This window comes from Onychomys torridus, chromosome 2 (assembly GCF_903995425.1).
Source record: "Onychomys torridus chromosome 2, mOncTor1.1, whole genome shotgun sequence".
NCBI classification, from domain to species: domain Eukaryota; kingdom Metazoa; phylum Chordata; class Mammalia; order Rodentia; family Cricetidae; genus Onychomys; species Onychomys torridus.
Genome location: NC_050444.1, coordinates 32,076,442 through 32,148,530, shown reverse-complemented (window position 1 = coordinate 32,148,530; position 72,089 = coordinate 32,076,442).

Here is a 72,089-nt window from a genome sequence, read left to right as displayed (position 1 = left end):
TTTCTTTACCATATGTATCCACTGTAGATGGCTTCTTGATTAGCTATGTCCACTTCCCCCTCCCAGTGCTGGGACCCAACTGATTTGAACCTACGTATGCCTTGTGTGCTCTGCCATAGTCTCTGTGAGTTCATATGTGCATCATTCCTGTTGTGTCCGGAAAACCACTGTTTCCTCGGAGTCATGTCTCACTCCTAGCTCTTACAATCTTTGCATTTCCTCTTCCACATAGATCCATGAACCTTAAGGGAAGGGTTTGGTCAAGATATCCCATTTAGGACTGAGTGCCCAAAGTTTCTCACTTTCTGCACATTTTCCTGTTCTGGATCTGTGCTATTTCCCATCTATTGCAAGAAGCTTTTGATCTGGGTTGAGTGAGACATTGATCTATGGGTATAGCAAGTGTATCATTAGGAGTCATTTTCTTGTTGTGTTCTTTTAGAAGAATAAGAGTATTAGATTTTTCTTTAGGCTCATAACTTCTCTAGGCTCAAGTTCTTGGTCACTTTAGCAGTGTCTGGTATGTATTCTATCTAATGGATGGGCCTTAAATCAAATAAAAAAACATGCTTGATTACAACCATGTGCATAGTGTATCTTACAGGCAGGCTGTTGTAAATAGCAGGGATTGTAACCTGGTGATATTGATCATTACCTATACCCTCTTGTATGCAGTGTACCCTCAAGTACCATGAACACTAGTCAGTAGGAGTGGGAGTATGCTTCTCATTAGGCACCAGATTGACTCTTCTGTGTTAGTGGCATAAGTAGGCGTTATCTTCAGCCAAAGGAGCCTTACCAACAGGTTGTGGAGGCTAATCAACAGCCTTGGCAATAGCCTGTGATATTTGTGGGAGGGTTCCATGAAACCACTTTTGGCCAAAGACTCAGGGATATAAAACCCATCCCATATGGAAACTCACTAATGTAGAAGGTTTACCCTAAACATGTTCAAACTTAAAAAAAAATGGTTTTGTGTGTTTTTCTTCTCTTTATCATCATACACCTGTAAGATGCCCTTGGGGTTACCATGAGAGTTACATAAAATTTTATACTCTGTAAAAGTCAATTTTGAACTTGGTTTTAATTATATACAACTACACTTAACCTAATGTTATATTTGAACCTGTCTATGCTGCATATATGCACATTGATAAATATTATAGCTATAGTTATTTTGATACTTTGAATTCACCTTTTATACTTTAAATAAATGTAATTTATATATTACTATTATAGAATAATACTGTATTCTGCTACACATTTGTCTCTATCACTGAGTTTATACTTCCATGAATTTTAATGCTGTTATTTTGCTTCTTTCACTTCAAGTTTAAAAACTTCATTTAGAATTTCTTATAAGGAAGTTTTTTTTAGTTTTTACTTATTCAGAAATATCATTATCTCTCATTCAGTATGAAAGAGTAACTAGTATCTTGATGGGTAGTTTTCTTTTGTCTTCCATTTTTGTTATTGTTATTTTGGTATTTTGAACACACTTTCCTACACACATCTTGCCTGCAAAGCTTTTGCTGAGAAATACACTGGCAGACTCATTGAATATCTCTTTTTTTTTTTTTTTTCCTGAAGTGAGGACCGAACCCAGGGCCTTGTGCTTGCTAGGCAAGCACTCTGCCGCTGAGCTAAATCCCCAAACCATATATCTTTGTATGTTCCTTTTTTGCTTTACCTTTTTACAAATTAATTAAAATATTCATTTTGACTTGATCTTTCTTAACCCCATTTGAGTTTCATGGTCCACATCCACATCCTTCCCAAGATTTGGGACCTTTACATTATTATTTCCTTAAATAAACTCTGCCTTTTTTTTAATCCTTTCTCTACATACCAGTTGCATGTATATTGTTTCCAAGATTGCATTCCATAGGTACTGTATTCTTTTCCTTTTGCAATTTTTTTCATTATTTTTTCATCTGGATAATTTTAGAACACTTATGATTAAAATCATGGTTTTGGTTACTTTGCTTTAGTTTTTGTTTGTTTAATCAACAATTTGATTCAGAATAATGAAACCTACATTTGAAGTACTCTATTGAATTTATTTTTTTACTTCCATTTCTATACCTTTATGCTCTGAATTTCTATTTCAGTATTTGTTTTGTTTTGTTAATAATGCCACCTTCTTTTATAAATTTCCCAATTGGTTCCTTCATTGTATCTCTCATTTTATTTATAGGTCTATATGTTTTCTCTTGAATCACTTCCACGTTCTATTGGGAAGGGCAATAGAATGACATGGCTCAGCATGTAACGTCACTGGCTACAAAGCCTAATGGTCCAAGTTCAGTCTTGAAAACAGATACAGAAAAAAAGAAAACCAACTCTTGCATGTTTCATTCTGACTTATAGGCCCATGTATTGGTATGTGCATACATGTACATGCACCTACATGTACATACACAGGAAATAAATAAGCATAAAAACAATTAAATTTCTTTAAAATTTTGTACTTATTTATTTAGTATGATTGAAATTATTATTTAGAAATATTTACCAGGCAATTTAAATACTTCAATTTATTCTGGAGTGCTGTGGGTGCTTGGTGAGGTGTTCGTCACAGTGAGCTCTGTGTCTGGTGGGCTTATTACCAGCTACTTAGACTAGTGAGTTGTTATATGGCCTCTGAGCAATGACGCTGACCTTAGTGCATAGTGCTAACATTGGGACAACAGTGATTAGGCTCTGAGGGTGTACAGACCACAAACACCTTCAGGATTTTGTGGGGATATGGCTCTATTTGTTGTCTAGGAATGATCCTGCTAGGTTAGAGTCTTGCTAATTTAAAAAAAATAATGAATTTAGATTTTTTAAAACATATTTGGACCAAATTTAAATTTACCAGCCAATAAAAACTGTGAATTCAAATTGGTATTAGAACCAAATACTATCTTTAATAGTCATTAGATTGGCATTATTATTCATGCATGTAATGAAATTTTTCCTGAAAATGTTTTCTTTCTATTTATTTTTATGTAGTTAGAATTCTATTATGCTTCTTAGTATCCTCTCATTTCTCAAGACAGATTTGAAAATCAGATAAATTATACCTAGAGCTCTATGCTGTAAAAGATAAAGGAAAGGAAGAAAGAGGGAGGGAGAGAGAGACAGAGACAGAAGACAGAGAGAACAATGTTTTCTGCATTGATATGGGAAGCTTTTATTTTAGACAGCTTAGATCAAACACCTTTTCATCACAGCCAGCTATTTTGTTGGCTGTTTCAGTCTCTGCTCTTTTGATATTCAACCTGACAGTAGACTGTGCCATTAAGGATTTTAAAACACTTGCTTTATTCTTTCCTTAACTCTGAAAGATCTGCACTTGCCTGTTGTGAGGTCAGGAGTCAGCCAGAGGCTCCGAGGTTTGTCACTTTACTCAGTTTCTCAGAAACACTTTAGTGCAAGTCTGTGATCATTAAAATAACAACCACTTTCTGAAAATTACCCTTTAACTAGTATTTAACTACCATTTCATTTAGTATGATTTATGATTTCCCTGCAGTGGAGCTTTATACACAACTGTGATCTGTGATTCTATGGAAAGATGACCCAAAATTATTAGACAGTTTTTAGAAGCTCAGTTATTAGAGAACCTAGTTGGCTTGGCTGATGTTTCTTTCTTTCCTTTTTTCCCCTTTTTTTCTCATTAGTCTTTGGTAAGGTAAAAACTCTACCTAGCCTTGGACCCTAGCAAATTAAGTCATATTAATTCTTATGGTAGATAAAAGTTTCTATTCTACAGAGTACAGAAACCATTTCTGTGGGCTAATTCTTATACCTGGAGTGATAAATATAATATGACAAAGACTATGTATGATTCTTGGTCTCTCTCTCCCTCCCTCCCTCTCCATCTCTCTGTTTCTGTCTGTCTCTATCTCTCCCTCTGTCTCTTCCTGTCTCTACTTCTGCATCTCTATCTTTGTCTCTATCCTTGTCTCTTTATCTATCTGTTTCTGTTTCGATCTTTGTCTTTCTCTCTCTGTGTAAAATCTGAATTCAATACTTATTCTGACCATGACCTCTCCTGTCGCCTATCACTCTACCAGAACAACAGAGGTGTTCTATTGTAAGAATTTTTTTTTTACTATTTTATACCCACTTTTCATAGTGAAATATAACTAAATATAAGGTTAACATTAGAGTAAGTGCAATAATATTGATTAGAATAAATAATGACAGGTAGACCAAGACAAGACATGGTTAAAAGAAATGTAAACATATTTTATCTATTCTAATAAAATAAAATTATAAAATTTACAAAATAGATAAATTGATACAACAATCTTTCTTTCTGTTATTCAGTTTACTTAAAGTGTTCTTTGAATAGTCATTTAGGATTCATGAGACCATTACATTTATAAACCATTTCATAACTACGTTGTGAGACATTCCAAATTTGGAAACAGTCACCTGTAGAACATTAACCTGAAAAAGGAAATATCAGAACACTGACATTCTTTGTGCATCCTACAATGATGGAGAGTGTGGAGTTTTCTCTTTTACTTCAGAGTTCCTGGTGAGACTATTTCATCTTTGACAGTAACCACAAATAATTTCCTTAGAGAAAAATGACCTCATCCAGTAATCACTTTTGAAAACCATAGAACCAGTTATTTCCATTTTTATGGCTGTGAGACTATTCTTGTATATGTAATACCCTGAAACACAGCAGACTGACCTAGATACCTAGTATAAAAAGATTAATGAATAATTACCCGGTAAAATAGCTCATGTTACTGAATACTTTTTACATGCCAGTTGAGGATTGAGGATAAACTTAAAATCTCAGAGGTCGAAGCTCGTACTATTTTATTTGCTTAGATAAGCAGAAGAGACACAATAGTGAGTGGCAAAATAAGGACAAAATTGACTTTTATTTAGAACAAAAATATAAAAACTGTCAAATTCTAAAAAAAGGGAAATATAAAATCCATAAAATAATCAAGTTTTGCTAGCTTACTGTACAAAAAGACTCCATAACCTTTTCTGTCCCTTACCCGTTTTGACAACTTCTTTATGTGACAAAACTCTGTGATATGTTGAGTTGATAAAGAAAAGTCTTGATTTCCTCTAGGGTGATTATTAGCTTTTAGATTACTTTTGAAGCCTTATAAAAATCAATCTGGCCCCGATCAATCTTTGGATTTTAGTGACTGCTTAGAAAGTTTAGTAATTGCTGGGGATTTCTTCACATAGGCTACACAGCACTCAAACTAAACATCTCTCCAACCACAATTCCTATTAGTGTGATAATATCCCCAGCCACTGGTCCATATTCTGATGGAAGAGGAAGTGGGGCAGAGATCCTGGACCTAAAAACAAATGTTTTCTAACAATTAGACTTGAAGTGAATTTTATTTGAATTAGCGTATGAAGCAGTGAGTTTCATTAAGGTATTTTCATTCATATACACCACTATACCTTGTTCTTATTCCTCATTTTCCCCACTGTCTTCTCCATCCCCACTCTCTACTCTTGCTTGCTCTTTCCTCTTACCTAATAGTACCTTGCTCCGCTTACACGAAATATAAAATCCATTACTCTCCTCCCCATTCCAACTTCATTTCTCTCCCCTAAGATCTCTCCCTTCCTTCTTATTCCCCTTGCTACTTTGGTTGAAACACACAAACACACACACACACACACACAAACACACACACACACACACACACACACACACACCACATGCACACTCAAAAACAAATACAATGAAAAAGTTTTGAAAAGATCCCAATATCATCATACATAAAGTACTTGCCGGTTGTGCCTAATTTTATTTATTTTCCCTCATTATTTATATTCTTGAAGATTCTCTCTGAAGAGTACAAGGTAATACAATTGGATATTTTTGTTTTGTGTTATGTTAAGGAGAAAGCAACTATTTTTTAAAACATTTTTTAGCTGGGCAGTGGTGGCACAAAACTTTAATCCCAGCACTGGGGAGGCAGAGGCAGGTGGATCTCTGTGAGTTTGAGGACAGCCTGGGCTACTAAGCGAGTTCCAGGAAAAGTCCAAAGCTACACAGAGAAACCCTGCCTCGAAAAACAAAAACAAACAAACAAAGACTCTTTGCCGGGTGGTAGTGGCGCATGCCTTTAATCCCAGCACTCGGGAGGCAGACCCAGGCAGATCTCTGTGAGTTCGAGGCCAGCCTGGGCTACCAAGTGAGTTCCAGGAAAGGTGCAAAGCTACACAGAGAAACCCTGTCTCAAAAAACAAAAACAAACAAACAAACAACAACAACAACAAAACAAAACAAACAAAAACAAAAACAAAAAACCAACCCATTTTTTATATTTTTTTATGTCTATCCATTGTATGTATATGTATGTGCATACACACATGTCAGGGTGCATGTGTGGAAGCCAAAGGACATTTGTATAACTCAGTTTTCTTCTTCCACTGTGTGTGCCCCAAGGACTGATCTTAGGGTTGGTGGAAAGCACCTTCACCTGCTGAGCCAACTCATGGGCCCAAGCACCCATTCTTTAAGAAATTAGTATGGAGTTGAGCAAGAATATTTCATGGAGAGTCCAGAATAGGCTTAGGTCATAACACATACTAAGAAACATAGTGTTTTATTGGCTTATGTTTATTTCTTGTAACAGTGAGTTTTACTATTTAGTGTGCTTTTTTGAAATGATACATTTGTTCATGTGGAGCCTTTATTCTGTTAATGTGGTAGTAGTATTCGATTTTAATGATTAAAGTAAGATGAAGTTTCAATTCTGAACACTTATGCCTCAAACACAAGGGCACCCACATATGTAAAAGAAGTATTACTAAAGCTTAAATCACATATAAATCCCTACACATTAATAGTGGGAGACTTCAACACCCTACTCTCACCACTGGACAGATCTACCAAATTGAAACTTAACAGAGAAATAAAGGACGTAATTGATGTTATGACTCAAATGGACTTAATTGATATCTACAGAACATTCTACCCAAACAAAAAAGAATACACATTCTTCTCAGCACCCCATGGAACCTTCTCTAAAATCGACCACATACTTTACCACAAAGCAAATCTCAACAGATACAAAACATTTGGAATAACCTCCTGTGTTTTATCACATCACCATGGTTTAAAGTTAGACTTCAACAACAACAAAAAATTACAGAAAGCCTACAATCTCATGGAAACTGAACAATGCTCAACTGAATCACCAATGGGTCAAGGAAGAAACAAAGAAAGAAATTAAAGACTTCCTAGAGATCAATGAAAATGAACATACCACATACACAAACTTATGGGACACTATGAAAGCAGTGCTAAGTGGGAAATTCATAGCACTGAATGCACACATAAAGAAGTTGGAGAAATCTCATGCTAGTGACTTAACATCACACCTGAAAGCTCTAGAACAAGAAGAAGCAAAGTCACCCAGGAGGAATAGATGCCAGGAAATAATCAAATTGAGAGCTGAAATCAGTAAAATAGAAATAAAGATAACAATACAAAGAATCAATGAAACAAGGAGCTGGTTCTTTGAGAAAATTAACAAAATAGGCAGTCCCTTAGCCAAACTAACCAAAAGACAGAGAGCATCCAAATTAACAAAATCAGAAATGAAAAAGGAGGAAATCCAGAGAATCATCAGGTCATACTTCAAAAACCTATGCTCCACAACACTGAAAAATCTAAAAGAAATGGATAATTTTCTGGATAAGTACCATATACCTAAGTTAAATCAAGACTAGATAAACTATTTAAATAGACCAATAACCACTAAGGAAATAGAAATAGTCATTAAAAGTCTCCCAACCAAAAAAAGCCCAGGACCAGACGGTTTCAGCACAGAATTCTACCAGATCTTCAAAGAAGAGATAATATCAGTACTCTTTAAATTGTTCCACACAACAGAAACAGAAGGAATGTTACCAAATTCCTTCTATGAGGCTACAATTACCCTGATTCCCAAGCCAAACAAAGATGCAACAAAGAGAGCTACAGACCGATCTTCCTCATGAACATTGATGCAAAAATACTCAATGTAATACTAGCAAATGGACTCCAAGAACACATCAAAACAATTATTCACCATGATCAAGTAGGCTTCTTCCCAGGGATGCAAGGGTGGTTCACCATACAAAAGTCTGTCAATGTAATACACCATATAAACAAACTCAAAGAAAAAAACCACATGATCATCTCACTAGATGCTGAAAAGGTATTTGACAAAATCCAACATCCCTTCATGATAAAGGTCTTGGAGAGATCAGGAATACAGGGAACATACCTAAACATAATAAAGGCAATTTACAGTAATCCAACAGCCAACATCAAAGTAAATGGAATGAAACTCAAAATGATTCTACTAAAATCAGGAACAATACCAGGCTGTCTGCTTTCCCCATACTTATTCAATATAGTACTTGAAGTTCTAGCTGGAGCAATGAGACAACAAAAGGAGATCAAAGGGATAAAAATCAGAAAGGAAGAAGTCAAACTTTCACTATTTTCAGATGACATAGTATACATAAATGACCCAAAAAATTTGACCAAGGAACTCATACAGCTTATAAACACATTCAGCAATGTTGCAGGATACAAGATTAACTCAAAAAATCAGTAGCACTCCTATATACAATGACAAATAGGCTGAGAAGGAAATCAGAGATACATCACCCTTTACAACAGCCACAAATAATATAAAATACCTTGAGGTAACTCTAACTAAGCAAGCGCAGGACCTATATGACAAGTACTTTAAGCCCTCAGAAAAAGAAATTGAAGATGTCAGAAAATGGAAAGATCTCGCATGCTCATGGATAGGCAGGATTAACATAGTAAAAATGGTGATCTTACCAAAAGCAATCTACAGATTCGATACAATCCCCATCAAAATTCCAACACAATTCTTCACAGACCTGGAAAGAACAATATTCAACTTCATATGAAAAAACAAAAAACCCAGGATAGCCAAAAGAACCCTGTACAATAAAACAACCTCTAGAGGCATCATGATCCCAGACCTCAAGCTCTACTATAGGGCTACAGTAATAAAAAAAAAATCTTGGTACTAGCATAAAAACTGACATGTGGACCAATGAAACCAAACTGAAGACCCTGACATTAATCCGCACACCTATGAACATATGATTTTTGACAAAGAGCCAAAACTGTACAGTGGGAAAAAGAAAGCATCTTCAACAAATGGTGTTGGCTTAACTGTACGTCAACATGTAGAAAATTGCAAATACATCCATATCTGTCACCATGCACAAAACTTAAGTCCAAGTGGATCAGAGACCTCAACATAAATCCAGTTCCTCTGAACCTGATAGAAGAGAATGTAGGAAGTAGTCTTCAATGCATTGGCACCAGAGATCACTTTCTAAATATAATACCAGTAGTATAGACACTGAGAGAAATAATCAATCAATGGGACCTCTTGAAACTGAGAAGCTTTTGTAGATCAAAGGACATGCTCAACAAGACAAAAGGACAACCTACAGAATGGGAAAAGATCTTCACCAACCCCACATCTGACAGAGGGCTGATCTCCAGAATATATAAAGAACTCAAGAAATTAGACATCAAAATGCCCAACAGTCCAATTGAAAAATGGGCTATAGAGCTAAACAGAGAATTCTCAACAGAAGAATCTCAAATGGTGGAAAGACATTTAAGGAACTGCTCAACATCCTTAATCATCAGGGACATGCAAATTAAAACAACTCTGAGATACCATCTTTCACCTGTCAGATTGGCTAAGAAAAACAAAACAAAACAAAAAAACACTGAAGATAGCTTATGCTTGAGAGGATGTGGAGCAAGGGAAACACTCCTATGTTTTTGGTGGGAATGCACTCTTGTACAACCACTTTGGAAATCAATATGGCGTTTTCTTAGAAAATTGGTAATAATCTCCCTCAAGACCCAGCTATTCCATTCTTGGGCATATACCCAAGGAATGCTCAAACATACCACAAGGACACATGTTCAACTATGTTCATAGCAGCATTGTTTGTAATAGCCAGAACCTGGAAACAATTTAGATGCCCTTCAACTAAAGAATGGATAAATAAAATGTGGTACATATACACAATGGAGTACTACTCAGCAGAGAAAAACAATGACATCATGAGGTTTGCAGGCAAATGGATGGATCTAGAAAAAATCATCCTGAGTGAGGTAACCCAGATGCAGAAAGACAAACATGCTATGCACTCACTCTTAAGTGGATACTAGATATAAAGCAAAGGATAATGAGACTGCAACTTACAACTCCAGCGAGACCTGGTAAAGAGGACCGACCCTAAGAAAGACATAGGGATCATCCAGCAACAAAGAAATGGATGGATCTACATGAGCAAACTGTACATGAGTGGGGGTTAATGGAGGGCAAGGGTCAGGGGAAAGAGAGCTTAGGGGAGCAGGAGGTCCCAGCTGGATGAGGAACAGAGTGGGAGAACAAGGAATAAGAAGAGACCATGATAAATGAAGACCCCATTGGAATAGGAAGAAAGAGAGTGCTAGAGAGGTCCCCAGAAATCCACAAAGATACCTCCACTGTAGACTACTGGCAATGGTCAAGAGAAAGCCAGAGCTGACCTATTCTGATGATCCAATGGCTGAACACCCTAACTGTCATGACAGAACTCTCATCCAGTGACTGATGGAAGCAGATGCAGAGATCCATGGCCAAGCGCCAGGTGGAGCTCCAGGAGTCCAATCGATGATAGAGAGGAGGGATTCTATGAGCAAGAGATATTGAGACCATGAATGGAAAAAGCACAAGGACAAATAGCCAAACTAGTGGAAACACATGAATTATGAACCAATAGCTGAGGAGCCTCCATGGAACTAGATCAGGCCCTCTGGATAAGTGAGATAGTTGATTAGCTTGAACTGTTTGTGAGGCTCCCAGGCAATGGGATGGGGGGACCTGTCCTTAGTTCATGAACTGGCTTTCTGGAACCTAGGGCCTATGCTGAGACATTTTGCTCAGCCTTGGTGTAGGGAGGAGGGGACTAGACCTGCCTCAACTGAATCTACCAGGCTGAGCTGAAACCCCAAGGGAGACCTTGCCTTGGAGGAGGTGGGAATGGGGGGGTTTGGGGGGTAAGGCTGGGGAGTGAGAAGAGGGAGGACAGGGAAATTCATGGCTGCTATGTAAAATTAAATTAATTATAAAAGAAAAAGATTTTAATGTATTAAAGTGATGGAAATTTCCTAGAATAAATCTTACTTGGAATGTAATCTTTATTTTTCTGGAGTTGTTTTATATTATTCCCCTGCCTTCTGTGTGTGTGTAAATGGATGGAGTTGGGGAGAGAAAGGGAAGAGGGAGAAAGACTGGAATATAATCATGGGAGATACCCAGCCACTGAGCTCCAGCTGAAGCCAAGCTATTGCCTTTTCTGACATAGTCTGTGTTTTTTCTTTTTTTTTTCTTTTTTTATTGTTATTATATTTGTGTTTTAATTTTACACATCAGCCATGAGTTCCCCTGTCCTCCTCCCTCCCGCCTTCCCCCCATCCCCTCTCCTCCATTTCCATCTCCTCCAGGGCCAGACTCCCCTGGGGATTCATTTAAACCTGGTGGATTCTGTATAGGCAGGTCCAGTCCCCTCCATCCAGGCTGAGCAAAGTGTCTCTGTGTAAGCCCAAGGTTCCAAACAGCCAGCTCATGCACTAAGGACAGATCCTAGTCCCACAGCCTGGATGCCTCCCAAACAGTTCAAGCTATTCAATTGTCTTACTTTTCCAGAGGGCCTGATCCAGCTGGGGGCTCCACAGCCTTTGGTTCATAATTCATGTGCTTCCATTCGTTTGGCTATTTGTCCCTGTGCTTTTTCCAATCTTGGTCTCAACAATTCACCCTCTTACAGTCCCTCCTCTTTCTCAACAATTGGATACCAACTGGGGTCTGGCTGAGGAACTCTGCATCCACTTTCATCAGTTATTGGATGAGAGTTCCAGCACGACTGGTAGGGTGTTTGGCCGTCTGAACACCAGACTAGGTCAGATCAGGCTTTCTCTCAACCATTGCCAGCAGTCTACAGAGGATGTATCATTGTGGATTTCTGGGGACCTCTCTAGCACTCTGCCTATTCCTGTTCTCATGTGGTCTTCATTTATCATGGTCTGTTATTCCTTGTTCTCCCTTTCTGTTCTTGGGAAAATGTCTTCACCAATCCCACATCTGACAGAGGGCTAATATCCAGAATATATAAAGAACTCAAGAAATTAGATATCAAAATGCCCAACAGTCCAATTAAGAAATGGGCTATAGAACTAAACACAGAATTCTCAACAGAGGAACCTCAAATGACTGAAAGACATTTAAGGAATTGCTCAACATCCCTAATTATCCAGGAAATGCAAATCAAAATGACTCTGAGATACTACCTTACACCTGTCAGAATGGCTAAGATTAAAAATACAGAAGACTGCTTATGCTGGAGAGGATGTGGAACAAGGGGAACTCTCCTCCACTGCTGGTGGGAATGCAAGCTTGTACAGCCACTTTGAAAAGCAATATGGCACTTCCTTAGAAAATTGGGAATCAATCTCCCCCAAGACCCAGCTGTAGTACTCTTGGGCATATACCCAAGGAATGCTCAATCATACCACAAGGGCATTTGCTCAGCTATGTTCATATCAGTATTGTTTGTAATAGCTAGAACCTGGAAACAACCTAGATGCCCTTCAACTGAAGAATGGGTAAAGAAAATATGGTATATATACACAGTGGAGTACTACTCATCAGAGAAAAACAATGACGTCATGAGGTTTGCAGGCAAATGGATGGATCTAGAAAAAATCATCCTGAGTGAGGTAACCCAGACTCAGAATGACAAACATGGTATGTACTCACTCATAAGAGGATACTAGATGTAAAACAAAGATGACTAGATTGCTACACAACTCCAAGGAGGCTACCTAGAAAACAGGACCCTAGGAAAGACCCAAGGATCACCCAATGACAGAGAAATGGATGAGATCTACATGAACAACCTGGATGACAGTGGGAGTAATGAGGGGCAAGATTTGAGGGAAAGAAAGCTTAGGGGAGCAGGAGATTCCTTTTTTTGTTTTTAAAAATTTTTTTTTGTATCAGACTAATACTAATAGCAAATATCAAATTTAAACATGTTCTTTCTTTCCTTTTTATTCTGAATGAGTCTGTAGGTGCCTTACTATCAGCTCATTTTTTTTTTTACATATAATGTAGGTGGATAAACAGAATTTTGGTTTATAGTTTTTATCAGTATTTTGAATATGTAATTCTGTTAGTTCTTTGCTTATAGTTTCTGAAGCAAAGTCAACTTTGAGTTTCTTGAGCATCCTTTGTATATGTTGTGCTGTTTCTACCAAGCTGACTGTGAAGGCAGAGTTCTCCAAGTTTTCTCACAGGAGAGAGGCTGCAGTTTTTTATGTATTTTGTCCACCTGTTACATACAATGGGACATATACATAGCCCTGAACATACCTTTGTCTTTCTAGGATCCTGGGAACATGCCAAGTCTTCCAAATTCCCAGTGAACCTTTCATTTCTTAGCTTGACTTTCAATTGTGTGCTCAGCTCCTCAGCCTCCACTGGCAAAGCCTTATCAGCAAGGTTCAGTCTTAAGTAATTGCCTCTGGTGAGTCTTAATAAATGCTCTATGAATATGGCCATTTGAATAGCATAAATTCTGAATCAGTGCAAAATAAATGTAACTCCATGAATAAGCTCCCTCAACAAGATGCTAGATATATCAAATAGTGACATTGTTCTGAAGATTCTTAAGTTAATATGAAAACTTAAAAATAGAATGTAGTCCTAGAAAATTAATTATGTAAAAAAAGTTTTCAAGGATCATCTGTGTCATAGTTACAAGTTTGCACTTTAGTTTGAAGTACTAATAAGCTGCAGGACATTTTTTCATTTGGGAATAAAAATAAACTCATATTCTAGAGGGAAGGATTTGTTGGCAGTATGGTGGATGATGTCAGCATCCATTTTGCAGTTTGTGGAATATTCTATAATGATGAAAATTTATTGTTTTTGTATTATTTGTTATTGTTACTATGGTGTAGGCTCTTATGTGGTTTTGTTTAAGCTCCATTCCCTATAAAACTTCCTTTCCATTTGCTTTCAATATGCCTTCTCATGTCTTATACTCTTACCTAAGTCATGCTTTTATTAAAAACATATATCATGTGCCTTATTTTACTTGTTATTTTTTGACATATAAAGACTTCTTATTATTAGTATTCCAGATAAAACACAGCAGTTATTTACATAGCATTTGAACCATAATGAGTACTATTTGTAATTTAGAAATGGCTTAAAGTGTACAAGAGGATATGTGTAGGTTCTATGCAAGCACTATGCCATTTTACATGCAGGATTTGAACATCTACAGACACTGCAATGACTCCCAAAGATAGTGGGGGACAACTAAACAATGCTAATCCAAAAGAGACCAACAACATAGAAAATATTTTCAAAGTAAAACAGAAATAAGCCATGATAAGTAGACTATAATTAACTGGTTTATAATTATTTCTTTAAATACACACACACACACACACACACACACACAAAACACACATTAATACATATAATAAAATTAGTATTGCACAACATGCAAAGTTTTGTCCTGATTTTTCCCTTTATTGTATCATGTTTATTACTCATATTGCTGAGCCACTTTTACTACATTCATAAACATTCTGCCAGTGGCCATGTCAGTAGAACAGCAGGTGTCAACAGAACTCAGGAGTTTGGTGCACCAAAATGCAATGATGGGTGAATCCTGGACAGGCAAGGCCTCGGGGGCTTTAGCTCCAGAATGTCTCTGGCTACTGCTGTTTGCCACTGTCATTTTTCTTTGACATCTGGCATGGTGTGAATAGGTGTGGGGAGATCCCCACTGCCTTTAATGTAGTGTGGTTAACTCATGGAAATATACCATTCTACTGGGGATTTTTACCTGTGGATTACTATGAAGATGATTTCCTCTTAAGCTGTACTATGTAACTGAAGCAAAGATTTTATACATTAATAGTGTTAGTTTAAATAGAATTTTGATGACTGACAGTTTTTAACAAATATATTGAGATTATGATAGATGTTAATTTAGTGAGAAAATTAATATAGGAAAAGGTAGGATATAGTGTTTTCCCCACCCATGATAAAGCAGGGGCTGCAGAGGGTAGAGAATAGGAACAAGGAAGCGTCACACACCTAGGACTCAGGAGCTTCATTTGAGGAGTCATATAGAAGATCGTCTAAATTAATAATGAAGGAAAACAATCAAGTCCTAGGAGTTAGCTCAAGTTTCTTTTCATATTGAGAAATGTGCTCATGGGTTTCGGCGCATATCACAGCTTAAACAAAGTTCTAAACAATTTATTTCATGTAACTAGAAAACAAAAAAATTGGATGTTAGCTAAGATAATTGGATAAGACTCTAAAATATAAGAAGTGAAACTAGTAACCTGGTTTCTTGAAATTATAAAAAGTGCTACTTATATAAACGGTTGTGGTGGAAAGGATCCTGACCTATGAAAAATTTAATAGATAAATGTTAAACTGTATGCGGGTTCTTGGAAATAATTTAGGTTTTTACCTACAATGTGTAAAATATTTAAGTCATGTAAGGGATATGAAAAAATATGTTGTTTTTTACTTGTATTCATTGTAATCATTCATCTAAAAATAGAATGTAACCACATTCAACTTTTTATATTGCTTGAAAGATTTTGCTGGGGTATATAAGATGTAAAGGAAAAAGTCATGTAGAAGGAATACACCTGGAAAGATGTAGAAGGAAATCACCAGGAAGTAGTGAGAAGGAGGTCATCAGGAAGTAGTGAGAAGGAAGTCATTAAAAAGTATTGAGGAGCCGGGCAGTGGTGGCGCACACCTTTAATCCCAGCACTCGGGAGGCAGAGCCAGGCGGATCTCTGTGAGTTCGAGGCCAGCCTGGTCTACCAAGTGAGTTCCAGGAAAGGTGCAAAGCTACACAGAGAAACCCTGTCTCAAAAAACAAAAACAAAGAAGTAGTGAGGAAGAAGTCATCAGGAAGTAGTGAGAAGAAAGTCATCAGGAAGTAGTGAGGAGGAAGTCTTCAGGAAGTAGTGAGAAGGAAGTCTTCAGGAAAGCAGAAGAAGGGCAAAACATGGGTAAAGGAAGAGAACAGAAAAAGAACAGAGTAGGTCAAGGACAGAAAGAATAACAAAAAAAAAAGAGAAGCCTTTATCTCTTAGGAAAAAAATATCTGTGTTTGCTTGACAACTCTGCATCTTTTTCCCAATTCCTCTGATCTGCAGATTACTGATCTCTCTGCAATATTCCAATTTGGCCTTATAATTAGATTGAAATACATTCTGTATTCCTAATCTCCAAGAAAAGCATGACAACTTACTTTTAAAATGTTGAATTTGAATTTCTACTTTTTCTTTTTACAGTTGCAATATTTAATATATCATACAACTTTTTTATTTTTATTTCATGAATTTATATAAACTTCACTCCTATAATTACTTCATTCTAGCCTCAGTCACTCCCATTAACAACTCTGACAGTCATTTCCTTATATTTTTCTACCTACAGCCTTTTCGTCTTCAGTTTTATTTTCTAGGAAAAGTCAGTTGTGTATTACTGTTTTTTGAGATACCTGCAAGGTTTAAAAACACTATCACAATTAATAGTTTATATGTCTGGCTCTACTATACTACTAGTCATCAAAACTGAAAGCCAAAAATCTAGTTCATTGACTTTTGATTCAAAATAACTAACAAATTTAAAATGAAAATATATTTCCTCCAATCCAGATCTGCTAATGCATGTAACTTTATAGTTATAAGACTTAGTTAGGAATCTGTCTTTTAAAATTAGTAGCCTTGTGATTGACATAAAACAACATTTGTGTGCCTTTGATGTGATACAAAGAAATAAACTCTGGGTTTTAACTTACTTGAGTTATACTGAATATTAATCAGGAAATCAACAAAATGTCATAGAAAAAAAAATGAGAAGGGAAAGAGGAAGTTTGTGGAAAATGACTCAAAAAAGCAGAAAGTGGCCCAATTCTTAAGCATGTGGAATTCTACTCCTATGAGTTCCAGGGTTTTCCAGTAAATGTTCAGAATCACCCAGACTGCTTAGGTTTTGATCCCTTGATTCTTATAGGGCTCTGGAGAGTAAGCATGCCTGCATGCTGGAGCCTCACCTCCAACATATTCTGAGACACACTGTTTCATTCTTCAAGAAACTACCTAAAGAAGTGAGGTGAAAAACTGGTCATTTCATGCTATGTAGTGTGGAAAAACAGTGACATGAGTTGAGAGAAATTGGGGGAAATACATCTATTTAGAAGCTACTGATCAAATAGTATCAAATAGTATTAGGTAGCTTAATGTAATCAATAATACAAATGCGTAAAGAAGACAAAGAGAAATAGGTGGGGCTCAGTAAAGGAAAACTAAGAGAGTCTTGCCACTAGCCCTAAAACAGAAAGGCCGTTATGCAAATAACACCTTCTTAAGTATTTAAGTATTGATAAACTTTGACTGTTTTAGCTAGAAATTATTGTGTGAATAATTCAGGTAAGATTTATTTTAAACCAGAAATTATTCTGTTAAAGTTTAGGTGAGATTTGATGGTGTATTTAATTTTCATTTCTTCAAATAGGAAAATTAAAGAAATATCTACTGAAGATTTATTCTAGAAAGTAGATTTATCACAGTAATCTCATTTACTCTAGAAAGAAGATTTAACACAATAATTTCTGGCTAAAACAGTCCAACTTTGCCAATTTGTACTTCATTTATTTATTTTTAAAATTTATTTTATGTGCATCGGTGTTAAGGTGTCAGATCCCCTGGAACTGGAGTTACAGACAGGTGTGAAGTTGCCATGTGGGTGCTGGGAATTGAACTCAGGACCTCTGGAAGAGCAACCAGTGTTCTTAACCACTGAACCATCTCTCCAGCCCCTGTACTTTATTTTTTAAGAACTTGTTTAAACTTACAAAAAGATATGGTAGCCTAAAGACAAAAATTACAACATTGTCTCTTCTTTTTTAATTTCTTTTTTGTGTTTGGATCACAATGAAGCAGTCTCATTCCCAAATCCTTTCCAAATCAAATACTTAAGAAGGTGCTATTAACAACTGACTTTCTGTCTTAGGCCTATTGGCAGGGCCACTCTCTCTTACTTTTCCTCACGGAGCCCTATCTATTTTTCTCTTTCTCTTCCCTTACTCATTAGTATTATTGATTGCATTAAACTACCTAATACTATATGACACTGAGAAATCCCTTGCTCTAATTATTTACCACACAGAGAAGTCATACACTGAATAACAGTACCACTATTCTATGCAAGCATAAATTACCTGAGTAAGGAACTAAGACAGTGTTTACAGGGAGGAATAAAATTAGGCACTGATTTTCTGTTCTGTGTTTGCTATTTATAGGTGCAACTGTCTTGTCAAGGCTTAGTTCATAAATGTATACACCATTTTTGAATGGTTGTTTGAGTTGTTCTCAGTTTTGGCCAGTATGAAGAAGGTTTTTAAGGATTTATTTTTAAGATGCCATCTTCTTCTGAGTAGATATGTATGTGTAAAGTACTTTGGTACAATGGGCCAATCCTAGTTACTTTTCTGTTGATGTGATAAAACTCATAACCAAGGAACTTACCAAAGGAAAAAAAAAGGCATTTAGGTGTGCTTATGGTTGCAGAAGGCCAGAATTCATAATGATGGAGGAGGAAGAGCTGAGAGCTCACATCTCTAACCCAAGCCGAAGACAAAGAACACATTGGGAATTATGAGTCTTTTGAAACCTTAAAGCCTGCCCCCTCTGCCAACAAGGGCATACCTCTTAATACTCTCAAGAGGTTCTACCCACTGGAGAGTAAGTGCTCAAACATGAGCCTATGGGGCCATTCTCATTTAAATGCCTTAACATCTGAAGTGATTTCACATGTTTGCATTCCTTTTGTCCACGTATAAGACTACCTCCAAACTTTTCATGTAGGTCTTAGCCATATCCAATGCTGTGAAGGAGGAACCGTTTCAGTGGTAAAGAGCTTTATGAATTGCAGAAATCATTACTGTACTGCACTTTCTCTCTCACTGGCACAAGAAATTTTATAGGTGTAATTTTGATTTCACTTGGGTAGTATTTTAAATTTCAAAGGATTTTGTTGGATCACTACAGATAGATTGTTTTCTTACTATGCTTCAGAGAGCTTTGCTCTTAGTAGTTTGCTAATAATAAGAGGTTACAGCTTCTTGGTGTCATACTGGTAGGGAAAGTTAGACATACCAAACTGTCTGTTTTAGAACAAAAGTGGTTGGTGAAGTTAAGTGGAATTGAAGACTGGTGAGGCAGTAGGATTCAAAATCAACATGTAGGCATGATTTATTAAGCAAAATTTTTGAATTAAGAGATTTCTTCTTCCACAGTTTGAGAAATCACTTGACCTAGATACATGCCCAGCGCCTACTCACTGGCTGATGTAGCAGCTGAGGAATCTTGGAACTGTAGCACTATAGTGGGCTGCTGATTTTCATGGTGTTTTCTTAAGAGGAAAGTTTTAAAGCTCAAGTAATCATCTATTCAGAAAAACTCTCTTTTTACTTTAAATGGGCTAAATTTCAATCTCATTAAGGCACAAATGACACAGAATGCATCAGACCTACATAACATTCAGGATTCATTGAAGTTGACCGATGCATTCTTCCAAACCCATGAGTCACTACCCACCCCTCCCCCAAAAGCATTCCACTGGAATAAACGTCATGTTTGCTTTATCCATTCACCTACTGACAGACATGTGGGTTGTTCACAGTTTGGCATAGCAGGAAGAAGTCTCTTAACAACTGTGTTCAAGTTCTGTGGTCTATCTCCTTGCCTCTCTGTAGGAGAGGCCTAGGAATAGAATACTACAGTTTCATGGTAGGATGCATCCAATAGTCAAAGAAACTGCAGAGATGTTGCAATGCAGGTTGTAAGATTTAGAATTTCTGTCAGTCATCAACAAAGGTTCCAGTGACACCAATTTCTCTCTAACAATAAATATTTCCTCTGTTGGTTATTTAAATATTAGCTTTTTTTAGTAAGTATAAACTAACACTGCACTGTGGGTTTTGTTTGCATTTCCATTTGCTTTTAGTTATGGTTTTTAGTATCTTTTCATGCACACGTCAGCTGTTCACATATTTCTTATCATGCCTCTTCAAATATTTTGATGATTTTCTTGTTTTCGTTCCTATTTAAATGTGCATTGGAAGATTTTTAAATATTCTAAATACAAGGCATGTATCAATATGAGCTTTTCAAAGGATTTCTTCTAAGCTATGTCTTGTGTTTTATTTATATATGTTAAAGATAAAAAGTTTCTATTTTCCAAAAAGTCAACATATATTTATAAAAAAATTGTTCATTGTGAATAGATAAATAATGAAGTTACATCACACAGGGTACAAATGCTCCCTTCCAAGAAACAGTATTAGACTAACAAATATACCCAGTAAGCAATCTATTAAGAAATTAGTAGCACCAGACAGTGGTGGTACATGCCTTTAACCCCAGCACTGAGGAGACAGAGGGAGGTGGATCGCTGTGAGTTCAAGGCCAGCCTGGTTCACTTACTGAGTTCCAGGATAGTCAAAAACTAAAAACACAGAGAAACCCTGTCTCAAAAAACTAAACCAATAAACAAACAAAAAAATCAAACAAACAAACAAAAATGAATCTAGTAGCTGTTAAAAGAAAAAAAAAAACTGGCAGGGTGAGTGGGGAATTCAAGAAACATTATCTTTAAAGGGAAGGAAAATATAGGAGCTGATTCCTGACTGTAGAGAATTTTGATACTTTGATACTTTGTTTACTAAGTTGTTTTATTGATTAAGAGAGTGTGCTTTTTTTCCGGATTTTTCATGACAGGGTTTCTCTGTGCAGCTTTGGTGCCTATCCTGGATCTTGCTCTGTAGCCCAGGCTGGCCTCAAACTCAAGAGATCCACCTGCCTCTGCCTCCTGAGTGCTGGGATTAAAGGCGTGCACCACCACCGCCCAGCCTAAGAGAGTATGCTTTCAAGGTGAGAGCTGGTAGAACAATTTAAATGTTGGGCTGGAAGAACCATGTAAGCAACAAGAAGCAAAATGTACAGGAAACAAGTTGTGCTTAGCTACCAGAAGGAGAACATGGGGTGTGACTCAGTGTGCAGCCAGGGCAACTGCTCTGGGACAGAGAAGTCACAGGTTGGATTTTAGTCAGAAAAGGATCAGCTTCACACTCACAGCTTCCCATCAGTAAAGGCAGAAACATTTCCCCAGGCTTGTTTACATGCTATTTCTAAGAGACTCCTTAAATGGAGAAAAAAGTGAAGTTTGGATAAATCCGGTGGAATTCGTGTTTGGATAAGTTCGCCTTTCTACTTAGACAGAGACTAGATATTAAAGGAGGGAAGGAAGGAGGTGGCGATTTCCAGAGAATCAGCTCCCAGGCAGTTCTGGAAGTGATCTTTTAAAGTGGGGAAGGAAGAGCAGCAGCCAGCAGCAGATAGGTCAAAAGGTCATGACAAGGGTGCTCCCGAAATGCTGGGCATCTAAACTGCCCTGACCATCATTACTTTTCTCTCTTCAAGTGCTATATAGATGGTGTCATGAAGTCTTACTAGAAATAAAATCTAATTTCTACCAGTCTTTCACACAACTGTCTGCTTCCAAAGGACATGGAGGGGAGAAGTTTCCAGATCAGTACTTCATACTAGAAGGACATTAACAATACTTTAAGTGCAGTAAGATTGTCATCTATAATATTTGTGTTACGTTTATAAAATTTGTGATGTCATCGAGCATGTAATTGATTCTTCTACACACACACACACACACACACACACACACACACACATATATATACCCCCACTATCTAAGTTGCTATGACAACTCTAGAAGACAGTTTACTTCCCAGCCTTTATACATTTGCTCATGGTACAGAGTTAAGGAAAGGACAAACAGTAAGCCAAAAGCAGAAAGGTGAACAATTGGTCAGAATAGAATTCAAGACGGATGCGGAAAACCAAGGTCTAAAGATCAGAGGGAGCAAAATGTCCACAGCCCTGGATAGAGGAAGTAAACAGAATGTGGACAATATTTCACTAATTCCTTTCCTTTACTTACTTTCCCTGGGCCTCTCTGTCACTATGTTCAAATGGAGACACCCTACTTAAAAACATAAACATCTTCAGATTAAGGTTCTAAAAGATACCCCAGATTATAGACTCATCAAGTATAAACCCTAGAGAACCATCAGCACACTGCTTACAGAGGGAGAATGGTTGAACAATTATTGTGCCCTCCGTGATGACGTATGTCAGAGTCTACACCTTCCCTTCTTTATTCAGGGTGTTCTAGCATGTCTCAGTCAGCACCATGAAACAGACTCAGAATCCCTCCTCCTTCAACTGCACCCTGACTGCATCTTTAACATCCAGAAGCAAGCATACCTAGAGAGTAATGACCAAGTATGTAAAGACAGAAAACTCTCAGAATTTAACACTACACTGTAGTTGGAGAGCTTCTCTCCAGCCTCCGCCTAGCCCTATTAGTCCAACAACCCATTTATAAAATAAACACACAGACATTCATATTATTTAAACTGCTTGGCCATTAGCTCAGGCCTACCATTGTCTAGCTCTTACTTTTATATTTAGTCCATTTCTATTAATCTATACTTTGCCACATGGCTTGTGGCTTACTGGTGTCTTTACATGTTGCTTCTCATGGCAGCGTCTGGCAGTATGTCCTCCCAGCCTTCCTGTTCCCAGCCTTCTCCTCTTTCTTGTCTTGCTTACCCTATCCTTCTTGCCTGGCTACTGGCCAATCAGCACTTTATTTATACAGAGTGATATCCACAGCACTACACCCAGGATTTCGGGGTATTTACTGACAAGTGTACCAAGCCATGGTTACATAATGTTGATTCTTACTCATTGTAGGTTTCAAAGTGAATTTTATTCTAGACTATAGAGTCTGGAGTCTTGGTCAGTTCCCCTTAGCTTTCTCATGTCATTCATCTCGAAGTTCTTGTACCAAGGACTTAAATAAATCCTGAACATTTCTAAACCAGTTTTTATCATTCATTTTCCATGGTATTCTCTCCAGATGTCTTTCTTGTTCAGCCAAACTTCAAATTGCAGCCTTTCCCATTTCTCCAGAAGACAAGAAAAACAAAACAAAAAACCTGATTTTGAAATCCTTTCTTACCAGTGCTCATGGAGAGGATGCTCCTTTATTCCCTCTGAGTAGAAGGGTCTAAAAACAGCATAGATTCAATCTCAAGTAACCACTATGGGACATATACTCCAGGGAGATAAGAGACACTAGTACATCCAGACAAATGGTTCCTGGGGCTAAGATGACATCATAATACATACATATATATGTGCACATATAAATGTGTATATATACATATAAATATAAATATATATGTAACATTGGTGCTATTACTTTCAACAATCTCTGAGGAATGTCAGAGAATAAGAAACCTGGGGGGAATAAGACAATTGCTTAGATGTTAGACCTTACTAGATGAGAGTGGTACCTTGTAGGAATGTTCTCTTTACTAAATGAAATATTTAACCTGGTGAAATGTTTACAGAGCACTGCTCTGTTTAGGGAAGATGATAGACTATTAACTAAGATTATGCATGCTAGTGCAGCAATAGCTCTAAAACAGACTAAAATATGTTCCTTGGCTGACACATAAAAGTGGATTAAAATATCTCACTGAGGAATTAGGAATAGTGTTATAAAAAAAAAAAAAACAGATTTTCCACCTTCACTGTGTATGTATCCCTAGCAATGTTTAGAAGGATGTTTGTACTGGAGTCCTTTTTGTATTGAGCTGATCTTATGGTTTCAATTTATAATGAAAACATAGATGTTTCAAGGCAGGGGAGGAGAGGCAGAAGAGTATCCTATACTGAGGATACCCTGCTGCTGCCCCTGCCATCTCTTATATTCCAGGGTGCTCTTTATTGACCCACCCTTGTCCTGACTCAAAGTATGCACTCCTCAAATCCCTTCAGGCTGAAAGGTGAGATTGTCTGGATGTGTCTGAGTTGGGCAAGGAGAACCACTTGCAGATCTGAGTAGTAAGAATGTAAAATTGCTTTTGGTCCTGGTCTGAGCTTCATTAGGGTTTCCACTGTTAGATTGGATAGTCTGTCAACTTTAGTCCCAGGATTCTGCAAAATATTAGGACAGGAAAAGGACAATTCGAATAATCTCTTGGTTACAGTGCACCATGAATGCTCTCCAGTCCAATCCCCAACACGGGCTCAGTTTCCATGTGAAATCTGAGGAGTACAGCCTATTCTGTCAGTGTTTCCCATTGGAATTCTCATTCTCAACTCTAAACTTCCCATTATCTTATTCAGCTCTGCTTACATCACTCCAGTCTATCTCTGGTCTATTTCTCAGAGATTTTTTTATTTTTTTTTTTAATTTCTCCTTCAAAGGTCAGATAATCATAACACTAACCCACTTCGTTGGTACAGTTTTCTTTCTTGGTCCATTTTACATCACTGTGACAAAGATCTGCAGGGAGGAAGGATTTATTTTGCCTCATGGTTTCACAAGTTTGCATCCATATGGAGGTTTGAATCGATCGTGTGATGAAATAAAGCACCTCATATCATAGTAGCCAGGAAGCCGAAATGAAGATAACAGTAAAAGATGGCAGTAAGAGAATTCTTCCTTCTCATTTGATTCCCTCTAGCCCACGCCTCACACCTACCTTTTGGCTAGTACTACACACATTTAGTATCGCTCTTTCCCTTCCTAGTTAACCAAATGGAAAACACCTTCACAAGCACAACCAGAAATAAGCTTTCCCAACCTCCCAGCTATCATTCAATCCAAGTAAGATAGCAAAACAGCCTAGATGAACCACCACCAAACAGTAAACACACAGTTTTCTTTCTGTATGTAACTATTGTCTTTGTATGGAATCATCTCCCCTGGAGGGAGGATACTTAAGACTCAGAAAGTTAATGAAACTGAGAAGGTTCCAGAAGCAAATACAAGTTACAGATGTTAAGTTTCTGAACCTCACAGGCTTCACAAACCTCCTCCTAAGGCTATGCAAGCAGGAGCAATCCCTGGGGCGAAGGGGAGTCTCTCAGCTGGCTTTGTTCTCCTAGGGATGCAGTTTTCCTGAACTGTCACCCACACTGGAGCAGGCTTTTCATTAAAGGAGCTGCCTTTGAGTCCGCTGTGGTCTAGTGAGTAACCCTTCATCCTTACTCTGGTAATTAACTTCTGTAAACTCACTTGTTCCCTAAGCTAGATGTTACGGATTTCCTCAGTCTGTCACTAAAGCCCTTTTTGCCTGAATAAGGTTTTGATCACATCTCCTCAGGAAAAATCACCCAGTACTTTCCCATCTAGAAGTTTTAAAGTCTTTCCTATATTAGTCTTCAGGAGAAAAGGTCCGGTACTAAACTCATTGAGAGGAGAAAATAGCAGTTTGGAGGAGTAGCTCAGAAGGGGTAGCTAAGGAAGATGTACGGGAACTTGATCACCAGGTGGCGTTGAGGCAGCCCTTAGAAAAAGAAGAGAGGGAGAGAGAGAGACTATGTAAACTGTAAGATTTGCACAGAACTCTGTGGTACTCATTTCAGAGCACATGCATTCTCATATAGACTTATGCTTAAGTCAGTTTATCCTTAGTGCTGTGTCAGAAGGTCAGCATCTGAACAACAAGTAGCAGATAGAACCAGAACATTTAAAGTTTTCAACTCTGCCCTCCTCACTATTTCAGTTATGATTTTGTGAACCCAGCATTTCTTTTAGGGCCTTTCAAACTGTAGCAAACTCTTCTTCATTTACCACATTTTGTCAATCAGAAGTAGCTGCAGAAGCAAAAACATTATAATATTTTCTCAAAAATAGCTCAAGTCTAAGAAACAGTGTCACCCCATTCTCCAGACCCTGTTTGTTTAGATAAATTATATCATGCTGGTGTGAGGCAACTTTAGAAGAACACAACTCCTAAAATCCAGAACTCTGCTGTTTTCAGGAGAAAAAAATCTTTGCTGACAGATGGTAAGTCACTTGCCTGCAGTCAAATGTTGTGTGACATTTACTTGCTGTGGTAAATCTAGGTGTGTTGAAAATTTCCCAAAAGGAAGCACATATTCCCAAGACGGTTGTTACCTGTTTCATTGTCTGCCTAGGTTTTGGAACATTTTAAAGATAAAGCAACTGTAGATTTTGTTAGTGTCCTTATTGTGGGAAAAAACACAGTTAGTAATAATTTTGAACTGTGAAAGTTTTTTTTTTTTTTTTAAAATATCTCTTATTTTTTGCTGTCAGGCCACCCATGGTCTATGAGGTCAACAGCATGCAGTATGACCAAATGCTCCGTTATGTATTTCTGTTGTGACTGGAATCCTACCAGGCTGAGATTTCTTAAATTAGGTCCTTGTCAGATGTGCGGTAGAGTACAGCTCATTATCAAAGAGTACCCAACAGGCTGCTTTCAGAGGAGTGCATGTGGCCTCTAGAACTGGCTCATAAGTGCACTTGGCTTCCTTCAGACCAACTTGAGGGTAAGATGGGAATCACTACATGCACCGCATTTCTTCCTACCCCTTTTCATTTTCATTCCTAGAAACATTGTTTCTTCATATCAAGCAACATCCACTGTTCTACCAAAGTGCTCATGTGCCAGGGTGGTACAGAGACAGAGAAACAGCAGCAGTGTTGTGTGTCCTTACTCTAAAAGAAGAAAATAAGAATCTTCCAAATAAGATACCTGTTGGACACTGATCATTCACTCTTCATCGGACTACTCAGTCCAACAGAGATAAACATGGGAGCAAAGGGTATCCATCTGACAGCCAGTCCTGCAGTAATAACTGCCATATAAGCTATTGTTTACCTTCTATAAGGGTGGCATGTTAGTAACCATTTTACAAATGAGGACATTGTTCTAAGGGAAAAACTAACTTGTCACAGGTAGAACAATACAAAATTGCATTTTGAATTATATCCAGTTAGGTTAAGTAAACACTCTGAATCTGGTATCTTGGGGTTGACTTTGGATCAACTTGGGCTAGAGTAAATGCAGGAACTAGGCTTATGGCCATTGGACTTGCCTCCCTTCTGTGTTTTTATAGTGACCACATGGTTTCTTTAGCACTCACCACAGTGCTCATTGGAAGCCATGGCTTTTAGACTTTTTTGTCTCTATAATGTTTAGCCATGACTCACACTAACCTAGTAATTATGTAAAAAAAAAAAAATCATCAGAAACACAACATGAATGCAAGCAAGTATTTTTTAGATGAATTCACATTTGTCTGTGAGCTCTCTTTTCAGCTCAAATTCTAGTTTGCATGAGTTGAAATAGCCTATATTATCTGTTGATATATGTACAGTTACTGTGAAAGTGAACACACTGAAAATCTTCAAGGAAGGTTCTTAATATCTCAGACTGGACACATCTATATACCATGCAAGATGAGCAGAACACAGTCAGGTTTCAGCTACCAAAATATGGCAGGTCTATTGAAATTTTAATTCTAATATTATGACAGAACATAAAAATGAACAATCAGACACTTTAAATCTGCTAATAGTTTCAAAGCTGACTGAAAATGTTGCTGCTGTCTTGACTCTGGTCACCAGGCAGCTTTACTTATTTAAAAACCCAGGAAGTTATGCCAGTCACACATACAGTGGAATTTACCTGTGACTTATGTAGGTCACGTAAACCTTGTTCCTGGCTTTCAGAACACACTTAGGACTTCACCATTTCCAACTGGAAAATGAAGCTAAGTAAATGGAAGCCAGGAAGGAGAATTAAGCAAACACAGTGTTCTCTTTAACTTCCTTTTCTCTGCCTCCTCATTAGGGCCATTGGATTACAGAACAATTAATTAAAGCAAGGAAAATAACCATCAGATTCCCTAGACACCTTTGTACTTTTCTTGGAGACCAAGGCCATGTTGATTATTACCACCATTACCTATGAGGCAAGAAAGCTTAAGTTTATACACATTTTCAAAAAGAGTAGCTGTGGCTTGTTTTGGTAAATAATTACTGTTTTTTTCCACTCAACACTAAAGAGTGTTCCTAGTGGATATGTAACATTTTTCATCTGTCTACAACAAAGCAAGCAGTACACACAGATCATTTCTTTTGTGCAGAACTTGATCATGCTGCAATGAAGACTAAGTCACCACTCTTCAAGAGTGTCAGTCCCTAAAACTAGGTGTGGGTATAAGCCAGTGTTCTCTGCTCATTGAAAGCTTTCCAGTATGTTGCTGACACTGCTGATCTGGGGGTTCCACATGAAGAAACACTCTGTTGCACTACCAAAAATGCCACAAATAAACAGTCATTTAAAAATAAATATTTAGGGGATGGGGATGCTGTATAGCTGTTAGAATGTTTGCCTGACTACATGATGCCCCGAATTTAATAGAACCAGCAGCACCATATAAACCAGATGTGGTGGGGGCACATCAACACAGCAGCATTCATAAGGTGTATGCAGGAGACTCAAGACTACTGTCAGTTCTAGGTCAACAAGGGATATATGAGACCCTGTTTAAAATGAAAAATAAAAGAATCGTGTTTGTTGAAATATTGCTGCTTCACCATTTTCAAATTACTGATGTATTTTTTACAAAGAATATATAGCTACTCCAAATATGAAAAGCTTTCAAGACTTCAATTTTATGTAAGAAAGTGTTATGTTTGGTAGCATGTTTATGGTGATTAAGAGATTGAGGAGAAACATATGAAGTCATATGAAAATGGAAGATTGAGCTGTTTGTGTTGTTTCATAAGCAGAACGAGGATGGATAAAAAGTTGGGAAGTAAGGTGGAGTAGGTGGGTGGAGTGGAGAGAGTCAGTGGGATGATGCACGAGCTATAAGAGGAACTTTTGGATGCAGAAATCTCATAAAGCAGAAGAGTATCCCTCCCTTAAGAAACATCCTCCCAGCATCTAAATGACCAAGTACTGCAGAAAAAGACAAGCAGATTCATACACGACACTGCTTCTTTCTATGAGTTTATGATTTTTGAGAATGAATGTACAGAGATTACAGAAATTTGAAGTCACAAGATCAAATACAAGACCTTGAACAATCACACTGAAGAGTAAACAAGCCATGCAAACTGTTCCTCAAAGAACACTGGGGAGAGCACCATGTCATGTACTAATCTGGCACCCGAGAAGCAAGGATTAGACAAGAGTGGACTGGATGGATAAAAGGTAAGACCCTCACTCTCAGGACAGAGTAACAGCCTGTGTCCATGCAACTGTTCCTGTCTTCACTTTCATAAATCTGGCTTGCTAAACCTTTCTTTGTTTTTCTTTTTAAATTTCGAGAGTATAAGAACAGACAGACCCTACATACATGCATCTATACAGAGAATCTCCATTCTAAGTATTAGATATTCATATGTGTAGGTTTGAATCATGTTCAGATTTTTGGACTTTTCTGGGCTATGACATTCCCTTCACTTTCTCATAGGATTTAAGGGAGTTAAAAATGGTTTCAAACATACATAGACTTTATTTTTAAAACTGGCACAATGATGAATTGTGCAATGGTTGGAAAACTCAAGAGATTTTAAATCTCCAAAAAAAGGCTCTAGAACATTCAGTATAAAATGGGGCAAATTTGTGATTATCAACTCAAAATCATGTAAGAAAAGCTATTTTTTAGTTGAGTGTTTACAATGTCACACAACTTCTATAAAGGCTGGAAGCTAGAACTCTCAATCATTTTATGTGACATATAATGACTCCACACTTGGTAATTATTTATAGTGTACAAGATTATTAGAAAATAATCATTAAAAATGAAACAATAACTTAATAATTCTCATTTTACATGTACCAGGGAGACATAAAACCAACCTGAGAAACACGCACTAACAATGATCTCACCTGGTTCTCATTCTTTTAGAATATTCTCACTAGTCTACCATTTTTTCAAATGAGGAATTTGAGATGTCTAAAATAGTTTTCTGACCTAGCCTTGTAGAACTACGGCTTTGGCGATGAATATCTCAGGTCTGTTTAGACCTTTTCAAGCCATGTCACCCTGTTGCTCTAGCAGGCTATCTAGTATGGGGGACTGCCACCATGAAGTGGTAAATATCTAGTGGATAACACAGCACTTATATAGCCCTCCTCTGTCTACAGCATTTGCTGCACCCCACAGACACTACACATGAAAACCTCTTTGAAGTGGATTCTGTGTCATATTCTTCTAATGAACACTGACATGAAGAAGCCTGGACCAGGCCACTTGAGAACACAGCCATGTCAGTCAGTCAGACATGGGCCTTCTGAGCTGAGGCTCCAAGCCATTCCAACGACTGATGACAGCCATGTGAATTACCCCAAGCAAGGCCAGTAAGTGAAGCTGGTCATAAACAAGCAACACAATTATTCTTTCAAATCAACACGTTTTTAAAATGTCTTATGTAACTGTGGCAGATAACTGGCAGGGGACTTGTGTCTGAGTGTATGTGTGTGGTATGTGTGTGTGATGTGTGTATATATATAGTACATGTTATGCATGTGTACACAGACATGTGTACACATGCACATACAGTGTATGTGGCTACATTGGATGTCTCCCCCTATTTCTTTCTACCTTATTTTTTAAGCCTTAGACTCACCCCTTCAGTAAACTTCAGGGGTCTGCTGTTTCTGCCTCCTCAGGACTGGGATTTCCAGCACATGTTGAAGTAACTGGCTTTTTAGGGAGGTGCTGGGAATCTTACCACAGGTCCTTATACTTGCATAGTAGACTGAGCCATCTCCCAAGCTACTAACAATGAGGCTTTTAAATTTGAGTCCATTGTATGTTTTTAGAATATGTTCAAATGTCTATTGTCAGACTAGTTTTTCTACAACTTGATATGGTTTTCTGTGAATAAAGTTTCAGTCCTATCTTTCTCAGTTCTTTCATGGTCTTGGTATCCCAGGCTGGCCTCAAACTCACTATATAGCCAAGAACAACCTTGGACTTCTGATTCTCCTGTCTTTGCCCCAAGAGTGCTGGGGCTATATGCATATGTCACCATCCATGGTTTATGCAGTGATAAGGACCAAGCCTGGGACTTTGTGCATGCTCGCAAACACTGTACTAATAGACATATTTATCTCCAGATCCTCATACATGCATTTTAATAGGAATGCTTTTCTTCATATCTATTTCTACTTTATAAAGAGAGAGAAAATGCTTTTTGTAAGGATAGCCAGAACAAGAAGAGGATTTAGCATAGTACTTGGTCCTTGATTTTTATGAACAGAAAGCAAAGAATATATGACCAGTTCCAGAGCTGTCATGAGAACTATGGTGGAAACTGTGTTAGATGTACTCCATGTCACCTCCACCCCTGTGTGCTAACTTTGGGGCACACATCACAGGGCACTGGCTATTGTAATGAATATACAAATAACTGTGAATCTGTGGGGGACTCTGTGTTAAGGTCTATACACGGGAAACATGATTTTCATTCAATGAAGTTTTTTAAAAGAAAATAGACAGGCATGGAAGCATACAACATCAGTTCCAGCAGTCAGGAGGCAAAGGCAGGGGAATCTCTGTGAGTTTGCTAACCTGATCTGCATAATGAGTTCCAGGACAGCTAGAGCTATATAGCAAGACTTTGTCTCAGAAAGAAAGAAAGAAAGAAAGAAACAAACAAACAAACAAACAAACAAACAAAGAAATGTACTATGTCATTTGAAGACTTAGTGGGCTGTGGAACTTGTCTGATGCCCCCAGGCCCTGATAACATTGATTTGGAAAATTCTTCTGGGCTTGTCCTTGCACAGTAATTCTGCTGTGAGACTTGGATGGTCTTTAAGGTCAAACAAAATCAGCATCAACTGATGTTCAAATGCAACCTGCCATGCAGGTTCAAAGGGTATTGGAGTCTGTCCACAGTGAGTTCACAATAGCAAGCATCTGGTAAGTGAATAAATGGAGGGTTGAATGAATAAATAAAATATAGTCTAACAAGATTTCATGTTCTTTTTCTTTGCTTTCTGTGTAATTTTGTCTGTATCATTACAAATTTTAGTATATGTATGTGTGGTTTAAATGAATGCTGCCTAAAAACAGACCATGCCATTTTTAGCCAAACTTTCTGAATAATAATAGTAAGGTAAAATTTGAATAGTATACTTTTCAAATTCAAATGTTGTTTCCCATATGTGACAGCAAAACTTTTGACATGAGTGCAATGAATTGTTATCTGTGATAACAAGTGCTCTTGTTGGCATGTTTATGGATGAGGAATAAAATGAAGTTAAATGATAGATTCAAATTTCCACAGCTAGTAAGTGGCAGCAACGTTTCTCAAATACAAGCTTTTCTCCTGAGATGCATGCTTCAGCGATATGCTCAGACCTACCCAAACTTCATCCAAGAAATTAACCACTCATTTTCCAAGCTCTAGGCATGTTGATAGCTGATAACACTTTGCTGTGCCAGCAAGTTTTCTTCAAGAAATTCCCTAGCCCCCGAAGAGCACACCCTTGCCCATGCTTACATCCCCTAAAGCAGTGGTTCTCAACCATTATATTGCTGTGACCCTTTAATACAGTTCTCCATATTGAGGTGACCCCCAAACATAAAATTATTTTCATTGCCTCTTCAGATCTGTAATTTTGCTACTGTTATGAATCATAACATAAATATCTGATATGTAGATGGTCTTAGGATACCCCTCTGAAAAGGTTATTTAATCTCCAGAGGGGTTGCAACTTGCAGGTTAAGAAACACTGCCATAGAGGAACATCAATTTTCCTAAGATTATGACTGATGAAAGCATACAAGGACTCTCTGTTTATTGAAATTATGCAGACCCTAAAAACCCATTTCAACTGTAGAATCTCCTAGAATGTCCTCTTGTTCCTATGTGGCAAACACCATAGTACACTTTCCCTCACTGTCCAATCCTGGTGTTGACCCCAGGAGCACCTGCCAATAAACTAAGTTATTAGTCTGTTCCAAAATTTGTTTCCTGAGATTCCTAATAAGTGAGCTTCCTCAGCCATTTTTTCCTTTAAAAAAATAGCCCATGCTTCCTTAGACCTGTCAAAAATAACTTTTAATAAACCAGTCTATTTTCAGAAAAAAAGAAAGATTTCAAATAAACAATTTGATTCTTCCAAATCAGAAAGGAAATGTTAGTCCCTGGCTCCAGCTACACTTTTCAAGAAATAAACTATGTCTGGAAACTATTTTGATTTTTTTTAACCTATCTGATATTCCAGCAGGTCATTCCAAAAGGAAGTTGGGACAGATGCAGTAGGGACCAGTTGAGTCTAGCACACTCGCAACTTACAAATGGGGCACAAGGCCCAGACCAGGAACCTGCATGGTAGACAAAAGTAAGATAAAATTAACAAATAGATGGAGGAGAGAATGTGTTACTACTCTTTCAATACTGTTCTTAGAGTAGAATACATTTTTAAACACTTTAGTTTGACAATAGTCAACATTGTCTACTCCTTATAGCTATTCACAGAGCATGGCCAGTGTGCTATATTTAATTGAAATGAACTGTTGAATGATGCTTGGATGAAGCTACCCAGACCTTGAAAGGCAGAGAGCAAGCTGACTCATGTGCTGCTTTTCTAAAACAAGTCTAGTGGGCTTGGCACAACTGATTTACTTCAGAGAACTTTGTTATGGAGGTTAAAGTTCGTTGGAGATTTACATAGCTCATAAATCCCCAATGTTGAAATCTCAAAGACGTTAAAGAATTAGGTGATGTCAATTGTTACAGCCAACAAGTTCATATTTTGACCAAGGAATAAAGGAAATATAATAGAAAACTTATTAAAGAGAAGTAGCACTGAAGTTGGTTTTGATAAGGATCTTTTTGAAACCCTAAAAACAGCTGCATCTCGCCATATTCTATAAATGCAGCAATATGAAGAGGGGTGTGTGTGTGTGTGTGTGTGTGTGTGTGTGTGTGTGTGTGTGTATTAAACATTCCACAAATATCAGCAGCCTCATAGACCATTTGAACATCTGAGATCTCCTAAAGTCCTTGGTTTTCTAGATTCAAGGAGTGTTAACTTTAGGAGGACATTTGAACTTTGCAGTTATCCAAGAAATACAATCAAATGTACATTTATGCATGCATGTATACGTGTGCAATGGCATGTATTCTACTGAATATCATGCTACTAAATAATAGGGGTCTAAGTTGATATCACAAAAAATTTCATGTACCTCATCAGTAAATCACTGATCATAATATGCTAAGCATCATTTAACATTTATGAATTACATATGCATATATTTTATAAGCTACATTGATATAAGCTATATGAATATATTAACAGAAATTCAAAAAATACACATAAAATGTGAGATGCATAGAAGTATAAGAAGAACAATTTTTTTGTTTATCAGTACTGCACACTTGTGTAGGCTCAAATAAATCAAAATTTCTTATCTTCATATCCTTATTTATGTAACTCTTGAATAATGTAATTTATTTCAGTTCTTTTAAAAAATCATTCAGTGGATTCTAAAATGTGGGATAATATTTATTAGGTTTTAATATGCTCATCTGATATATGAATACAGAGGATTTAACTGCATGTCTTGTTTCTATAGAACAAAATATTTAACTGGATAAAGTTTTATACTCTAATCCCAACTCTTGAAATGGGTTCTTGGCCCTGGAGGAGATGGGAATGGAGGGGAGGGGCTGGGGGGAAGGTGGGGCAGGAGCGGGAGGGGGGAGGACAGGGGAACCCATGGCTGATGTGTAAAAATAAAACACAAATATAATAAATTTTTAAAAAGGAGAAAAAAAAAAGAGTAAATACATGTCCCGTGCCCCATGTTGCTTAGAGCAGCACAGGCTATGATGATGCCCTTACAGAGACATGCCTGCTTGTCTTTCATGCTAAACTTGGTAAAAGAGTCAGATGAGCCAGAGACTAAAATAGAGCGACTTGTGCAGAGGTGTCGAATTGTCTGGTGAGTGAACTCAAAGACCGTGATTAGCTGGAAAGATATTAATAACCAGTGACCATGATGGAGTTAGCTCAGGACATGGCAACCGTATACAAAGCTACAGAGTGCATGATTTAGTGCATGATTTAGGAGTAGATTTAGAAACATGGTTTATTTTATTATCATAGGAGACAGTATTTGAGAGTAAAATGCTAGGTCACCAATCCAAGGCGAGGGTTCTGGACAGAGGAGCAGTAGGATATTTGATAACAGGGCAGGGCGTTTAAGTAGAAGGCAACATTGGTGGCTTTATAATTTGCTGTTTCCTTTCTGCACTTGGCTTTTACAGCAACTGGCTGGCACAAAGGGGTCCCGACTGATGTTCTGTACCAAGAGGAGAATAAAACTCACTCAAGCTTCACAACAGAGAATATGGACATTTTGAACTTGGTTCATGGCAAGAGAAATGTGTGCTTTGGATTTCTTTTTGTAAAAGTGGTGATATGTTGGCTGAATTTGTCTCCTCAATGACTTGGGAATTTATTTCTGAAAGGGTTGCCTAGGTTTAAGAAAGGCAACTATGTCTTTCTCTGCAAAGAAAAAGAAGTGGTTCCTCATCTTGCCTAAAATCACTAGAATTATGAAATAATGTCTCAGATGAAAATACCCATTTTCTTGTAAAATAAATTGAAGAGACATCACTGGATTTTGATAGTGGGATTAAGCAGTGCTTTTCCCCCCAGTGTCTTCTAAGATACTGGTTATTAACTTTGAAGTCCTTACATGAAATCACAAGAAGAAAAATGGTAGATACTCTTTATTAGAGGTGAACCTCACCTTTAATTGTTCTATTGATGTGTAACAGCTAATAAATCAACACACATGTAGAATTTTAATACCTATTAGTTATATATATTAATTAAACTTTTGTAGACACCATCCAGCCTTGATGAGGAATATTACCAGAAGTTTCTTGTGTTCTTCTCATTATGCCCTCTTCCTCTTTCTATTGTTTTGACTTTTATCCCAGAAGCCTGATACATGTTAGTCTATCTTGAGATATCTAAGTGTGCTCACAGTCTTCACTTTAGTATATAGTTTCTTTCACTCACTACCTTGTCTGTGAGATTTAGTCATGTTGTTTCTTTGAGAAACACATTACTTGTTTTCATTACTAAGTAATAGTCTATCATATTAATATTATAAAGATGTATCCATTATGTTGCCATGAGTAGGAACTACTTGAGTTGTTTCCAGTTTCCATTACTTCAAATACTGATGTTGTCAACTGTTTTGTGGATGTCTTCAGCATTTCTATGCACAGCTTTTCAATATCCTGCATGATTACTGAGTTGTGGTATTGGTATATTTTCCCCTTGGCTGTCTAGCTGAGGAGCACTTTGACAGGTAGTTCTTGCTCTCAGCTTTTCTGGAGCATGTATTATGGTGTTCTAGTGTGATTTTAGCTTCATGACCAATAATGTTGAACACTTTTACTTATGGGATTGTCGTCCATTTAAATGTGCCTCCTCCCTCCGGGTCTCTCTCCACCTTCTCTCTCCTCCTGTCTCCTCCTGTCTCCTTCCTCCCCACTCTTCCTAACACTCTCACTACTTTTCTTTCGATCATTTATATACTTTACTTCTTTACTACATATGGAAGTTCCCAGCCAATGTTTACTTTAAACTATTGTAGTTTTTAAACTATTTTAAACTATCTTTACAGAGCTAGACATTTTAGTGCATGACAGTAATATAAAGTCTACATTGTTGTTTAAAATAAAAGGAGGTCTTGCTTCTTGGCAATCTATGTACTCTTACTTTGCCTTGCTTTATGTTGGACCTTTGGATTTATATATGAATTTTTATATGAACTTACTAATTTGTATAAAAGTACTATAATGCTTTTAATTGGGATTATATTCAATTTATGATTTTTATAATGATCAGCAAATTTACAGTATTGATCAATTCTGCTATTTTTGATTCATCTCTCAGTATTATTTTTAAAATTTTAAGTGTACAATTTCTACTGGATTCAAATCCAGGAATTTGAGTGTTTGGGTGCTAAATTTCATATTTTCTTTTAAATTTTTTTTCTAACCACTGTGTCTAACACACGCATTGAATTTAATTATGCATTCTGAAGTTTCATCCAGAGAAATATTGATGTTTTGTTTTCTCAATTGTATATGTTACAAAAAAGATATATTACTTATCTCTTCCCAAATCCTATTATTTTGATTTCTTGAAGGACAATTCATCAGCCAGGGCATTCAGAAGACGGCTGGGTAGAAACAATAATAGGGACCCCTTGTACTCATTTCTGAATTAGTGAGATGTTTCTGATATTATTAAATAAAATAACTAAGAGATAATTTTTTATAAATATATTTTTATCATGTTTAGTTACACTGATCGCTTTTAAATGGTACACTCCTGTTAGCACTCTAAATTAAACACAACTTGGTGTAATTTATTATGTATTTTACAATTTTATTTGTTAATATGTGTTGAAGAATTTTCAATCCAATAGCAGATAAATGGATAAGGAAAATATCGTGCAAATGAAAAATGGAATCTGATTCTTCTCTTAAAAAATAAAATCATAAGCCGGGTGGTGGTGGCGCAAGCCTTTAATCCCAGCACTTGGGAGGCAGAGGCAGGCAGATCTCTGTGAGTTTGAGGCCAGCCTGGGCTACCAAGTGAGTTCCAGGAAAAGGCGCAAAGCTACACAGAGAAACCCTATCTCGAAAAACTAACTAACTAACTAACTAACTAACTAACTAACTAACTATATAAATAAATAAATAAATAAATAAATAAATAAAATAAAATCATGAAACTTGCAGAAAACTGCTAAACTTAGAATGTATATTGCATGAGTGATCCTAATTCAGAACGCAAAGGCATCATGTTCCCCTTCATACGCTGATCTTAGCCTGTAATGTATACATATAAATGGGCATGTGTGGGAGGGCATATAAAATTTCAAAAGACCAGGAGAGGTTACTCTTTGGTGATTAGGAAGAACGGAATTTTGGCAAAATGACACATGAGTCATGAAAGAGAATGCAAAGCTAATTTTCTTCTAGTTCCAGCTCATCATAGTGGTTTTTTTTGCTTTTGTTTTTGTGTTTTTTGTTTTGTTTTAACTTTGTGGATAAGTACATTCAGCTTTCTGGGTATTAAACTATCACGAACCATAAAATTAAATAGAACACAACAGTGATAGTAAAAGTAAAAAGAGAATTTCAGGGGTATTTCTGAAGAAAAACATAATTTTTATTTCTCTTTATCTTATTTTAAATTTTCAGAATGAGAAATGCATCAGATCCATGAAGAATATGGGGGATCATTTCTTTTCCTGTTTGCTGGAAGTGGCTTTATGGAATCATATTTCTTCCTCAATGCTTGAATGAGTTAAATAGTAAAGTCAAATGGGACAAAGGATTTTTTATTGTGAGGTTTTTATTTATTTATGCTTAAATATATATATTCAATTGCTTGTAGATATCAAGTTAATCTGAATTTATATTTCTTTTTCTGCAAGCTTTGGTATATTTATTATCATTCTTTACTCTGGGGGATGCTTTTTCATTTCATCTAAATTAAAGAAAATCTGACTTGGACTAAATTTGATTATATGAACCAAAAAACATTTTATAGCTTTTATCAACCCCCATACGTTCATTATATAATATATAATGTAGATAGGTTATTTCAGAAATAGGTCAACTTTCATATCCTACTTTAATTAAGAGCCTTTGTCTCCCAGAGCGATACCAGGTTCATTAAAGTAAAAGCAAATTCTAATAACTATTGCTGCTGACTCCTATCTTCAGCATTTGAAGCAGTGGGACATAACGAAGCCCAGTTTTATCATTTGCTGTCATGTGTTCTCGAGCATTCCTGTCGTCGCTCCCTGTACTATTTTCATTCTCTCCATCTCTCTTCATTTTAAGATTTAAATGCTTTCTACAGTGAAATCCTTGTAGATGAAAATAGTCTGGAAACCCTATGATGCCACTGTCTACTGTGTCACAGAAGACGCTCTATTCAATCTGTTACCCATGACTAAGCTGACACCTGGAATTTCAACTCAATTTTGTGACACATACATTCACTTATACTCAGACATTCAGATGAGAAAAATCCAAAGATTATGAACTGGGTCTCGCATTTTTTCAAGAGAATGAACATAGATTTCAGCCCCTCCAGAAATACAACCTCAGGTTGTAAAGTCCTCTCTGTACTATTTACCTTTCTTTCCTCAGAAATGGGCTCAGAGTCGAGCAAACCACAGGTAAACTCTCAGGGTTTCTTTAGTGATGGTGACCTGAGGTGAGGAACAGTAAGGGCAACATCCAGGATCACAGTCAAGAATATTAGTGAGGGCTCCACCAATTCAAATTTAGGGTAACTTGTGTGCAGTGCAGAGCCAGGACTACACAGGCTGCCTTTATGAGAACTTCGGTTACACAAGCTCTGGGCCAGCTCCCATTCTTTGTGGGTATCTCGGCAGGCCATCTCACCCATTTAACGTGGCCATGTGGACCAAGGAAAGCATGGACAACTGGGTGCTTTTCATTGCTAATCCTGGCCCTGACTCACTCTGTGACCTCTCTTGGTGTGTTTCCTCAGCTGGAAAGAGAAGATAATAATAATGACCTATTTAACAAGGGGTGTTGTACGGATTAGTAGTTAATAACATGTTTTGTGAGACAAGGCAGCACTGAGCTTCTAAACACTAAAATCCTCTACGCCGCAAAGAATTCCTACTTCTCTTGAAGAAAACCCAGCATGCCAGAAGATGAACAGACAAAGCAGCTAAAATAAGGCTAGTTTTTGGTGGACCCACGAAACTTCAGTTTCTAAAAGGAGACTGAGTAACTCCTGTAGATCTCACCTTGAACAGTTTAGGTTTTGGTTTTTGTAAAAATCCCTCCACACCTGTAGCATTATTTTAGCATGTAATGTTTACAGTGAGGTGACGTTTTTGTATATACTTGGCTTTAGTTTTCCATCTAAAAATCTACTAAGAATAAAGATCATACTTGTTACCAGCTTGAGATCATAAGACTCCTGTCAAGCCAATGTGACAGACAAGCCTTCTCATCACTGTAGTTGCTTCATCATGAGGGATGTTTGTTCTTCTTGAGGAGAGTATGTTAATAGATTTGAACTTATGCACAGCTTTCCATGACCATATAACATGTTACATTATGTAAAATGTGTTCAATAACTGGGCCCAGCATAGGTGTTTGAAACTGCCAGATAAATTCCATTAGCTAATTCTTTCCCTTTCCTTTTGTATGGACTTGTATTTCTCCCCAAAGGTGGAATTAATAAATATAGAACTGTGAGTTACTTTACAAGAGAAAAATCAAAAGGGGATCATCTCCAGACACCAGAAGTTGTTCTTACATCAAGGAGCTACTGTTGTTTTTATTAAAGCAGGTTCAAACTCAGGGCAATAAAAGCATGCTGCTAAAGAAATCTGGGTATAGAAAATCAATACTATGTTTAGTAAGGTCTGGTAAGATACTTTATAAAAGCATGAAACTATAATCTTATTCAAAATTAGACTTGGACTATTATTTAAGGTATTTTAATGACATTTACAATTATTTTCTTTAAAAAATTATGTACATTCTAATGAGAGGTTAAGAAGACTTACATAATACACATTTTTGACATTTACAAATAAGCCAACTCAAAGCTCATCATCATACTTATTTCTACTGAATGTCTTGAGTTATAACAATGGTATATATATATAAACAATTCTTTTATTTCTATTGGAAGAACATGGAGCTGAGAAGAATGTTTGCAAGTTTAAAAAGATATATACTTGCAAACCTTTGCCCACGTTAACATAGCTAGGTAATATTTGTACTGAAATTGTCTTTAAAGTTTCAATAGTATCCACAATTGCTCCTCTTATCTTTAAATTTCTTTTTCCACTTCTCAAATGCTTGTTATATCCCTATACTCTCTATTCCACCTGTCAAAAAGGAGAGGAGGGATAGAGGGAAGAAAAATTTTATATTGATGATATAAGGGGCTGCTTACCTTTCCTTGTTCACTAACACTTTCCACCTAGAGTCACATATGAATTCCCTAACACCAATGTAAGTTAACATAGAACCGTGGGACATCTACATTATCACAGACATAAGTGTCTCACAGGAAAGGTTCTGTTAAGCATAAATGATGGAAGCTTGAAATTGGTTTCTCTCATGAAGTAATTTTCTAACTGAAAGTAATATTTCACTCCCAGTAGAATCTGTATACAAGAGGGAAAATATTTAGTTTTATTCATGAATTTTCAGTCCTAATACTTTCAACAGATTTGTTGTGATGAGTTTTAAGAAATATGTGAGGATCGTTGACAGAAGCATTTGTGAGGACCAAAATGCTTTCCCCACTGTCCTCTTCCTGATCCTAGGATTTGTTATCTTCTAAGTAGTTTCTCATAAAAAGCATTATATGACCCCCAGTGGAGAAACTAGTAAAGAACATAAGAGACCAGCAATTCATTTTTAATTACTAGATAGAGTATTTCAAAATAGAAGGCTTTTCATAAGCATATCATACTTCATTTTGAGAAAAAAATATTTTATTGATGAAAAAACTGTAACAAGTACAAGTAATTTTTGATTTTGAAATACAGACAGAAACATGCCAAAGTTACTTTTAACTTTATATGTGAATTTTATACATATCAGCATAAGACTATTCTTGACTTTTCTATTCATACAGTTTCCACTTAATTTGCCTTATTGAATTCAAGGTATCATCCATTTCCGGATATAACTGTTACTCTGCATTTTGATAAATATGATATAATATGTCATATTTCACATTGAAAGGAATTAAATCATATTTCCCAGACTGACACTCAAGTATAGTCAGGTGACTACATTTGTGACAGGAGAAAGCAGAGAACATGGTGTGTGATGTGTCCCAATACTTTAAGAAAAAATCAGGGCTCTTTCCTCTTCTCCATCGGCAAGGATTAAAATGAACAGTTAAAGACCTTGACAGTCTTCTTTGAGATGGCAGAGCTGACTTGCTGGAGAGATGGCTCAGCCAGTAAAGGCTAGGCTTACAAGCAAAAATATAAGATATCTAGGGCCAGCAAGCATAGCATATTTCTAAATAAGGTTAAGGCTGTATTTATGGAAATTTCAGTTACATGTTTAATCACATGTCTTAAAAACTTCAACTTGAAGTCTTCACTGCAAGGCCATTGGCAGAGACTTACGACATTTATTATCTCTAACTGGTGGGTATTTTACACTTTAGTGTGACAGTTGACATTGATTGATGTAGGATAAAACTGTGTCATGTGTAATGTGCCCATTCTTATTTACTATAACACCCTCCAGATTCACCAGCAAAGTTATAAACATCATTTTTTTTTTTTGAGACAGGGTTTCTCTGTGTAGCTTTGCGCCTTTCCTGGATCTTGCTTGGTAAACCAGGCTGGCCTCAAACTCACAAATATTCACCTGCCTCTGCCTCCCAAGTGCTGGGATTACAGGTGTGTGCCACCACTGCCCGGCTAAACATCATTTCTTTAACTGTAAATTACATCTGTAAATAGAGAACACAGTTTTTATGTAATTCTCTGAATAGTGAGATTAAAGTTACTTGGGTTTGGATACTGAAGCCTTGGTCCCCAGATAGTTATACTATTTTCAGATATTCTAGAAACTTTTAGAAGGGGACCTGCCTTGAGGAAGCAGGCTCCTGGTCCAGTCTCCAGAAGGTCTGTGCCTCCCCCATATAATCCTTCCTCTCTATCACAAAATGATCAGATCTCCTAGTCCTTGTGGTTCTGCTGACATGGTAGGTTTTTATTTCAAAACACAAAAGGCCAGAAGAGAAGGAAGTAAACCCTCTAAAATTGTGAGCCAAAATAAATCTATTCCCTTTCAGTTGTTTATGCTGAGCATTATGTCTCTGTAATGAGAAAAGTAAACAATGTATTACATCAGGATGAGATAATGCAGTTGAAATAAAAGAACCCCCAGATATGTTATACAAATAATACTCTGTAGATATGCTTCTAAAAATTCATGTAAAATTAGACAATGGTCATACTTTCATTGGTTTGAATACTTCATCAATGCATGATCACCCTAAAATGTGATGACTGTTGTAACTCCTGCTATTATGTGTGCTATTATCACTGTGCCCCATCACTCCATTCATCCCTCACTGGACACTCTATTCATTCCTCACAAGACTGCAAGAGCTAGCTACTTTCATGTCACAGAATTTGAGCACTAGATGGCATCAGTACACACACACACACACACACACACACACACACACACACACACACATTTCATTGAATATAGAATTGGGATTTTCCTTGATTTCAAGCAATTTATGGTGGATTGTCCATCTAGGCATCACAGGAATAACAGAAAATCTCTATCAGTTTCCATGACAGAAAACATTCAGAGGTGGAGTGTTCATGTTAACTACTCAACACACACACACACACACACACACACACACACACACACACACAGACTTTGTAACTAATCTGAAATTTACCAATAAAATCTCTTTTTCTTTCATGTGGAAAGATTATCACATTATCACTTTTAATTTGACTGTACATCTAAATCTTGATGTTGTCCCCTAAGACAACACACACACACACACACACACACACACACACACACACAAGTGCACACAGGCACGCACACTGAAAAGAATGACAAGGAATAAGGTAAATGCACTTATTACTGTCTCCAAAGAGCAAATAAACTATATAGCTATATAGTCATTAGATGATCAAAGCAACCCACCTTTTGCTGATGGAGAAGTAATTACAGAGAGGCTGATAAATCTGCTCACTATCACACAGCATGTGAGTCTGAGCCCCATCTGCCTGAAGAGTTGGGACAGTGAACCTCAACATCAAATGGCCTCACACTGTATTTATCTTGGACTGCATTACATGGTGTGGCATCACATTTCTATTTAGCCAGAAATAGCTACCATTTAAATAGTGATTTAGGCATGCACCATGGTTATTTGAATAGATACAATTGTGCCAACCATGAAATGGACAACTGGAGATATTTAGAGAGCTAATGTTAACTTTCAGAGGTGCCATGTTTTGGGTGCATTGTGAAGTGTGAGGAATTGATCAGAAGTAAGATGCTGAGCTGTCACTGATATGTGATAGGATAAATTTACAGATGAAGCTAATTTAGCAACAAATTAATACTAGTACCTATTATATAATGACTGCATTTGGGCCCTTGGGTCAGCTTATATACTTGGTGCTCAAAATTTGTATGATGGATTTTGAAATAATCACATAAATTTAAAGTAAAAAGAAAACATGAAGGGACTTTAAAGAGTTATGTCATGCCATCATCATACTTTCTGCAATAAACTCATCCCATAGGAACACGACACTCAATTTGCCAGACTAAAGTGTTACCATAGGCATCAGAAACAGTGATTGCAGTTGAGGGAAATTTTGGCCGGGGATCTGTAAAGAGGAAATATATCAGCTGTACAATGGAAAGATGTGTGGGTACGGGCCTAGGGGGTGTGTGACGGAGCAAGTGGCAAAAAAGGAATTGTTGATGCTACTAAATGATGTTCATGTCCCCTTTGGGGTGATTTCCGCAGACATTGAAACAAAGTATCTTTTACACTGTTGATTAGCAAAATGTGTCTATAAAAACTGGTCCAACTTCAATTCATCTGATTGTAGAAAAGACAGACAATGTCACTCAAGGGCAATTGATACAGATTCAAACTAGTGGGATTTCAATAAATGTGGTGAGTAAGTGAACAGGCATATGAATTACATTAGAAATGGCATACACACATACTGCTGTGAATGCTAGCTCATCCTGCTAGAGTATGAAGGAAACTGGGTTTTATGTTTAGTAAGCTATTATTAATATCCACTGAGTCATGGGAGAAGTGCATTTGCCTGTGGGATTTTAATGTCAGCTCTGAAAAGACAAGGAGAAACTGTCACTTTCCTTAGAAATGTGGTTCCTTGGGATAAACCCAGTTGACTGCCTCTTCAGTATAAGTCAAGTCAAACCTTAGATATCCTCTTCTAGTTTACAGAAAAAACCCGAGAGGCCAGAAGTCGGGCTTTTCTTCATTTCAAAATCTTCGTTGAGGTCTTACATGCAGGACAAAAAAGGAACATGTCAGCAGTCTGGATCCAACACTAATACTTAGTAATGATATCTTCGGAATCACTCACTTTTGGACCATCTGTTGTTCATAAAAGCATATATATAAATATATTTGGTTAAAAAAGAGGGGATTTACAAAAGTATTATTGTGTCACTTAACTTTGTAATTTAATTTTTAAAAATTACATTTGTGTTTTAATTTTACATATCAGCCATGGGTTCCACTACCCTCTTCCCTCCCTCCCCTGCCCCCAACTTCCTCCCATCCCCTCCAGGGCCAAGACTCCCCTGGGGATTCAGGTCAACCTAGTAGATTCAGTATAGGCAAGTCCAGTCCCCTCCTTCCAGGCTGAGCAAAGTGTCCCTGCACATGCCCCAGGCTCCAAAGAGCCAGCTCATGCACTTAAGGACAGGTCCCTGTCCCACTGCCTGGGTGCCTCCCAAACAGTTCAAGATATTCAATTGGCTCACTTATCCAGAGGGCCTGATCCAGTTGGGGGCTCCACAGCTTTTGGTTCATAATTCATGTGTTTGCATTAGTTTGGCTATTTGTCCCTATGCTTTTTCCAATCTTAGTCTCAACAATTCACGCTCTTATAGTTCCTCCTTTTTCTCGACAATTGGACTCCTAGAGCTACACCTGGGGCCTGGCCTAGGATCTCTGCATCCACTTCCATCACTTATTGGATGAGAGTTCTATCACAACCGTTAGGGTGTTTGGCCATCTGATTACCAGACTAGGTCAGTTCAGGCTTTCTCTTGACCATTGCTGTAGTCTACAGTGGATGTATCATTGTGAATTTATGGGGACTTCTCTTGCACTTTGCTTCTTCCTATTCTCATATGGTCTTCATTTATCATGGTCTGTTATTCCTTGTTCTCCCTTTCTATTCCTGATCCAGCTGGGATCTCCTGCTCCCCTAAGCTCTCTTTCCCTCAAACCTTGCCCTTCATTACTCCCACTCTCGTCCAGGTTGTTCATGTAGATCTCATCCATTTCCTTGTCATTGGGCATACCCTGTGTCTTTCTTAGGGTCCTGTTTTTTAGGTAGCCTCCCTGGAGTTTTGAGTAGCAGTCTAGTCATCTTTGTTTTACATCTAGTATCCTATTATGAGTGAGTACATAGCATATTTGTCTTACTGAATCTGGGTTACATCACTCAGGATGATTTTTTTCTAGATCCACCAATTTGCCTGCAAACCTCATTATGTCATTGTTTTTCTCTGCTGAGTAGCACTCCATTGTGTATATGTATCATATTTTCTTTATGCATTCTTCAGTAAAAGGGCATCTAGGTTGTTTCCAGGTTCTGGCTATTACAAACAATACTGATATCAACATAGCTAAGCAAATGCCCTTGTGGTATGATTGAGCATTCCTTGAGTATATTCCCAAGAGTGCTATAGCTGGACTAGGGGGAGATGGATTCCCGATTTTCTAAGGAAGCACCATATTGATTTCCAAAGTGGCTGTACAAGCTTGCATTCCCACCAGCAGTGGAGGAGAGTTCCCCTTGCTCCACATCCTCTCCAGCATAAGCTGTCTTCTGTGTTTTTGATCTTAGCCATTCTGACAGGTGTAAGGTAGTATCTAAGAGTCATTTTGATTTGCATTTCCTGGATAATTAGGGATGTTGAGCAATTCCTTAAATGTCTTTCAGCCATTTGAGCTCCCTCTGTTGAGAATTCTCTGTTTAGTTCTATAGCCCATTTCTTAATTGGACTGTTGGGCATTTTGATGTCTAATTTCTTGAGTTCTTTATATATTCTGGCTATCAGCCCTCTGTCAGATGTGGGATTGGTGAAGACTTTTCCCATTCTGTAGGCTGTTGCTTTGTCTTGTTGACTGTGTAGTTTGCTCTACAAAAGCTTCTCAATTTCAACAGGTCCCATTGATTGTTTCTCTCAGTGTCTGTGCTACTGGTATTATATTTAGGAAGTGATCTCCTGTGCCAATGTGTTCAAGACTACTTGCTTCTTTCTCTTCTATCAGGTTCAGTGTAACTGGATTTATGTTGAGGTCTTTGATCCACTTGGACTTCAGTTTTGTGCACAGTGTCAGATATGGATCTATATGCAGCCTTCTACATGTTGATATCCAATTATGCCAGCACCATTTGTTGAAGATACTTTCTTTTTTCCATTGTTTAGTTTTGGCTTCTTTGTTCAAAATTATATGTTCATAGGTGTGCAGTTTAATGTCAGCGTCTTCAATTCAATTCCATTGGTCTACGTGTCAGTTTTTATGCCAGCACCAAGCTGTTTTTATTACTGTAGCTCTATAGTAGAGCTTGAGGTCGGGGATCATGATGCCTCCAGAGGTTGTTTTATTGTACAGGACTCTTTTGGCTATCCTGGGTTTTTTGTTTTTCCATATGAAGTTGAGTATTATTCTTTCCAGATCTGTGAAGAATTGTGTTGGTAATTTGATGGGAATTACATTGAATTTGTAGATTGCTTTTGGTAAGATTGCCATTTTTACTATGTTAATCCTGCCTGTCCATGAGCATGAGAGATCTTTCCATTTTCTGACATCTTCAATTTCTTTTTTCAGGGACTTAAAGTTCTTGTCATATAGGTCCTTCACATGCTTAGTTAGAGTAACCCCAAGATATTTTATATCTTTTGTGGCTTTTGTAAAGGGTGATATATCTCTGATTTCCTTCTCAGCCTGTTTGTCTATTGTATATAGGAAGGCTATTGTTTTTTTTTTTTGACATTATCTTGTATCCTGCTATGTTGCTGAAGGTATTTATAAGCTGTATCAGTTCCTTGGTTGAATTTTTGGGGTCACTCATGTATACTAGCATGTCATCTGCAAATAGGGAGAGCTTGACTTCTTCCTTTCCAATTTGTATCACCTTAATCTCCTTATGTTGTCTTATTGCTCTGGCTAGAACTTCCAGTACTATATTAGTAAGTATGGGGAGAGGGGACAGCCTTGCCTTGTCCTGATTTTAGTGGTATTGTTTGAGTTTCTCTCCATTTAATTTGATGTTGGCTGTTGGCTTGCTGTAGATTGCCTTTATTATGTTTAGCTATGTTCCCTATATTCCTGATCACTCTAAGACCTTTATCATGAAGGGGTGTTTGATTTTGTCAAATGCCTTTTCTGCATCTAGTGAGATGATCATGTGGTTTTTTCCCTTGAGTTTGTTGATATGTTGTATTACATTGACGGACTTTCATATATTGAACCACACTTGCATTCCTGGGATGAAGCCTACTTGATCATGGTGGATAATTGTTTTGATGTGTTCTTGGTGTCTGTTTGCCAGTATTTTATTGAATATTTTTGCATCAATGTTCATGAGGGAGATCGGTCTGTAGTTCTCTTTCTTCATTGCATCTTTGTTTGGTTTAGGAATCATGGTAACTGTAGCCTCATAGAAGGAGTTTGGTAATATACCTTCTGCTTCTATTGTGTGGAACAATTTAAAGAGTACTGGTATTAAGTCTTCTTTGAAGATCTGGCAGAATTCTGCATTGAAACCATCAGGTCCAGGGCTTTTTTTGGTTGGGAGACTTTTTATGACTGATTCTATTTCTTTAGGAGTTATTGGACTATTTAAATAGTTTATCTGGTCTTGATTTAACTTAGGTATGTGGTACCTATCCAGAAAATTATCCATTTCTTTTAGATTTTCCAGTTTTGTGGAGTAGAGGTTTTTGAAGTATGACCGGATTTTTCTCTGGATTGTCTGTTGTTATGTCCCCCTTTTCATTTCTGATTTTGTGAATTTGGATGCTCTCTCTCTGTCTTTTGGTTAGTTTGGATAAGGGCTTATCTATCTTGTTGATTTTCTCACATAACCAACTCTTTGTTTCATTATTTTTTGTATTGTTCTCTTTATTTCTATTTTATTGATTTCAGCTCTCAATTTGATTATTTCCTGGCATCTCTTCTTCCTGGGAGAGTTTGCTTCTTCTTGTCTAGAGGTGAGATTTCTCCAACTTCTTTATGTGGTCATTTAGTGCTATGAATTTCCCTCTTAGCACTGTTTAATAGCATCCCATAAGTTTGGGTATGTGGTGTATTCATTTTCATTGATCTCTAGGAAGTCTTTAATTTCTTTTCTTATTTCTTCCTTAACCCATTGGTGATTCATTATTGAGCATTATTCAGTTTCCATGAGATTATATGTTTTCTGTAGTTTTTGTTGTTGTTGAAATCTAACTTTGTACCATGATGGTCTGATAGAATGCAAGAGGTTATTCCAAATGTTTTGTATCTGTTGAGATTTGCTTTGTGGTCAAGTATGTGGTTGATTTTAGAGAAGGTTTCATGGAGTGCTGAGAAGAAGGTATATTCTTTTTTGTTTGGTTGGAATGTTCTGTAGATATCAATTAAGTCCATTTGAGTCATAACATCAGTTAAGACCATTATTTCTCTGTTAAGTTTCAATTTGGCAGATCTGTCCAGAGGTGAATGTGGGGTGTTGAAGTCTCCCAATATTAATGTGTGGGGTTTTATATGTGATTTAAGCTTTAGTAATGTTTCTTTCACATTTGTGGGTGGCCTTGTGTTTGGTGCATAAATGTTCAGAATTGAAACTTCATCTTGGTGGATCTTTCCTGCAATGTGTATGAAATGTACTTCATGATCTCTTTTGATTGATTTTAGTTTGAAGTCTATTTTGGTGGATATTAGGATGGCTACACTAGCTTGCTTCTTAAGATCATTTGATTGGAAAGTCTTTTCCCAGTCTTTTATCTTAAGTAGTGTCTATCTTTGAATTTGAGGTGTGTTTCTTGTATGCAGCAGAAAGATGGGTCCTGTTTTTGTATCCATTCTGTTAGTCTGTGTCTTTTTATAGGTGAATTAAGTCCATTGATATTAAGGGATATTAATGACTAGTGATTGTTCATTCCTGTTATTATATTTATTTTTTCATGGTAGTGTGTGTGTACTTCTCTTCTTTGGGGTTTACTGCTGTGGTGTTATCTATTGCCTGTGTTTTCAAGGGCGTATCTGACTTCCTTAGGTTTTCCTTCTAGTGTTTTCTGTAGGGCTGGGTTTGTGGATAAGTATTATTTAATTCTGGCTTTGTCTTGGCATGTTTGTTCACTCCATCTATGATTATTGAAAGTTTTGCTGGGTGTATTAGTCTAGGCTGGCATCCATGGTCTCTTAGTGTCTGCATTATATCTGTCCAGGTTCTTCTGGCTTTCAAAGTCTCCATTGAGAAATCAGGTGTTATTCTGATAGGTTTGCCTTTATAATTCACTTGGCCTTTTGCCTTTGCTGCCCTTAATATTCTTTCTTCATTCTGTACGTTTAGTTGTTTAATTATTATGTGACGAGGGGACTTTTTTGGGGGGGTCTAATCTGTTTGGTGTTCTATAGGCTTCTTGTATCTTCATAGGCATTTCCTTCTTTAAGTTGGGAAAGTTTTCTTCTATGATTTTGTTAAATATATTTTCTGTGCCTTTGAGTTGGTATTCTCCTTCCTCTATCCCTATTATCCATAGGTTTGGTCTTTTTGTTGTGTCCCAAATTTCTGGGACATTTTGGGTCATGATCTTGTTGGCTTTAGTGTTTTCTTTGACTCATGAATCTATTTCTTCTACCGTATCTTCAACACCAGAGATCCTCTCTTCCATCTGTTGCATTCTGTTGGATATACTTGCATCGAAGTTCCTGTTCCTTTACTCGGATTTTCTATTTCCAGCATTTCCTCTGCTTGTGTCTTCTTCATTTTCTCTATTTCCTTTTAAGGTCTTGGACTTTTTCCCTCATCTGTTTCATTGCTTTTTCATGATTTTCTTTCAGTGACTTATTGTTTTCTTCTGCTTTATTTGTCCTTTCCTCTAGTTTTTTATAGCATTCTTCCCATTTTTTGTTTGTCTGTTCCTCCACTTTATTTTTGATTTCTTCTATATAAGGCTCTAGCCTCTTCATGATGTTATTTATAAGGTTGTTTCCTTCTGCTTCTTCCATTCTGTGATGTTCAGGTCTAGCTGTTGGAGGAGAGCTAGGTTCTGGTGATGCTGTATTGCTCTTTATTTTGTTGTATGTACTTCTGCCTTGATGTCTGCCCATCTCCTTGAGGATTCATTCTTGGTCTTATCAGTGCACTTGGTCTAGACAGAGATGACAGATTATGGGAGCCTCTCTCTGGTCCAGATGGAAGCTCTGGGCTGTATGGGAGCTCTAGTCCAGATGGGAGTGCTGGCCGGATAGGAGCTGGGGGCTGGTCTCTGAGTCTCAGGAAGTGGCTGGGGTCTGGGGCAGATAGGTGTAGGGGCAGGGTGTGGAGATTGCATGGTCTGCCGGCATTCTTGGAAAAGGGGAATCTTTCTGGCAGGGCCTGCTGAATGGCCAGAAACTGGGGCCAAGTTGGGCAGGTCTTCCTGGGATTGCTATTGCCCAGGGGTGCGTAATTTAATATTTTTATTATTTGAGAATTTCTTACATGTATATGATTGATTTTCACACATACCCCCCGTCCCCCCCCCCTCCCTGGGTCTCCCTTCAATATATTCCCCTCTGGATTACATGTTCTCTCTCTCTCTCTCTCTCTCTCTCTCTCTCTCTCTCTCTCTCTTTCATATGCTATAGAGTCCAATTAGTGTGACCTGTGTGTCCCTGGGTGTGGAGACATCCACCAGGGCATGTGTAACTTACAGTGGCCATGAGCCCAAAGATAAATGACTCTCCTTCTTGCATCAGCCATCAACTTACATCAGAGGCTCAGGAAAGGCCAAAGGCCCCCATGGTCCTCCTCTAACCACACTAACATTTTGATTAGCTTGATCTTGAATGAGACCGTAGCTGCTGTTAGTTGCTGAGTGCAAAGTGGTATCACATTCAGACAGCACTCCTCCCATCCTTTGTCCCTTATGGTCTTCTATCACCTTCTTTCAAAAGGTTCTGTAAGCCTCAGAGGAAGGGAGTGAAATAGATGTTCTGTTTAGGAGTAAGCAATCACTGTCGCTGAAGCTCAGCGTCCTGACTACTTAGGAGCCTCAATTAACTGCCACCCACTGTAAAAAGAAGTTTCTCTGACCAAATTTGAGAGCTGCACATATTTATGGAGTGGACTCTTGGCATATCTGTGCTTTGTTGAAAGGTGAGGTACTCTGGTTCTTTGGCCCTGGACGTCCCTGTGGTGCTGTATTGGGCAGAAAGTGGGAGAATTGTTGTGAGTCCTTTCCAGGTAGTTCTATTAGACCCTTGAATTCTACAGTGGCTTCTTCAGGTCCTGTATCTTAGTTTCCTAGTCAACAAATACTATTTGCCAAAATTTGTGGGGTGCACTATAATGATTTGGTACATGTATACTATATGCAATGACCAAATTGAGTAATTGGCATTTGTTTTTTGTTGTGCTAGGGATACATCTAGGACTTTGCACATTCCAGGTAAGTAATGGGGAACCATATGCCCAGCCAAGTGTTTTTAGAAAGAAAGAGAAAGCACCACTTTGTGGAACCTGTTTAGGCCCTAGATAAGTATTTTTCCCCATAGTGATTATGAAAATGACCACAAGAGATAAAATAAATCATCATATTAAAATTTGTAAATATAGGATATTATTTTAATCATGTGAGAAATGTATTTGGGAGATTTCAGTGTGATGTGTGTCCATTTTGTGTCACAACTTTGTTAATTAATTTTACAACTCTTCATTTTATGCTAGGTGGTAATTCATGAAGCTGCTTCTTCTTCTTCTTCTTCTTCTTCTTCTTCTTCTTCTTCTTCTTCTTCTTCTGGTTTAGAGTTACAGAAAGACTCATAGTTCAAGGATGTGTTCCATCATGGTGTGAGGTTGAGGTGGCATGAGTTAAAGTAGCTGATCATGTTTCATTCACAGTGAGAAAGATGAACACATGTGGCTGCACAGGTATAGACTCTGCTTTCATTTCTTTTAGATATAAAAATAGAGTAGGAATTGATGACACCATATATGTGATTTCTTTCTTTCATTAGTTTTTTTTTTGTTGTTGTTGTTTTGGTTTGGTTTGGTTTTTGGTTTTTGTTTTTTTTAAACCCACTCACTGTACAACCCATGCAGTTCAGTCAGGACACTGTCCTTTCCTGGGTAGTTCTATTAGCCTGAGAGTCATCTAGTGCTGTGGATGTCACTCTGAGTAAATAAAGTTTTGATTGGCCAGTGGCCAGGCAGGAAGTATAGGCAGGACAAGAGGGAAGAGAATTCTGGGAGGTGGAAGGCTGGGGAAAAGAGACACTGCCATCTGTTGCCATGAGAAGCAACATGTAAAGACACTGGTAAGACACAAGCCATGTGGCAAAGTATAGACTAACAGAAATGGTTAATTTAAGATAGAAAAGGTAAATAACAAGCAGCCTGCCACGGCAATACAGTTTATAAGCAATATAAGTTTCTGTGTGTTTACTTGGTTGGGTCTGAGTGACTGTGGGACTGACCGGTAAGAGAGATTTGTCCTGACTGTGAGCCTGGCAGGAAAACTCCAACTACAGTCTAGGTACATTGTCTGGTCTCTGTGTATTTTTTTAAAAAAGATTTATCTATTTATTACGTATACAGAAGAGGGTGCCAGATCACATTACAGATGGTTGTGAGCCACCATGTGGTTGCTGGGAACTGAACTCAGGACCTCTGGAAGAGCAGCCAGTGCTCTTAACCTCTGAGCCATCTCTCCAGCCCTAGAAGTGTTGTTGTTTTTTTTTTTTTTAAGTTTCATTTTATTTTATGTGTGTTGGTGTTTTGCCTGGATGTGTGTCTGTGTGAGGGTGTCTTGGAGTTACAGAGAGTTGTGAGCTGCCATGTGGTTACTGGGAATTGAATCTGGAACGTCAGGAAGAGCAGTCAGTGTTCTTAACCACTGAGCCATCTCTCCAGCCCTTTTTTTAGTTTTGAGATTCTATTTTAATTGTATTTCTTCTTTCTGTTTCCTCCTTCCAAAACCTCCCATGTACCCCTTTCAGGACTCCTTCAAATTCCTGGCCTCTTTTTTTTTATTAGTTGTTATTTCATGTATACATGTATTTGTATATACATATATTCCCAAATATAACCTGTTGAGTCTATGTAATGTTATAATGTTACTTGTATGTGTATTTTCAGGGCTTTCACTTTTCTTTCCCATGCAGATTGGCATGTACAGTGGTGTCATCCATGTACAGCTCTTATTTGGTCAGTATCTTAAGATCTTTTATTGCTGTGAAGAGATACCATGGCCATGGCGACTATTGTAAAGGAAAACATTTAATTGAGGCTGCCTTACAGTTCAGAGATTTTACCATTATCATCATGATGAGAAGCATGGTGGAGTGCAGGGAGACATGGAGACATGGTACTGGAGAAGTAGCTTAGAGTTCTACATCCAGATCCTCAAGCAGAAGAGAGAGAGAGGGAGAGAGAGAGAGAGAGAGAGAGAGAGAGAGAGAGAGAGAGAAGCCCTCCCCCCATGACACAATTCCTCCAACAAGGCCACACCTCCTAATGCCATCCCCTAAGCATTCAAATACATGAATCTATGGGGCCATTCTTATTCAAACCACAGTCAGTCATGTTGGTGAAGATGCATGGATTTCTTCTTAAAAGTTACTCCATATTTTATATGATGTTTATTATAAGCACAGTATGCTATGCTTTACTTTCTTAAGTATGAGGAACCAATATGAAGTAATAAACGTCCTCAAAGACTCAAGGAACAGAATCATGAAATTCCAAGATTCATAATTTAACAAATTTTACAGAAGACAATAGAAAGCAAATTAACTATTCACATCCAACTTATTCTAAATACTTTGATTAATCATTTTTCTTGTATTTGTAACTGAGTATACTATGTAGAAGGTTTAAAAACATCTCTAATTTGTGGTCCATGATAGAGTCCCCTAGATGAGTAAAAAATATGGGTTTACAATTCACACACATATTTGTCAAAAATATTCTGTAAAGGGAGGAAAACAGATCCAGTGAGTATTTATTGTCAATGGTTAGTACTCTACTCTGGAGGAGAAAGGTCTGCTGATTTGCCCTTCCTCTTGATATCAAATGCTCCCTCTCCAGATGGAAAGGTAAATACATGTCCCAATTTCCAGAGATGTAAGACAAATAAATAGATAGATAGATAGATAGATAGATAGATAGATAAATTTATGTGAATCTCAGTTTACCAACTGCTTGTAGATGACACATACAGAGCTTTAGTGTTCTCCTACAGATGAGGGTCTGTTTCCCTCCACCTCCTCTGCTATCACTGTGGACACTTGATTGAATATTGTGGATTTTTTTTTCTGGAATTTTGAAATAATACTTCTTCCCAGAAATAGTTCCCTGCTTCTTATTTCTTGTTTGTGATTCAAACTGGGGACCAGAAAGCTTCTCCTTAAAAAGAAATATTTGTAATATGTTGTCTCCCAAATGTTTGATACTACTGTTTAGATGATGACCATTTCACTGTTTAAGTGAAGCTTCTCTCTTAACTGTCTTTACTTTTTGTTCATGAACATATGCCTATTCATTTACATAGTTTAAAGGCATAAAATTCAGTCTCTGGAAGTTTTTCTTACAGGTGTTTTGAAAGTTAATGGAGAGCTGAGTACAGTAGTGCACACCAGTAATCCAACCTGGGAAGGCAGAGACAAGGGTTTATGAATTTGAGACCAGTCTGGGCTATGCAGTGAGAACTTCTCAAAGTAAACAAAGAAGCAAGCAAGCCAATAAACAAAAATCAGAAGGATGGAAGTTATTTTAGATTGGTTATTACCATGTCAGGTTGCAACTGCAAATTTGGAGATATTCCTTTGTGGTTGCCAGATGAAACTGAAGTTATGATGATGTCTAGGTGTTTTTAGTCCTGTTAATGAAATAATTTAGTAATGACTGCAACAGAAGCTCAAGGACAATTTATTAAAGGTTAAAAGAAATTTCTCAGAGCAGGCAAGTTGCAACTCACCACAGCTATCCAGGAGAACACAGAAAAGATGGAAAATAAGACAATGTTTGTGTTAAACTGACATGAAGGTCAGCCATGCTGCTGGAAGAGACAAGAAAGAGTAAGGAAGACCAAAGAGCCGTTTAAAAAATATTATGTGAATTCTGGCCACTGACCAGCATCTCAAACAAAGAGGAAACAAAAAAGATAAGAAAGAGGAGGGGAAAGGAAGGAAGGAAGGAAGGGAAGGAGGGAGGGAAGGAGGGAGGGAAAGAAAGTTAGAGTTATATCTGAATAAGGATTCAGAAAGGGAGTCAGGCCAAGCTGAAGCTCATAGCAGCTAGTAAGGACTGTATGAAGGAAATATGGGAAGGAAAAGTGCTGTATCTCATTAAGGGGATAATTATTCCACCTGTTTCTTTAGTGTGTCTTAAGGTGAGCCTGCCTTCTCAGGAGTGGTCCTGCCTTCCTTCTTTGGCTGGGTGATGACCTACCCAAATGGACTAACTCCCATATTTTGCATGGGTTAGAATGTTATATGTTTCTACCTGGGCCAAAGAAATAGCTTTATACAATGGCCCCTAAGGAGCCCTGGCAAGGGGCTACTGTGTTATTCTTCAGACATTTCAAGTTATTTTGAATCAGGACAAAAGTTATAAAGGAAAGAATAATGCTTTTCCATTCTGTTCTGTAAGTATAAGTATTCCTGGATCAGCTAAAAAATAGACCACAAAAGATGTAGGCAAAAGTTTCTGTCTTGCCAGCACCTCCCAAATAAACACATTGAGGCTTGTTGTTAATTAAAAACACCCAGCTGATAGCTCATGCCTGTTGCTAGCTGTTACATTTAAATTAGCCCTTATTTTTATATGTGCTTTGCCACTGGCTCAGTACTGTCTCTCAGCACAGCATGCCCATCTTACTTCTCCTTATGTCTGCTGGTGACTCCAGACTCCACCCCTCTCTCCTCCCAATCCTTAGTTTGATTGTCCTGCCTATACTTACTGCCTGGCTACCGGCCAATCAGATTTTGATTAACAATGAGAACAACACATTTTCACAGTGTACAGGATTGTTCCATAGCAATTTATATCTTGGAGCAAATGGCTGATACCCATATACATTCATTGAAATGAGAAGTTTCAATATTTATGAGCATTTGGCAGTTCACACAAATACTTTCCAGACTATCATAAATGTCAGAAGTGAGGCCTCATAAATGTGAAGAAGACAGTAATATTCACATGTGAACTGAAATGAAAATTTAGAAGTCTGTAATGAAATTAATCCATGGACTCTCAAAAGGCCCATGAAATTATGGTCCTGGTTTTTTATGCCTTAAGTCTCTGTTTCACACATTTTAACAGAGTTTAATTTACATAAATAAATATAAATTGTTAAAGTTAATATTATATTCTCAAAACTGTTTTCTTCTTGTCACAGTTGTTGCAGGACTAAATAAGACTTGAATTTAGAAAGAGCAGTTATAGTTTCAGAAGCTTTTCAGTTCCATTTAGGGCAGTTGTAATGAAGCAGAGTATCAGACTGTCTATTCAAAGAGACGTCTGTGAATAAAAACAAAAGGGGGGATTTACTATATCCAGTATTCAATGTGTCTAAATACAGGAAACATGCTGTTCTCCCAGCAGACCCCTTCTCTATTCAGTGTGATAGTGCTGGCAGCAGGAGCCTTTGGGGAGGACTTAGGTCATTGTGGCTCCAACTTTCTACAAGATCTCGATGGACAAAGTTGGAATCTTCCAGCCTTTCCTCCTTCTGTCATGCAGTGACAGGCCTCTTTTCTTCCAGAGAGACAGGGTTCAAGGTACTCTCTGAAATGTAGAGAATGACTATGTTCTTCTGTTTCTGCTCCTTTAGCAGATAATCAGCATATAAGAAGGAGAGGTTTATTTTACCTCAAGCTTTCATCCCACACATCTCTGGAGAATCTTTTTTTTTTGTATTTAAATATATTTATGTATTAAATTTTTTTCATTTTACATATCAACCCCAGTTCTCCCTCCCTCCCCTTCTCCTGCCTCCTCACCTCCCTCCCACTCTATCCCCATCTACTCAAGACATCAGATGCTTTAGGCCTCATGTAGCACATTATGGTGGGGGTGAAGGTGACATAAAAAGCTGCCTACCTTATGGTGGTGTACTGAGAGGTTTCGTGTGTCAACCTCACACAAGCTAGAGTCATCAGAAAGGAAGGAGCCTCAGCTGAGGAAATGCCACCATGAGATCCAGCTGTAAGACATTTTCTCATTTACTGATTAATGGGGGAGGGTCCAGTGCATGGTGGGTGGTGCCATCCCTTGGCTGTTGGTCCTGTTGGTTATAAAAGGAGGTGGGCTGAGTGAGCCACAGGGAGCAAGCCAGTCAGCAGTTCCCTTCCATGCCCTCTGCATCAGCTCCTGCCTCCAGGATCCTGCCCTGTTTGAGTTCCTGTCCCAATTTCTTTCGGTAATGAAGAACACTGATATGTAAGCCTAGTAGACCCTTTCCTCCCCAACTTGCTTTTTTGGTTCATTGAAGTGAAAGAAACCCTAATTAAACAAATTGGTACCAGCATAGTGGGGTATTGCTGCTGTGACAAACCTGAGCATGTTTTGGGGAGGATTGTGGAAGGATGACAGAACTTTGGGCTAGAAAAGTCAATGAGTGTTAAGATGAGTGGGATGTTCTGTGGGAACTTGGAAGATAATAATGAGAGAAGTTCAGAGGATGGAGGCCTGGCTTGCAAAGTTTCAGAGGGAAAGTTTAAAGACTCTATCTGAACCATTTCTTATTTTGAATAAGATTGTGTTTTTGATTAGCTGGGGCAAAAGATTCAGCTGTGATTAACGAGATGCCAGAACTACTAAAGCAAAATATTGCTTTGCTGGGATATTTGATGCTGGTCATCTGGAGCTAAGAAACTAGCAGTGATTACAAAGAGACTAACATCACTGATGTGAAGTCTTCTGCGAAGTGTTTCCTGAGAGTACGGAGAAACTATTCCAGAGGTGGCCAAGTTTGTATCTTGTGCTGGCAATTGGACTTGGTAATGAGTAAGCCTTACTCAGGTGGTACTTGTGTTGAAGGCATGAAGGGGTGGGTCATGGAGAGCGGTTGACACTCAGCACTATGAGAGAACAGGAAAGGCCATTGGTGAAGTTGCAGCCTCAATGGCAGTTGAAGGTCCAGGACTGAAGGGGTTATGCAAAGAAGTTGAGACTTGACACCATGAAGAGAGACTATGAGATGCTATTGTTGGAAGTGCAGTCCATCTGCAGCAAGGGACCCAAGATTTTGGAGATGTTAGTATCATGGGAAGACCACTAAGAACAGTAGCAGAAGTGGAATGGAGCGTGATGGTGCCTAGAAGATAAGCTGTGTGTGCTTCAGCAGAGTCTAGAACATCATGAGTGAATCCTAGATACTGGATGGTTGGAATTTTGTTTTGCTTTCATTTGATTGTGCCCTGATTTTTTTTCTTACTTCTCTTGAAAGTAAGAAAGTATTTTACTTGAATCCACAGTTAAGAGACTTGAAGTTTAAAAGACTTTGGATTTTTAAAGTGATTATTTTAAAGGAACTGACATAGCAAATTGTTTGAATCTGTAAAGACTATGGGACTGTTAAAGTTATTTCAGATCATGGTGATGAATAAGAAAGAAAGAGTTGTGGCTTAATAATGATGTGGTTGTGTGTCAAGCTGACAAGGGGTCAGTTGTACTGCATGGTTTTGTGTGTCAATTTGACACAAGCTAGAGTCATCACAGGAAGGAGCCTCAGGTGAAGAAATGTCTCCTTGAGAACCAACTGTAAGGCATTTTCTCATTTACTGAATGGTGGGGGAGGGCCCAGTCTATGGTGGGTCCTAAAAGAAGATGGGCTGAGCAAGCCAGTAGAAGCAAGCCAGTAAGCAGCTGTCCTCCATGGCCTCTGCGTCAGCACCTGCCTCTGGGATCTTGCCCTGTTTTAAGATCCTATTGTGACTTCCTTCAGTGATGAACAGCAATGCTGAAGTGTAAGCCAAATAAACCCTTTCCTCCCAACTTGCTTTTTGGTCATGGTGTTTCATCACAGCAATAGAAACCCTGACTAAGACAGATGGCTAGAGAGCAAATAAGAGGATTGAAGAACTAAGGTTAGACTATGACTTCCAAACCATCTTCCTAACGGTAGAGAATCTTTCAATAGCTCCCAAATCTAACTCCTCAAGCTCCCAAGATCAAAAGGCAATGGTGAATACTTTCAAAACATAGAAGTTTTTGGAGCATCATCCATCTAAAGTGTAGCAGCCCTCATCAGATATGAAGTCCACAGGCAAGTTGATCATAGACATCTCCCTCTATGACTCTGTGAAAAAATAATTGGTGTTCATTATCAATACCTAATAAAATGTCTTTTGACACAGCTGCTAAAATCATATTTGAAACCATCAATCACACGATGTATATTTTTAATCATGTTAAAGAAGTTTTAAAAAGTCATGTTGCTATACCCAAATGTGTCAAAGATGAGAAGGAACTTGAATGGTCTAGGTACTAATTTTTACCTCAGTCTATACAGCACAGAGTTTTGAAACTTTTTTTCCAGTGTGAAATGTTACTTTGGCTGGTATACAACCTTAATAACAATACTAGAGATGTCCTGATAGTCTTGGCTTGAACTGTATTTTAAAGTTAGTTTTGCTATTCTTTTCTTCACAGAGTGCTTGGAACTTTAGACTTGTAGAATGTTTTTGAAATTTCAGAAACATCTTATTATCTGTGCTTGTTTGAACAAGCTGGAGTGTTTTCCCCTGAGAATCTAGCTTGTCAATCATATAGCAGCCCTTCTCTTCCTTCCCATGCCCAAATCCACTACTTCCAGGTTGCTTGGCCCAATCTCAGCTCTCACAAGCTGAAACACTGTACGGCATAAATCATCAATCATTTTATAAAGTCCCCCATTTTTCTGTAGAAAGGTGGCATATTCAGTGGAGGAGGGAGAGCTCAATAGCCCACTAATTAAATATCCAGAGACAAAACTAAAGGAGACCCATTTTTCAAATAATAATCATTAATTTCCCTGAAAGTTTCCAGATTCAATAGTTCTAAATTACTTTGTTCACTGAAATACCCAAGAAACACTGCTCTAGGCCAGATCCATCATCAACACGTTGATTACCATGTGCCCTCTGAATGGGTAACACAAGAAAACACCCTGCATCTCTCATAGCCCAGGGGTCAAGCTGTCTTTGTTCTGTAACTCTCTGGAGCATGGTGTCCATATAAAACCAAAATATGCAGACAAGCACACTTAATGAGCTTCAGTCACTTATTTGGAATGAGTTTTCCTTACTTCATCATTTCTAAAAGGTACACATTGAAACACCATGAAATTGAACAAATGGCTTGCTTGATTTTGGTTAAAAAAAAAAAAAAAGATGTAGTTTGCTTTACACAAATGTGCCTCAGCAAGATCATAGCTAGAGACTTGTAAAATAGATTAATAACAGATTTGCCTGGGATGTGAAACCTTAGGTCTCGGTCTCTCCCCCCACCTTTCTCTCTCTCTCTCTCTCTCTCTCTCTCTCTCTCTCTCTCTCTCTCTGTCTGTGTGTGTGTGTGTGTGTGTGTGTATTCATGCACATGGGTTCAAATCTGTTTTTCCCCACACTGAAGTTTTTTGTTATTGTTAAACACTTGCTATTATTTCACTCATATTCTGGTCAAGAGACCTATGTTTACCACTCAGGGATATTGTCACTTCACATCATTTGGAGAGATTACTAGAATCTTCAGTGTGATGATAGTTTCACCAGAACTACATATTCTGACATGCAAATAATGACTTTGAGTGGGCCTTCATCAGCGCACTAGACAGCAAAAGGTGGAGGAAGTATCCTAGGTACTTATTACTGTTTAATACTGCTACCTATTTTAAGAGAAAACTTTCACACTCACCTTTATTCTCTCTGTACAATATGCTATCTTTCATAAATGAAAATGTGTATTTATATTCTAATGGGATACATAAGTTTCTTAAAATTGTATAAATCAAGTCAGCATATCTGTCAGGGTGTTTTAAAAAAGCACGTTTAAATGAGTAGCTGTCTACTCTTGGAGTAGATCCTAATCCAATCTGAAGTGTGTCTTTCTAAGAAGAGTAATTTGGACACAGAGGGTCATCAGAGATGCTCATCCATGCACAGAAAACAGAACATGTTACACACAAATGGGGAATTATCTACAGAAGCAAACAAAATTCAGGATGCTGGAGAAGGTAAGACATGAGGTGCTTCAGTCTGGTAATGTTAGCCTACATATGGGGGAGACTGTCCTGTAAACTGCATAGGCTGATGTTTGTTATGTCTTCTTCAGTAATTAATGCACATGCATGACCAGAGTTTGATGACTAACACAATCTTAAGACAAATGGAATTCAAACTATTGCTTATGTTTTCTATAGAATAGGGAGCTTGAGGCTGACTAATATACAGACACATTAGGAAAGCAATTAAGACTGATAAAGTATGGCTTTATTGACTCTGAAATTACATATGAGTATCACAATTGTCTGCTTTTGATTTTTTTTGTATTTTTTGATAGTAGACATTTGGATAGATAGATATCTATTCAAGGAATTAAGTACATTAAATTTCTTTTTGTATAACATAATCTTTTCTTCTATGATGTAAACTGAATCATCAATTATTTTTGTTCATTCATTGATAATGTCTTCCCTTATTCATATTTCTGTTAGTGTTACTACAAGAAACTTATTCATGTGAAGCAATAAAACAAATATGTACATGTTAGCTGGAAAAAGCAAGCAATAACAGTGGCTGATTGTTTGATTTAAGAGATAGCATGGATGAGCATTGTTCCCTACTTCTCAGCCAATTTTGTAGGGCCAAAATGGAAATGAGAGAAAATATTGGCAGTAAAATAAGTGTCAAATTATTCCCAGGAAAGAAGGAATTTTTCTAAGTGGGACTCATCAGAAAATTCTTAGTTATATCCCCATGATATCCTTACATTAACTTGGAATTACTTAATTTTCAATTAAACTAAGAGATGATATGTTATACTTTGACCTCCTCAGTGGTGTATGTATGTGTGTGTGTGTGTGTGTGTGTGTGTGTGTGTGTGTGTGTGTTTATTTATAGAAATCCAGCAATAGAGTAATTTTCTCTTTCTATTGCATAAACTTACAAAAGTACTAAGGGAAGAGCAAGGAAAATATTTTTTAAGAATGAAAACTTTTTTAAGTAAAACTAACAGGAATATAATTATTTTATGTTGATATGGACCAAAAGGATACAGTAGAGAAGATATATGGGAGACAGCATGAATCGTGTCTGTACAAAGGGTATTTGAAGGTGTATGAAAGTGCCTTGAAAAGCAACCACACTGAAATGTTGAAACATGTTGAAATTAAACAATACTGAAAGCAACAATGACTTTGAAAGACTTGAGCAAGAGTTGAAGTGGTGGGTGCATTTGTGAAATGATTTTGGCAGCTGTACCTGACAATATACTATAGGAATACAAAAATGTAGAGGAGTAGGTAAGACTACATTTGTTAGAATTGGAGAAGCAAAATAAAATTGAACAGATGTGTTATATACTACTGAAGAAACAGAAAAAATGATATTATGAAGGAAAAATTATTGGCAGATCATGTTATTCTGCATCCAAAATAGCACTAATTTGTTGCTTTTAAGATATATGAGGGGATAAGGAGTGATGATAGACCCCGGAACTCCAATCTGGACCAGAGGTGAGTGCCTGGGTTATAGTAAGAGAGGCAACTGCACCTGGGTCCCACCGCTGGACACAGGCCACTCCGGGAGGACCTGACCAACTTGGCCCCAGTTGCTTGCAAGTAACAAAATAAAGAGCAATACAGCATTACCAGAACCTAGCCCTTCTCCAACAGCTAGACCTGAATATCACAGAATGGAAAAAGAAGAAGAAGAAAACAACCTTATAAGTAACATCATGAAGAGGCTAGAGCCTTATATAGAAGAAATCAAAAATAAAGTAGAGGAACAGACAATCAAAAAATGGGAAGAATGCTATAAAAAACTTGAGGAAAGGACAATTAAAGCAGAAGAAAACAATAAATCCTTGAATGAAAATCTTGAAAAAGCAAGGGAGACAATCTGAGACCTGAAGAGGGAAATAGAAAAAATGAAGAAGACACTAGCAGAAGGAATGTTGGAAATAGAAAATCTGACTAAACAAACAGGAACTTCAAAGGCAAGTATAACCAACAGAATGGAAGAGATGGAAGAGAGGATCTCTGGTGTTGAAGATACGGTGGAAGAAATAGATTCATCAGTCAAAGAAAACACTAAAACCAACAAAGTCATGACCCAAAATGTCCAAGAAATATGGGACACCATGAAAAGACCAAACCTACGAATAATAGGGATAGAGGAAGGAGAAGAATACCAACTCAAAGGCATAGAAAATATATTTAACAAGGTCATAGAAGAAAACTTTCCCAACTTAAAGAAGGAAATGCCTATGAAGATACAAGAAGCCTAAAGAACACCAAACAGTAGACCCCCCCCCCCCAAAAAGTACCCTTGCCACATAGTAATTAAACAACTAAACGTACAGAATAAAGAAAGAATATTAAGGGCAGCAAAGGAAAAAGGCCAAGTGACTTATAAAGGCAAACCCATCAAAATAACACCCGATTTCTCGATGGAGACTTTGAAAGCCAGAAGGACCTGGACAGATATAATGCAGACACTAAGAGACCATGGATGCCAGCCTAGACTAATATACCCAGCAAAACTTTCAGTCATCATAGATGGAGTGAACAAGACCTTCCAAGACAAAACCACATCTAAACAATACTTATCCACAAATCCAGCCCTACAGAAAGCACTAGAAGGAAAATTCCAACCTAAGGAAGGCAGATACACCCATGAAAACACAGGCAATAGATAAGACCACAGCAGTAAACCCCAAAGAAGAGAAGTACACACACACTAACACCAAAAAATAAAAATAACAACAGGAATGAACAATCACTGGTCATTAATATCCCTTAATATCAATTGACTTAATCCACCTACAAAAAGACACAGACTAACAGAATGGATACGAAAACAGGACCCATCTTTCTGCTGCATACAAGAAACACACCTCAAATTCAAAGACAGACACCTCCTAAGAATAAAAGGCTGGGAAAAGACTTTCCAATCAAATAGTCTTAAGAAGCAAGCTGGTGTACCCATCCTAATGTCCAGCAAAATAGACTTCAAACTAAAATCAATCAAAAGAGATGATGAAGGACATTACATACTCATCACAAGAAAGATCCACCAAGATGAAGTTTCAATTCTGAACATTTATGCACCAAACACAAGCGCACCCATATATGTAAAAGAAACATTACTAAAGCTTAAATCACATATAAAACCCCACACATTAATAGTGGAAGACTTCAACACCCCACTTTCACCTCTGGACAGATTGGCCAAGTTGAAACTTAACAGAGACATAATGGACTTAACTGATGTTATGGCTCAAATGGACTTAATCAATAGCTACAGAATATTCCAACCAAACAAAAAAGAATATACCTTCTTCTCATCACCCCATGGAACCTTCTCTAAAATCGAACACATACTTGGCCACAAAGCAAATCTCAACAGATACAAAACAATTGGAATAACCCCCTGTGTTCTATCAGACCACCATGGTTTAAAGTTAGATTTCAACAACAACAAAAACTTCAGAAATCCTACAATCTCATGGAAACTGAACAATGCTCAACTGAATCACCAATGGGTTAAGGAAGAAATAAAGAAAGAAATTAAAGACTTCCTAGAGATCAATGAAAATGAATACATCACATACCCAAACTTATGGGATACTATGAAAGCAGTGCTAAGAGGGAAATTCATAGCACTGAATGCACACATAAAGAAGCTGGAGAAATCTCACGCTAGTGACTTGACAGCACACCTGAAAGCCCTTGAACAGGAAGAAGCAAAGTCTCCCAGGAGGAACAGATGCCAGGAAATTATTAAATTGAGAGCTGAAATCAATAAAATAGAAATAAAGAAAACAATACAAAGGATTAATAAAACAAAGAGTTGGTTCTTTGAGAAGATCAACAAGATAGACAAGCCCTCATCCAAACTAAGCAAAAGACAGAGGGACAGCATCCAAATTAACAAAATCAGAAATGAAAAGGGGGCCATAACAACAGACAATGAGGAAATCCAGAGAATCAACAGGTCATACTTCAAAAACCTCTACTCCACAAAACTGGAAAATCTAAAAGAAATGGATAATTTTCTGGATAGGTACCACATACCTAAGTTAAATCAAGACCAGATAAACCATTTAAATAGTCCAATAATCCCTAAGGAAATTGAATCAGTCATAAAAAGTCTCCCAACCAAAAAAAAGCCCTGAACCTGATGGTTTCAATGCAGAATTCTACCAGATCTTCAAAGAAGACTTAATACCAGTACTCTTTAAATTGTTCCACACAATGGAAGCAGAAGGTTTATTACCAAACTCCTTCTATGAGGCTACAATTACCCTGATTCCTAAACCAAACAAAGATGCAACAAAGAAAGAGAACTACAGTCCGATCTCCCTCATGAACATTGATGCAAAAATACTCAATAAAATTCTGGCAAACAGACTCCAAGAACACATCAAAACAATTATCCACCATGATCAAGTAGGCTTCATCCCAGGGATGCAAGGGTGGTTCAACATAAGAAAGTCCATCAATGTAATACAACATATCAACAAACTCAAGGAAAAAAACCACATGATCATCTCACTAGATGCAGAAAAGGCATTTGACAAAATCCAACACCCCTTCATGATATAGGTCTTGGAGTGATCAGGAATACAGGGAACATACCTAAACATAATAAAGGCAATCTACAGCAAGCCAACAGCCAACATCAAATTAAATGGAGAGAAACTCAAAGCAATACCACTAAAATCAGGAACAAGGCAAGGCTGTCCCCTCTCCCCATACTTATTCAATATAGTACTTGAAGTTCTAGCCAGAGCTATAAGACAACATAAAGAGATTAAGGGGATACAAATTGGAAAGGAAGAAGTCAAGCTCTCCCTATTTGCAGATGACATGTTAGTATACATGAGTGACCCCAAAAATTCAACCAAGGAACTGATACATCTAATAAAAACCTTCAGCAACATTGCAGGATACAAGATCAACTCAAATAAATCAGTAGCCCTTCTATATACAGTAGACAAACATTCTGAGAAGGAAATCAGAGATACATCACTTTCACCCTTTACAATAGCCAAAATTGATATAAAATACCTTGGGGTTACGCTAACTAAGCATGTGAAGGACCTATATTACAAGAACTTTAAGTCCCTGAAAAAAGAAATTGAAGAAGATGTCAGAAAATGCTCATGGATAGGCAGGATTAACATAGTAAAAATGGCGATCTTACCAAAAGCAATCTACAGATTCAATGCAATTCCCATCAAATTACCAACACAATTCTTCACAGATCTGGAAAGAATAATACTCAAATTCATATGGAAAAACAAAAAACCCAGGATAGCCAAAAGAATCCTGTGCAATATAAAACAACCTCTGGAGGCATCACGATCCCCGACCTCAAGCTCTACTATAGAGCTTCTTTAATAAAAACAGCTTGGTACTGGCATAAAAACCGACATGTGTACCAATGGATTCGAATTGAAGACCCTGACATTAACCCGCACACCTATGAATATATAATTTTTGACAAAGAAGCCAAAAATGTACAATGGAAAAAAGAAAACATCTTCAACAAATGGTGCTGGCATAACTGGATGTCAATGTGTAGAAGGCTGCAAATAGATCCATATCTGTCACCGTGCACAAAACTTAAATCCAAGTGGATCAGAGACCTCAACATAAATCCAGCTACTCTGAACCTGACAGAAGAGAAAGTAGGAAGTACTCTTGAACGCATTGGCACCGGAGATCACTTTCTAAATATAACACCAGTAGCACAGACACTGAGAGAAACAATCAATCAATGGGACCTGTTGAAACTGAGAAGCTTTTGTAGAGCAAAGGACATGGTCAACAAGACAAAGCGACAGCCTACAGAATGGGAAAAGGTCTTCACCAACCCCACATCTGCCAGAGGGCTGATATCCAGAATATATAAAGAACTCAAGAAATTAGACATCAAAATGCCCAACAGTCCAATTAAGAAATGGGCTATAGAACTAAACAGATAATTCTCAACAGAGGAATTTCAAATGGCTGACAGACATTTAAGGAATTTCTCAACATCCCTAATTATCCAGGAAATGCAAATCAAAATGACTCTGAGATACCACCTTACACCTGTCAGAATGGCTAAGACCAAAAGCACAGAAGACAGCTTATGCTGGAGAGGATGTGGAGCAAGGGGAACTCTCTTCCACTGCTGGTGGGAATGCAAGCTTGTACAGCCACTTTGGAAATCAATATGGTGCTTCCTTAGAAAATTGGGAATCCATCTCCCCCAAGACCCAGCTATTGCACTCTTGGGCATATACCCAAGGAATGCTCAATCATACCACAAGGGCATTTGCTCAGCTATGTTCATATCAGTATTGTTTGTAATAGCCACAACCTGGAAACAACCTAGATGCCCTTCAACTGAAGAATGGATAAAGAAAATATGGTATATATACACAATGGAGTACTACTCAGCAGAGAAAAACAATGACATCATGAGGTTTGCAGGCAAATGGATGGATCTAGAAAAAATCATCCTGAGTTAGGTAACCCAGACTCAGAAGGACAAACATGGTATGTACTCACTCATAGGAGGATACTCGATGTAAAACAAAGATGACTAGACTGCTACACAACTCCAGGGAGGCTACCTAGAAAACAGGACCCTAGGAAACACCCAAGGATCACCCAATGACAGAGAAATGGAAGGGATCTACATGAACCACCTGGACGACAGTGGGAGTAATGAAGGGCAAGATTTGAGGGAAAGAAAGCTTAGGGGAGCAGGAGATCCCAGCTGGATCAAGAACAGAAAGGGAGAATGAGGAATAACAGACCATGATAAATGAAGACCACATGAGAACAGGAATAGGCAGAGTGCTTGAGAGGTCCCCAGAAATCCACAATGATATGTCCTCTGTAGTCTGCTGGCAATGGTTGAGAGAAAGCCTGATGTGACCTAGTCTGGTGATAAGATGGCCGAACTCCCTAACAGTCATCTTGGAACTCTCATCCAATAACTGACAGAAGTGGATGCAGAGATCCTCAGCCAGGCCCCAGGTGGAGCTCCTGGTGTCCAACTGTCGAGGAAGAGGAGGATCTGCAAAAGCGTGAATTCTTGAATCCAAGATTGCAAAAAGCACAGGGACAAATAGCCAAACGAATGAAAGCACATGAATTATGAACCAAAGGCTATGGAGACCCCAGCTGGATCAGGCCCTCTGGATAAGTGAGACAGTTGAATAGCTAGAACTGTTTGGGAGGCATCCAGTCTGTGGGACCTAGACCTGTCCTTAGTGCATGAGCTGGCTGTTTGAAACCTTGGGCTTACACAGGGACACTTTGCTCAGCCTGGAAGGAGGTGACAGGACCTGCCTGTACTGAATCCACCAGGTTTAAATGACTCCCCAGGGGATTCTTGGCCCTGGAGGAGATGGGAATGGAGAGGAGGGGATGGGGGAAGATTGGGGTGGGGGCGGTAGGGGGGAGGGCAAGGGAACCCATGGCTGATGTATAAAATTTAAAACACATAATAATAAGAAAATTATTTATTAAAAAAAAAGAAAAAAAGAGTGATGATAAAATAGAGAAATAGAGGGAGAAAATATTCAGTATTACTATTGGGAAAATATTTATAGTAAAGTTCTTACTTATGTGATAGAAAATTTTAAAGTTAAATGTGCTCACTAATCAACCAAAGACTAAGTTTTTGGCATGCATACTTACAAACATATACATGCCTGTTATTCGCCTATGTACAATGCAATACTCTAAGGGCCATGTCACACACACACACATATGTATATAGTTTTACATCTCATCTCTGTACACTTTATTATGTATGTTTAGTTATTAAGTAACTCAAATATTGTCTGAGCGTGCTTTTACAATTACACTGATATCATTATTCAGTTTACTGTTGTCCTATAAGAATTAAAGATTCATGGCTTCTAGGTCAAAGTATATTAGAATCATTCCATTCCATACAAGATCTCTTACTGTATTTTATGTGAATACATGCAACAAATCAGTAAATGTTACCATATTTGATAAGTAGTAAAGATTATATATATATTTAATCTTAGTATTCTTCATACAACTTTAAGAAATATAGATCTATTTTAATGTCTAGGGTTAATGGTTATTTATAGAAGTTTAAGAAACATTGATGTATTGGTGAAATTATTTAGGCCACTCCACGTAGTTAAAAGGGAGGTTTATTTTGTGGGGTAACTTACAAAGAAGGGGTAGGTTGCAGGGTCTGGCAAAGGTATAGTGCAGTCCGGCGGTGTTCTCTGGAGAACTCTCCTCGGTCCACCTCCAGTGTCCAGGGGCCAGGAACCAAGCGCGCGCTCTCCTCTCAATCCTCAGTCTTCCGTTTCCTTCTCCACCCTGCCTTGTGGGCATGACCATTACCGAAGCCTCAATGGGGGTTGGAACTTCCAGGCCAATGCTGGGATGGCTATCCACTACATTGATCAACTTTAATGTCTGTATTCTCTTTCATCTTATACATAATATATTTAATCAATCCACTCACTGAAATTTAGTTTAAAATTTTATTTATTTGAGAGTTAAGATGTCATATTGTTACATCTGTAACCATTAGTATTTACTTGATTCTTTTTTATGCCTTTCCATTCATGGAAATATTAGAGACAATATATGTGAATAATGACAAGTTTAAAGGTTTATCATTATATCCTCTTTCAAAAAATACCCACCAATTTATATAGCTACACATGGCTTGTGTATTTATTTGATACTCTATATTCAATTGATTTAGAAATTCACAATATTTGTTTAACCCGCATTTATGTATAAAATATGAAAACTTTTGTTTTTAAAAACTCTAAGGTTCAGATTTATAGAATTTCTTTATGTTATAATAAAGCTGGCAGAAGATAGTACGATCCTCAATATCAGAGCGATAAAAGACAACAAAACAGACTCACAATAAGTCACAACTGAGATGGTTTTGCTGTGTATCTTCTTTGCTCCTGAGCATCTCTTAACCCCTAACCACACTGCTTATTCAGAATGAACCTTCTTACTGTGGCACCCTACCACATGGCGGGTGTTCTGGAACTTGCCCAATTCTAACTGCCATACCACTCAACAGTGAAGACATTCATTTGGACCTCTGCCATTTTGCAAGAACATGAACACTGTCTACCAAGAATACAATTTAATTTTCCATAGAACAGAGGGACTTTCTTATAGTTCAAATGTGTGTGTGTGTGTGTGTGTGTGTGTGTGTGTGTGTGTGTGTGTGTATTTCAAGACAGGGTTTCTCTGTGTTGCTCTGGCTGTCCTGGAACTCACTCTGTAGTGCAGGCTGGTCTTGAACTCACAGAGATCTGCCTTCCTCTGCCTCCTGAGTGCTGAGATTAAAGACATGAACAACCACTGCCCAGCTGAGGAAATATTGTTGAACTACTTAAATTAAAAACATTGCTGTCCAACAAATTTCTGATTTATAGAATAAGTATAAGAGTATTACATAGACTTTCTCAAGATCTTTTACCTCTATTCCATAAATGAGAAAATGTGACAATATTTATTTACCAGGTTTTTTTTCCATTATTTTATTTTTATTAATAGTAAGCATGGAACCCTAAACCTAATTCTAATCCTAACCCTCATCCTAACCCATGTCTTATTGGTAATAGGCAAGTGTTCTCTCTCTGAGCTATACCTCCAGCTCTTTTGTTTATTCACTTATGTATTTTAATATAGGTAGTGTGGTAGTTTGAATGCAATTTCCACATAAGTTCATAGGGAGTGGCA